At 39.9% G+C, this 60,948-nt stretch overlaps 1 protein-coding gene across 4 annotated transcripts; it reads right to left on the bottom strand.

Moving 5' to 3' along the window:
• Positions 1-224: 224 nt before the first annotated feature.
• Positions 225-57,110, bottom strand: runx1t1 (RUNX1 partner transcriptional co-repressor 1). 4 transcript variants are annotated; one of them, XM_048201406.1, is made up of 11 exons: positions 56,624-57,110; positions 24,068-24,205; positions 22,297-22,538; positions 19,705-19,794; positions 15,223-15,404; positions 12,013-12,263; positions 10,321-10,418; positions 9,576-9,777; positions 9,327-9,395; positions 5,764-5,951; positions 225-4,235 (listed from the first exon to the last, which is right to left on the bottom strand). In XM_048201406.1, the coding sequence occupies exons 1-11, from the start codon at positions 56,649-56,651 to the stop codon at positions 3,957-3,959; spliced, it is 1,767 nt and encodes a 588-aa protein (XP_048057363.1). In that variant the 5' UTR covers positions 56,652-57,110; the 3' UTR covers positions 225-3,956. The 4 variants fall into 4 exon arrangements, with proteins under 4 accessions (XP_048057363.1, XP_048057364.1, XP_048057362.1 ...); XM_048201407.1 differs by having other exon boundaries at positions 5,764-5,954; positions 10,330-10,418; XM_048201405.1 differs by having other exon boundaries at positions 5,764-5,954; positions 56,624-57,109.
• Positions 57,111-60,948: the final 3,838 nt, after the last annotated feature.

Genomic DNA, 60,948 nt, shown 5'->3' with positions numbered 1-60,948 from the left:
TAGTCTCTACTCCTTTGAACAATCTTGGAACTTCTCATGCTACTGCATCTTTAGGACAAACCACTTTGTTGTATTTCTCATTTTCTAAATTGCTAAATTAATAAACGTTAATGTAAATGATGAATCCAAACAGAATGCATTCTGTCCTGTAACATGCAACAGGTACTGTACTTTTGATTTTAGAGTACTTTAAACAAAGACAAAAATTACCCCACAGCCTCCAATGCAGGTATGAACATATTTATTACACAGTAAAGAGTACAACAATACCAGAATCATACTGCAAAGATTCACAGACTGACAGACCATTTACTACAGCCCCCAAAAATGAGAGAATAAAATAAAGAAAACAGATTAAACAAGAAACCACAGTTCTGACATAGTAGACTCAAAAACTCTAGAGTATACTGAAACGGTGTGACGAGAGACCACACCCTCCCAGCCCACCTGTAACCTGTGGTTCATGTTTCCGTTAAGTATTGCACAACAACTTTCATGAGTTTTTTTTTTTCACAATAAAGATTTTCGAAGAACCCTATGACTGCCCGTCCTGAACCCACCCCACCAATTCGTTTCACTAAGTTTCCACTGTCCCTTTATTATCCCAAAGTTTAATTAACTTTACAAACTGGAGAAAAAAACAAAAACGTAAGAACACCTGGCAAAAAAGGCATGCGCAAATTCACCAGCTGTTACTTTTCGCTCACTTTTGGTGCGAATCCCTCATTAACACGAACCTAAATGACATTGACGAGCGGCCAAGCGTGTCTCACAACAGAAGACATAAACGGGGGTGCAGGAGAAGAGGAGGGCAATAGGAATATATCACATTTCTCATCTTTTTGAATTATAGTGTATATCAAATGGAGTCAACACTCTGCAATCTTTTTTTTTTTTACTTTGAGTTGACTCAAAGTGATTTGTACGTGTGACAAACTTAAAATGAACATAACATTTTTTTTTCGTTTTTTTATTTTACGTATTCTATTTATTAAGTTTTTTTTTTCTTTTCTCATGAGGTCTGCATTGTTACCAAGTAGTGATATGGTTTGCAGCTATATGAGCTTTTAACTTTGGGTTTAAGTCCTGTTCTCATGTGCCCATTTGGTTTGACTAGACCAGTGTCCGCTCGGCGACTGGTGCTCCTAACGTGCTGTCAGAGGTAGAGTGAGACTTTTTGCCACCGAGGAAAAAAGGTTGTAGCAAAACAGACGTACTAGAGTGGGAAGGAGGAGTTTTTTAATGCTTTGTCTGTGTTTATTTTATTCAGGTCACCCTGATCGAAGTTACTACACTAAATGTATGTATTTTTCAAAAATAGTACACTAGTGTTTCAAGACAGCTTAGCTGGCAGGTTCTCTGGAGATGTGGAAAGGTGTCTTACACCTTTGTTTTTTGGATTATTTAACCGTAGCATCCCGGAGGAGGCCGGGAGCGCGTCCAGGGCCAGCTCCTCCTCCTAAGAGGTCAAAAGCACAGCGTTTAGCACCATGGTTTGGGGGGGCGTGAGCCATCAGAGTGCAGCTAAGTGCTCGTTTAGACCCCTCTTCCTCTTAAGCCATTGGCGAGGTTGTTTCGTTTAGTTTTAGTTTCTCACATGGCTTTTAATCTTGAGCTGAAACACTTGAAGGTTTGGTTATGTGCCGTTTGTGAACGAGAAGAGCTTCGCTTCAATCGGGCAGGTAGCCTTTTGGGGTGATGTTCTTACGACGGATCCGTTTCGAGGAATGATACGGAAAGAAAAAGAACGACAATGAAACGGTTGTGAAAACCTCGCCCTGGAGGATCTAGATATGGGATCCAACTTTTCAGTTATTGCTCAATCATCCACACGTGAAACCCTCTTTCCTTAGGACCTGCTACATGGTTTTGAGTGGCTCCTCCTCCTTACGAGCTGAACAGGGCTGGTCTTGGCTCTGGACAGGGGAGAGTTAAAGGTTTTCGAATGGAAACATTGCTCAATGCGGCTTCCCCTGATAAACACGTCGAGAAAACAAGAATGCATTGGAGTGAGTCTCTTTTGTCATGTTTAAATCTTGGATAAAATCAGGTTTTGGTCCTTCATGTCTGTCTTTGGCTGTCTTCCATGTTAATTCTTTTGTAATACTGTGTATCCTGGTGCTCTGCAGTGTTAAAGCTGTCTGTTTTTCACCTCTGCATTTGGAAAGTTAGTTTCTTAGTGTCTTTTTTGTACATTTTTCATCTTTTTTGTAGAAAACAAAAACAACATATACCATAGCGTTCAGTATGCATGTGCATGCACTGTCCTTAACTATTCAAAGCAAAATGTTTAGAAAAAAATGTTAACAAAAGCAGATTGTGATACTTCTGTTTTGTCTTTTTTTCATTTTTGCTCTTTTTTTTCATACATTTTTCTTCATTTTTTTAACAAGAAATGAAAATCACAGATATGTAACGAAGCACTCCAAAGATAACCTATGAAGTGAGGCTCCCTATGGAAAAAAAAAAACTGCCAAAAGAAGCATGCCGAGAGAAACCGTGACAGTGCAAATACATTTATGTACTTCCCATGTACAAAAACATTTATGTTAGCATTCCATGTAACATGCTAGTTCTCAGAAAAAACATCTGAATGAGACTGAAGTAGCAGCTCTGAGAGATAGCGTTTGTCTTTCGAGGACAATGGGAAAAGTGTTTTTTTTCATCTTAAAGAACTACAAGGGGACTAGCACAAACACATACAAATAGAAAAGCAGCTTGCGAGAAAGACAGAGCAATAGAGAGAGAGAGAGAGAGAGAGAGAGAGAGAGAAAAAAAGAGAAAATATGTTCTTCATTTTTGCACCTAGAAAGACTAAAAAGTTGTGACCGTGGTTTAAACTATTAATGCGTCGCGTCACAATTGTCCAGCACATGTACAATAAATAACCATTGGAGACGGCACAGGACACAAGTGTTTAACACAATGAGAGCTAGAAGGGCAAAAAGAAGCAGAACGAGGACTGATGGCGGGGTTAGAGATAGGCAGGACAGGAGAGGGCTCTGGACTGGTTCCAATAGCCAGTGATTTATGGGTAATTTCTCAGCCCTTCGTTTCCCAGAGGCTGTCACAGTGAGGTTCTGACAGTCCTGCTCTGGTGGGCTGATGACTTCACTTCCTGTTTTGGGAGCTGATGGAGTGCATTTGGGATCAGGGCTCAGAGCGCATCCTTCATTACGCCATGTGGTACTCAACATCCAGCACGGGCCCTCCTCGCCCCTACATTCCTCAGTGAAACAGCTTTTTATTTCTCAGACCATTGACCTGGATATTATCTTGCAGAAGAGGGACGAACATCTGCGTTCCTTCACAATCTGCTGCACATCTGCAGAGTTCAGCGCGTGAGCCAGAAACGCCGTCCGCCGTCTACTCCACCACGTCCGACACAGTTGCCCTCCATGGCATGTTTTTTCTCAACAACGTTTCGTTGTCTTCTTTACAAGGAATGGTGTCCTAATAATAGTCAGAGTCTCTGCTTACATCAGCTATGAAATATTTCCTTGGTTTTTGTCATTTAAAGTCTTTGAATGAGGTCAAATAGTTTCATATCCCAGCTACTGGATAAAGAGCTTTGAGAACAGAACGAAGGAGAAAAAAAAAAAAAAAAGATGAAGGGGAGGTCAATTATACTCCTCAAGAGGTCCCGGCTGTCTACTCCATTTGTCTTCTTATTTACAAGAATGCAAGAGAGCCACAACAACAATAAAGGACATTACCAACAGTAATCGATAATAGCTGTAGTAACAATAAAGAACAATGAGAATTTCAAACAAAGAATATCTTTGTGTTCTCTATCATGGCAAGTCAATATGACCCGAAATGGACCTCCTGTGGGTGATCGCCCTAAGTACAGTCTTCTTTCTTTGTTAGTGTGCTAGCTTTAGCATTTTGGAGCGAGTGAGGCAGGTGAGTCAGTCCCCAGTCGGCTGAGGCATCAGGAATGGTCCGCTCGGACTCTAGCGCGGCGTGTTCTCTATGGCGGAGGGCGTGCCGGGCGTAGCCGAGCGGGGAGTGGCGGCGGACGGTGTGTCTGCTGGGCTGCCGGCTCCGCTGCTGGGGGTGGCTGAGGAGCTGACGGTGGCGGGGGTCTCGCCTTGCTGCTGTGCCTGCAGAGTCTGGCCACATACGTGGTGGTGCTTTTCCCAGTCCTTGTGCTGGCAGAAGGAACCGCAGTAACGCGCCGTGTTGCAGCCGCTGCAGGTCTCGCTCGCCTTGCGCCCACAATTCCAGCAGCTCTGCATGGGAAAGAAGGGGAAGGGAGGTTTAAAGGGTTAGTTCACCCAAAACCGAGTCATTAAGTCCTCACCCTCATGTCGTTTCCAAACCCGCAAGACCTTCGTTCATCTTCGGAACACAAATTAAGATATTTTTGATGAAATCCGAGTGTTTTTTTTTATCTCGAAATAGAAAGCAACATAATTACCACATTCAAGGTCCAGAGAAGTAGTAAAGACATCGTTAAAATAATCAACGTGACAACAGTGATTCAACCTTAATGTTATGAAGCGACGAGAATAACAACTGTATTCAACCATTTTTCCTCTTCCCTGTCAGTCTCCTATGCAGTGAACGCAGTGCAGAGCTTCGGTGTTTACGTCCGAACGCCGGCTAAGTATTGGCCGATGCTGTTCACGTGAGCAGCACGACACATGAGTGTGATAAAAACCTCTTGGATTTCATCAAAAATCTTAATTTGTGTTCCGAAGATGAACAAAGGTCTTGCGGGTGTGGAACGACACAAGGGTGAGTAATTAAAGACAGAATTTTCAATTTTGGGTGAACTAACCCTTTAAAAAATGTGCACTTCTTTCCATGGGTATTATCCCAATTAGGAAATAATAGATGCACAGACCTTTGAGAAAAGTGAGCGAAAGTCTCGGCTCATTAGCAGCAAACATTTCCCATTTGAATTTAAGTGTAAATAGAGAATTCTGCTTTATTTTTCTTTGGATCTCCCTGCTTTGAAAACATGAAATAATGAGCTAGCTGCGGAAAAATGCAGTCATTTTACCCAGTTCCACATGGCGCTATGTGAGGACACATTTGTAACAGGTTAACTACAAAACGCTCAAAGATCACACAGAAACTCAGGTTACCACTGTGGCCTCGTTGCGTTTTGTCTCCGGGCCAAATAAGAGCAATTATCACAAAGTCTCAAATGTGTCCCAGAGACGTGAAGCCAGAGTTATAAACGGCTACCGATGCAATCCTCCGGAGAGACGTGCATAAACATGGCTCGTGCAATTAAACTCAGATGCGTGCCGCCTTTCTCTGCTAACTGATTAAACGAGCCGTACCCCCGCTGTGCACAGACACTCGGCGCTCCCTTCCCAATTTCCCTCATCCAAATCAGTACCACCTTAACTGTCCACATGTTTCATTTAGTGGAGGAAAAGCACCGCTCTGCCTGAGGTGATAAATGCAATGTTATATTCCTCGGCTCTGCGTGACACCAGCCTGCATGAGGAATTATCTGGGACACTTTCTCTTCCCCCTGTGCTTTTCATATGATCTCCATGTTTTCCTACAGATTTCCATACTAAGGAGATCAAATGTAAGTCATGGAAATAAAACTACCCAACCAAGTAAATCAGTCATGTACAAATCATATAAAATATAAGAAAATCCCCTAGATAAAATCTAATGCAAAATATAATAAATTAAGGAATATATTACCATCCCAATGAATCATTGTGCAGTATGTGAACGCTGCAGCTGTTCGCTAATATAATAACAATGTGCAGTAGGCGTACAAGCTGTTACCTCACTAGAGTCCTCCTGCTGGTTGATGACTGACAGCGCGTCCTCCGCTGCTTGCCTCTTGGCCTCGGCCACCGTGCGCTCCATCTTGGCTCGCTCTGTGCTGATCATCTCGTGTGCCTTGCGCTCAGCCTCTGACACAGCTTTCTGCAGCTCAGACATAGCCTGTCTCTTCACCTCATTCACAGCCTCTTCTGAAAGAAAGAGCACAGTGCTTTTAAGTGTCCATGGCAGAGCAACAGCAACAGTAAATAGTACAGAAAGAATAACTGATGTATGGATCAAATATAATCTGCAGCTCTGCTAACTGCAGAAAATGTGACAGGTAACCTAAAACATATGATTTATATGGTGACATTGCTATTAACTGTTTTATTGAAGTCAAATATTATTTTATATGACTTAATCAACCTGTCTACATTGTGTTACCTCAAGTAAATTTAAAGGGTCAGACCAGTAGAAATAGCTCATTAAAGGGTTAGTTCACCCAAAAATGGAAATTCTGTCATTAATTACTCACCCTCATGTCATTCCAAACCCGTAAGACCTTCGTTCATCTTCAGAACACAAATTAAGATATTTTTGATGAAATCCGTGAGCCTTCATAAAAGACATCGTAAAAATGTCAAAAAGACATCGCAAAGAAGCCTGCTCTGTATTGGCCGACGCTGTTCACGTGAGCAGCACAATGCATGCATGTGATGCTGATGTAAGAGTCGCGTTCTGACGTAGAGCCCGGAAGTACTGCACTGTTTACACTACATCAACAGCGTAGGAGAATGACAGGGATGAGAAGAATTTGTTGAATAAAGTCGTTTTTTTGCGCACAAAACGTATTCTCGTCTCTTAATAACATTAAGGTTGAACCACTGTAGTCACATGGACTATTTTAACGACGTCTTTACTACTTTTCTGGGCCTTGAAAATGGTAATTGTGTTGCAGTCTATATCTTAATTTGTGTTCCGAAGATGAACAAAAGTCTTATGGGTGTGGAACGACTTGAGGGTGAGCAATTAATGACAGAAATTTCATTTTTGGGTGAACTAGCCCTTTAAGGTAACAACTGTACATGTTAAACTGTTGACATGACATCTTAGAGGCAAAGACTATGTCTATGGCATGCTTACATAAAAAAACCAATTGAAAACCACACAAATGGTTGCAAAAACAAATGTTATGTGTGGCATGCACATTTAAAAAATTCAGCAAAAGAGCTTATGCCAAAATGTTTTTTTAAGAACTAAAATATTAAAATATTTATATAAAAATACAATTACCTAATAATTTAAATTAATAGATACAAATTCTAAATTAAAAATAAAAACAATATTATCTTACATTTTTTAGTCATTCAAAGTAACTCGACAGCTAATTATTCTGCATTTGGAAAACTATTTTTACGTTGTTTAATTGATCCTATTGGTTTGTTTTGTTCAAAAGCAGCTGAGAGATTAATCTGGGGATTAATTAGAAACATCAGTTTTTATTTGAATGTGTTCAGATGACTCTGTGTTTGCTGAATACAAATAAACAATAATAAAATGCTTTTGTTTAGCCTCAAACCAAAGACTCTACTGTAGTGCACAAGACAGATTACAGGTAATCCTTGATATTTTTCCCTCTGAAGTATAAATGTATTTCCGTGAACTCGCATTTTATCTCTACTTTTACATTGTTATCCCATTAACCGTAAATACTTCTGGCTGGAAAACTCATCTCAAGAGCAGACTAGGGATTTTTTGTGTTTGTTTGTTTTCATTGTTCAAGGCTGCAGCCTGACTAATTGCATATGCAAATCGGGCAATTTATATTTAAATTATGCATTTCAATTGCGCCCCCAAAGGACCATGCAGATCAGGATATGGCACTGTGCGAGAAAAGGGTTTGAATATTCATCAACTACTGTACACAGTCTTTCTAAAAAAAAAAAAAAAAAGGACATTCACCACTTACACTGGGGCAAGTTGTGAAGACCGCTTTAAGGCAGCTCTGACTCTTAAACACTTTTAGCTTGGTTTGTGTAACCATCACTAGAGGCGTACAATAGCTTACAAAAAGACTATTCTTAAGGAGTTTTAATAGACTAAACTGTCATTGCAGTCTCTTGTTTTGCAAAAATGGATGTCTGTGGTTGTGCAGACCCCAGTCTTAAATATGAAGGATTATAGAGCCAGGGACATTTTCATCAAGACTGGACTGAATTGTAAAACCATGGTGGTTTGGTGCACAGAATTGTCCTCTTGATGGGCTGAGGTCACGGAAAATGCACCACATTCTCTGATATGTTTTACTGCATTTATACTTGACTATTCAGATGGAATTTCAATCTGCGGTGATTTGTTTAGGGTGTTACTACCGCCGTTGTGTTGCAAAGGCAACGTATTAGCTGAAACAAGCGTCTTTTGTAACATCATTTTCGTGGCAAGGTTTGTTTGCTTTTATGAAGCCTTTGGTAAGACCACACAGTGAACACAAACTGCTTTAGCAGATGCGTCTGTCGTGTAGTAGCGAGCTGAAGCCAAGGTAAACAATCTGCTATTACAGAATCCATCACTTGTCATATTTCACACAGATCAACTGCTCTTTAAACAAAGCCTTTTAATATCTTTATCCGTCTTTTAACCAGCTCCTCTGCTGTGATAAAACAGAGTGCCGTGGAGAGCTGAGAGCCTGTTGTACAGCTAATGGCAAGAGTGCTGAAGTGCTGTAAAGGCTGGGAGCACTTATGTGTCCTGTTCAGCCAGAGCAATAAAAGAGCTTTATGATCTGACATCACTGTTGGAATGTGTAGAGGTGCTTCCAGTGAAAGCCAATCACTAAACTGCCCAACACACGACTCAGGGACATTACAGGAGTCAAACAAAATGCCACAAAAACAGACAGACATTTCAAAACTTACTCTACAGCTCCAAGACCTACTAAACTCCAAGTTTTATTTGTGCTTCTGAAGATTTTTTTTAAATGTTGGTTTTAAATGTAAATGCATGATGACCAAAAAAAAATATTTTTAATAAAATTTAATTTTTTAATAAAATTACAATTTATTTTTTTCTATATTTTTTGTCATCTAAACAATTCTATGTTTTAAAAAAACATTTTTAAAAGCATTAAAGAAAATTATTATATGTTATTTATCATTTGTTCATTTATTTATTTATTTATAAATATGGGTCAATTTATTTAATATATATATATATATATATATATATATATATATATATATATATATATATATATATATATTTATTTATTTTTTTTTTTGCCAGAGATTAACCTGATTAAATTATATGTACATCATTTGTTGTGCATTACATTTTCCCCCTGATTTTTCTCAAGAACAGCCTTGATCTCAGGAAAACAACCAGAGTTTGGTGTGACACTGACTAGGTTTCCACCTGACTCTCCATGCAAATAACTAACTGACTGACTGATTGAATTTCAGAGAGCTTTTAAATCACAGACAGTCTTTGAAAGAGCTCTGTGTGAATAATTTAGCTTTGATTTTCCACCTGTGCTTATGAGTATGTGTACATATTTAAAAAAACGACAAAGACAGCATGCTAACCGGCTTTCTTCCAGATTTCTTCAGGTACATATCCAGATACTGGTCTGTGAAGGAGCTCCCTATGGATATCTGTAAAGAATAAAACAAAGGACACTTCATTTACAATGAACTAAACTTTTCCCAGTCAAAATAAATGATAGATTATTATATTGTCATCAAGACAATTGACTAGGTCAATTGAATAGGAAATGATGCTTTCCAGGTGATACAGACATCTCAGACACACATCTTGTGCTGAATATGTGTTACCTAAAGCATTGCTTTCTTGGCTGGCGGGGCTCTGCTGTCTGGACTGACTGCTGCTGGAGCTGCTGGTCTTCTTAAGGTCTTCAGCATCACTGTAACGACGGATCCAGTAGTTGAGCTCCTCCCGGTCGGCCTCCTGGCACCTCCGCAACACCGTCAGCGAGCGACGTGTCTTCTCCACCATATCCATGATGCAGTTCAGGAGCTGTGGGGCAGATGCAGGCGGAGTGTTATCAACACAACATATCCTCTAAATCGAATTGGCCAAATTTAGATATAAAAATATCATGTTAAAAGACTTACATTGAATAATGACTCACACATCTATATGTTTACAGTCATTAAAACACTGATGCCAACCCCTGAGAAAAAGTTAATGCTCTAAGGTTGCTCTTTACTTAAATAACAACAGTCTCAGATGGGGTTTTTCCTGAAACTCTTTAGACACAAATAAGCAATTGTTTACACTATTTTGATTTTGGAATAACTTTAAAAAAAAGCTTGCATTCATGTTAAAATCTCAGACTTTTTATTCCAGACTTTGGTATCTTGAATAGTTTGAAATCACAATTTGAGCTCAATATAATCTAAAGCTCAATATAATCTCTGCTGTCTAAGAGAAGCGCTTTTGTGATAAAGCAAAAAACATGCAAACACACAGAAATGTACTAGCAAACACACTTCTCATTCTTTCTCACTCTCTCTCACACACACATACACTTTGGATAGTAATAAAAAATGTTATTACTTTTCTTACATGGTCAAGGTGCTTCCACTCTTCTGCCCATTCTCTATCTGTGAGCCTGTGATCTATGACTTCCTCCTGGCGTGTGCTGCCGTGCATCCCTGACACAGAACGAGAGAAAGAGAGAGAGCGAGTGTTAAACGTGTTACTATTTGGGCCTCGGTTTTCCATTTCTCTTGCTTGCCCTCAGCGGCATGTCGTGCCCGTCTGTTTCACAGCCATAGCTCACCCTCTTCCTGACATCCTCCATTGCTCACACACTCTTCATTCCTCACATGCTCTCATCCCTCACTCCGCTCTCCCGTGCTGCCTGCGGGCACGCTCTCTCCCTCTCTCCACACCACACCAGAGCTGCCAGGCTCATGCATATCTTGTGCATATATCACCGGCTAACGTGCTTGAGTATTTTTAGCACATTTAAACCTAATATGGCGAGTTGGCTTCATGTAAACCTCAAATCATTTTTAAAGGAGTTTATGTTCCTGATCCAACTGAGTCTCGCCTGGTTTAACTTCTAAGAGTCTGAGTGGCACGCAGTGGACTTTCGAGGATTTGAGGCATTGGCAAACTCAGCCTTGGAGAATGGGGCTCATAGTGTTAACTTAAGAATTTTAGAGAAATATATTTAAAATGATACATGCACATTTCTTATTTTTTCAAATTTAAACATATATATATATATATATATATATATATATATATATATATATATATATATATATATATATGCGAATACTCTCCGCACATAGTATACGTTCATCAAATACTTCCACTTAAAATTCACTAAATCCCATTGTCAGCCCATTCAGAAATACCGGTTCATTGGCAGAAACTGCTAAACGGCACTTCCATTTGTCAACAAAAGCCTCTAAGTCCACAGAAGAACCAATCCAAAGATACGAATCGAATCATACGGATTCAAAATGAATAATGGTGTGGTAATGAGCCGGATTTCAATTGCAGAGCTGCAAGTTTTTATCACGTTTTGTCCATTGTTACAGTGGCAATGACAGTATTTCGTGAGTAGCAAGTAAACACAACAGTGTTCCTTTTGCTGCTGTAAAACTGACAGAAACAGACATTTTACTATGTCTTGTTGTCCAAAGAGTTGGACTTAGAGGTTTTTGCAAAAAACACATGGACTTAATTTTGCAGCAAAATTGTTAAAAACAACGAATTGACTAAAGTGACATTTTTTAAAATAAGGCATTTCAATAACTGACTAATAATCTTTTCATTGCCATTAAAATGAAATGACTGAACCTAAATATAGTAGCCTGGTAAAAAATGCTCATTTAAAAGAAAACACGTCAGATGGTTTTTGCATCTGAACTCTTATCATTGTTTTATTATTGTTATTATTTATTTAATTTACAGTTTAATCAAGTGCACATTTTCCTCTAAGAAAGACATTTTATTCATGACTTTCTATATTATTGGGGTCTATTAAAAACCATAAACTGAATTTGAGCCTCATTTTATTTGAAACTTGTTTTTACCCTCCAAATTTATAGAGGTCTTGCATCAAAATGGAATATATTATTCACAAAGTTTGAGGATTGGAGGCACTGGTGACCGCAGCCGTGGAGAAGGCGGCTTATATTGCATGTCTCGGGCTCTAACAATCTTTCACAGCACAGTAATGCTCTTATTAATGACTGTCCCCAGATGCTGCTGTAATCTGCCCTCTCTTACCCAGAGGCCGAGGGCGGTCGCGGAGCTCGCGGTGGTTGGGGTGGCGGTAGGAATCTCTGTAGTGGTGTGCGATGGCCATGTCGTCCAGGCGATAGTGCTGTGGAGGGGGCGGAGTGGGGTGTGGCAGGCCGTTGGGCTGGTAGGAGAGCCCGTTGGAGGGACTGAAACGCTGGCCGGGGCTGATAGTGCAGGGCCTCTTGTTGGGGTGCTCGGGATGGAGTGGTTCCCGCTCAAAGCCATTCTCTTTGGTTCTGGAATGAGAAAGAAGATTTCAGAGTGAGGACAGGAAGAAAGGAAAAGTGTTGCACTGATGTTACACTAATGTAGATAGATAGATAGATAGATAGATAGATAGATAGATAGATAGATAGATAGATAGATAGATAGATAGACAGTTCAGAAATTGTTCAGCAGTGTCTCTTTCGCAGCTCAATACACTTTTACACGTTACATGATTTGACTGATTTGGGTGTAATGTAGAAAGGGTGACAGTTCAGCGCTTTAAAGGAAAGGAACGCGGCATCGTGATTTCACAATCGTTTGAAACGAAAATCAAAAAACAAAACTGAAAGACAGCCCTAGTCATTAAATCATTCTTGAGAGCAAGGGGGCCCCCTGGTGGTTCGGAGGCCCTACGCAACTTGCGTACTTTGTGTATAGGGAAGACCAGCTCTGAATGGATGGATAGATGGATGGATAGATAGACAGACAGACAGGTTAAATGACAGAATAGATAGATAGTTAGGCATACAGACACTTTTTATTTCCTCTTCTACACAACTGGTTGTCTTTCCATTTCAGGGAGAATGTTGACTCACTAGTTTTTTTTTTTTTTTTTTTTACCACTCCAACGAGACAGACACTGTCTGACATTGAGATGTCTTCTGAGGACAGCGTGTTCATTCATGTAATGTACTTTCCTTCGCTGTTGGTCGAGGGGAGAATGTGAAACTGCTCCTGAGGCAGTAAGAGTCTTGTCATCTAATGTGCTAAGTAGAAAAGCAGCTACTATGGCTCCGTCGAGCACTTTGTTGTCCATAAAAAGAGGTCTTGACAGAGCACATGAGGACCATAAGAGATGTGCACTTACAGGACTCACTCTGCGCACCTAAACCCTGGGGCTTTCACATTGCTCTGCCCTTCACTTTCATGTGTCACGGGTCCAGGTGTTCGCAGATGCTGGTACTCGTGCGAGTCACTGTGTGTGTGTTGTGAGGCGGTCGTCCCTCGGTTACCTCTGAAAGAGACTGAACTTCCTAATGAGCTGCTTTTATGAGCTGCTAATGTGCATCCATCACCGTCCATATGCTCCTCAAAGCAACCTCTCTCCTCCACCCACACCTCCAAAACACAGCTGCCTTTATTTTACCCCAGTCTCATACATTTTAATACCAATTCTAATTCTATCCATTCTTCATGGACTTGTGTCTCTGATTCAGGTACTTTATGTGATTTTCATGTCATTCTCCATCTTGCTTTTTTCCCATCCACAAAACATGTTTTTTTTTTAACCACTTTATTTACATTGCAATTTATTTTATTTTATATCATTACACAGGTCTGGAATTGAGAATATTACCTAGAAAACTACTGTTTTACTGTATTTTTGACCAAACAAATGCAGCCTTGGTGAGCAAAAAAGGGACTTCTTTTAAAAACCTGAAAAAAATCTTACTGATCCTCAACTTTTTTTTTTTTTACAGTAGTATATACAAGTAAGATCCCACCGATAGTCATTGCGTGCAAGCATTTTAAAATCCCAGGTAATGTCTTAAATTAGGTTTTGAGGATCACTGAAAGCTGTGAACTGAATCTGAACCTCATTTTGAAGCACCTTTTTTTTTGCTTTTCAGATATATAGGGGTTGTGCAGCACAATGGAATATTTTATTCAAATAAGTCTCAGCACACATTTCTCTTCTAAATGAGGAGAGCGTACTAAGAATGCATTGTAGGGTGCGCTCCTCTCTGTAGCCGTAGTTTCCTGATTCCTTTGATATTAATCAGACTGAAGTGACCGTATATTGTACTCCGTGATTAAGGACAGCATAGCTCCCTTTCAAATTCCAATATTGCTTTCTCTCTCTCTTGCACCTCATTCTGAGTGCGGAGAGTCGAGTCGAGCCGAGCCGAGCTAAGCAGAAACAGAAGCGCTTAGCCAGCCGTATCTGAGCTGAGTCTCATCTGTATGTGTTATCAGCCATGTCCCCAGGCTCACCTAGCCATATATTAGAGCTCACGCAAAAATGCAGGTATTACATTTAAAAAAAAAAAAAAAAAAAAAAAAAAAGATAGAAAGAAAGAGAAAAATAGAGAGCTGTATATTCTTCCCTAATAACCACAGGGACCTGAGCTGATATGTATTCATATAAGATTGCATATTAAAAATGATGTTTCTTCACTGAAAAGGCGAAATAATTCTGAGCTCCTGGGAGTGAACTGATATATAAAAGCTTTTATATTTATATAGCTTTTCTCTCAGTCCACAGACTGTAGATTTGCTCTGGTTTTACAGTGCTCTCACTCATGTCCATCTCAACAGGAAGTCTCCAAAGAATCTATCTGCATTCTCCAGATGTGTCTGGTTCCTCTAGGTTCTGCTCCATTAAAGGATGAGAATCCAAATGACGCATGACAATATAGACACTCATAACCTGCTGCAACATTTCTACATCCCTCCAGCTGTTTTACAAGCATGTATTCCTAGTCCATATATTTATGTACCTAAAGTCCACTCACTACCAAAGAAATGCTCTATTAAACATGTATCGATATTTGATAACTTTTAAAAAAGTTTTTAATTACTATGAGCTCTTTGTTTCGTTATCTGGGCTCAACAATAAGAAAAGGCCCACTGACCTGAAGCCAGTGTGAGAAAGTTTGCATCGTTTTTACAACTTACTTGATTGTGTTTTTATTCCTTGGAAACTTAAACACCTGGTTTTGTGTGATGAATTGAACACACTTATTAGAATGACTTCTGTTAGCCTTGTAAACAATAATTAGTTTAGTTATATTACATTCAATTTTTTTTTCTATAATTTTGTAAATTATAGAGAAATATAAATATAAATTGTATTTTTGTCTCAAAGGAAATCAAATGTTTTTTTGTTTTTTTTTGTGTAGGGGCAATTGAAAATGTAGTGCAACTGTCTAAATACCAAAAAAAAAAACTACAAGACTAATTGATAATGATGTCAATTTGGCTCACCTGTCAGGCGTTCTTCTCTTGCCGTTCTCGTTGACGTCCATTAAGAGTTCAGAAGAGTCGACGGGTGATGTGGTGCTTGTGTCCAGCAAGAGCTGCTCATGTTGGGCGAGATACTGAGCCGGGTTCTGCTTGGCCAGCCGTGCACAGTGCACCAACTCCCTCTGCAGTAGTGGCAGGTTGGCCTGTAGGGGGAGATAGCGGTCAGGTTATGCTAAGCAGATGTGGCACTATGAAGCTGTCCACAGCCAGAGGCTATAAACACCGTTTTTTGTTTACTCATTATTATTATTACAGATACATTCTTCCAAAATAAAGACACTCTCACGCCGTTTCGAGCAGCACTCTATTGTGACCTGAAACATGCATTAGTGCCCTGGGCCCTTGATATGAGCAATCATGGTCAACATAGAAAGTGACATCTTCAAAGCAGATGGTTTGGAGGTGGGGGGGCAACGTTTGCTTTCTTTCTGTCTCATTTCCTCTGCATCTCCGTCATGATTACTAGCTGGCTTGGCTTTCTCCGAAAGCACTTGGAGGCCTCGCCACTTCAAAGACACACTGAGGAGCATTTTCACGGCAGATGAAAGGTTTTTGTGAATCCCCATCCAGCAACAGTTGGACTTTTGCAGCATCTAAACAGCACAAGGTGTTAGTTGGAGGATGATGTCTATTTTTTCTCTTTTTGTGCTTTCTTCATTTATGTTTTCTTTCTTTCTTTCTTTCTCTCTGGCCTGTGACTCTGATCTAAGACTATAATCAGACATCTTTTCAGCTCTGGAATATTCTTCAGTTTACTCCCACAGTGTGCCTTTTCAGTGATGTAATGGCTAAAATTAGGAGCAGTGCGTTGATTGAATATTGAACGAAGCACAATGAAAGCATAGACTTTAAAGAAAGCATGGCAAAAAATTTAGCCATTGGATACACATTAAATGCCAAAAATACAAAAAAGTCAAATACAATGAATGTAAATAATTAAAAGTTATTTTTTTAAGGAAGATAATGATTGGGATTGTTTATAAAGGACCCCTTGGTCGCCAGCTGTATGAGGTAATGGTCTGTTAGTAGTTTATGGTGATAATTACCAGAGGCAGTGAAATTGCTTTGACCCTAAGTGACCTTAGACTTTCATTAAATGGAGGTTCTCACAGTTAGTGACAGTTCACATACAGTGGCTGTAAAAAACACTAAAAAATTATTTTCTTACTCAGTATTTTGTCTCGCTTTCCAGTATGAATATCTAAACATTCTTATACCAAGATACATTTTCTTGAGGAGTAAAATGACATAAGATATAAAGTTGGGTAAAAAAATAAACTTTTTTTTTTACCTCATGGGATATTTTTAAACCATTAGTTCACTTCAGAATTCAAATTTCCAGATAATTTACTCACCCCCATGTCATCCAAGATGTTTATGTCTTTCTTTCTTCAGTTGAAAAGAAATTATGGTTTTATATGATTTTTCTCCATATAGTGGACTTCAATGGCTACCAATGGGTTCAAGGTCCAAACTGCAGTTTCAGTGCAGCTTCAAATGGTTCTACATGATCCCAGATGAGGAATAATGGTCTTATCTAGCTAAACAATTGGCCATTTTGTAAAACAAATTAAAATTTGTATACTTTTTTTAACCACAAATGCTCGTCTTGCACTGCTCTGCGATGTGCCACGCATTACATAATCACGTTGGAAAGGTCATGCGTGATGTCGGCGGAAGTACTGCGGTAGGGTGAAAAACTCCATCTCATTTTCTCCTCCAACTTCAAAATCGTCCGACATCATTGTTTGACTTTGTACGTTCGCTTTGTAAACACTTGCTCAGCACTTTTCAGCCTACATCAGGGGTGACCTTTCCAACGTGATTATGTAATGCGTGGCGCATCACAGAGCTAGTGCAAGACAAGCAAAAAATATAATTTTTTATTTTTTTTATTGTTTCGCTAGACAAGAACCTTATTCCTCAGCTGGGATCATGTAGAGCCCTTTGAAGCTGCACTGAAACTGCAATTTGGACCTTCAACCTTAATTTCTTTTTGACTAAAGAAAGAAAGACAAACATCTTGGATGACATGGGGCTGAGTAAATAATCAGGAAATTTGAATTATAAAGTGAACTAATTTTTAAGTATATATATATATATATATATATATATTTGAATATTTAGTGAGTGGATATGCATTGCTAAGGACTTCATTTGGACAACTTTAAAGGCGATTTTCTCGATATTTTTCTTTTTTGCACCCTCAGATTCCATATTTTCAAATAGTTGTATCTCAACCAAATACTGTCCTAACCTAATAAACAATACATCAATAGAAAGCTTATTTATTCAGATGATGTATAAATCTCAATTTAAAAAAATGTAACCTTATGACTGGTTTTGTGGTTCATGGTCACATATGTCATTTTGCTTTTATCTTAATTTATCTTGATTTTAAAGAATGTTTAGATATTTAACAAGACAAAATAACGAGGAAGAAAATCATTTTTGCCGTGTATTTCCAGACAATGAATGAGAAAAGCTTATTCATCAGAAAGCGTTAACACAACACTCTAATTTGTGTTGTGTGCAACTCCGTATAAAAGCGTTTTGGATAATAGCGGTAAAAACAATTTTATCATCAAGTATTTTTCATAATACAATCCTGTAGCTTTATAAACATGATTTGACGTTTGCTTCGATTATGTCTGAGTGTGTTCTCCAGCTCCTGTGTGGTCCATTAGCACGCAGCTATTTGGAAACCAGCATATCAAACACAAGCCGCAAAGCAGTTTGCCATGTATATGTAATCCTCACTTCCTCTGCACTGCTAGCATGTGGTGAAGCGCCGACTATGTCACGCTGAGTACGTCTCTGAGCAATGAGGCACAGAGCCGCAGAGGAACACATGTGCTTACAGGCTTTATGGAGCCTGCTGAACGAAACGGCGGCTAAATATTACAAATTTATCTGATGAGGAATCCATTTGGAGAAATCATAAACAAAAGCCATCAGCACAAAGGCCGTCAGCTGGTGTCAAATTCGGATTACATCATTAGCGTGATGCACGCTGCCCTTCCTGTAAACACTTCCCCGCAAAACCCAACTCTGACGGGAGGGTCGCTAGACAACATTAGCCTAATGAAAAAATGCTGCTAATGCACATTGTTGCAGCTGCGCTTCTGCACACTTATAAAAGCCCCTGTTCCCACAGCCATATGGTATTTGTCATTAAAGGCTCCTTTGAGGAAAACCACTAAAATTAGACGAGAGGGAGAGAGGGAGCGAGAAAAAAAACACAAGTTGCTTCTTTGATACCACCCCTCCTGACTGGATGATACAGTAACCATATGGCGTGGAGTTGTGTGAGAGTGAGCGAGTCAGGGAAGTGTCCCTGTATGCTTCTCTGCATCCGTCAGCGGCCGGCGCAACCCCTAATGGGACCAATTTCTGCATGACAGAGCCGGCCAGGACAAGCAGCGGACAAGATGAAATGCCTTCGAACGGCACGCCGCGAGAACGGCGGCTGCATCAAACCAACGGACCCCTTTCCATCATCATCTAATGGAGCAAACAACACAGATTTGATCCATCTCCACCGGTCGCTTATTTTATTATTATGGAAAGGAAGATGGAGGAAAGCAGAGCAAGAGAGAAAGATGGGAAACAGGGGGAGGGGGTGAAGGTTAGACAAAGAGGGAGGGGAACGGGTAGGTCGGTGTGGCGTGCGTAATAGCTGTCACTTACTAGCAGATGAAAACGAATGGCTAACGATTGAGAGTGGATGGATACAGCAGTCACCATATGGATCAAAGCTCATGAGATTTTAATCTCTATCAAGCGCTGATGTCTATTTGCTACATATGTCATAAATTAACAAATTATACATTCGCTCCGCAGGCTACAATCACTTTAATCTCGAACACGATAATGTGATACAAAAATGTGTCATGTGTAACTCAAATACTTCCCTTAGTCGAAAGAATAATATGCAGAGTGTTTATTTGAACGGTTCGTGTTAAGAGCTCCAACATAAACAGGCCCAGAGACACATTCAACTGTAATGAAATAAGGGTTGTAGTGACAAATGGGCGGCAGAGAGGGCAAAGGTTGATATTCTCCCAGACAACAGATCGTCTTACTGTGGTAATGGTTTCAGATGTGCCCTGCCCTCCAAAATTCAGCGTGTGAGAAAAGCGACGGTCGAACAAGGGTGTCCATCGACACGTATGAATAAACAGAGACATTGTGCTGTGGGACGGTCTCGTATGGTGCTGTTACACTGAGTAATGTGTGTTCACATCATGTATTTCCAGAGAGAAATTAAAAAATTGGTCCCTGTGACCAAGAAATCTGATGCCTCTTTGCTCATGAGGAAAACATGTATCCATTTAGGCCATTTAAAAGCGAGGGATGAAAAAAAATTGAGAGCTGGGAGAAATATGTACATCTGTGCCTCAGTTGTTTAAATGTTTTCCAGATTGCTTGCTTGTGCAATACCTTCAGAAACGGGATGACAAAAGGTCGGAGTGGGAAGTTGGTCGCTTCTTGCAGTTTGGAGTGGAATTCCTCAATGGTTAGAGTGGAGTTCTGCAGGGAGAGAGGAAAAAAGACGGTGCACGCATGAATACATGTGGAAAACATTATGTGATAATATTACTTATTGGAGGCAAAACTATATCCTGCTGAAGATTGAATGATTTGAAGACTGTAATGGGAGGCATATGGATGGATGGCTGTGGTGAAAGGCCTTGTATGGGGAAGTTTGATCTGGTGGTTTTTACATGTGCACGCGCTGACCGCATCATCATTGCATCAACAAACACACACAAATATGTAGGCAAACACAACTACAGATGCAGTATTACACCAGGCAGCTTGTTCTGCGAGATAAGACATGACAAACATCATAACGCACACAGAAGATATGCAGCTTTAAAAAGTATGTGTCTTGTTCCCTACCGAACTGACATATATCTCACCCCTGTTAAAAAAAGAGAAATGACTAATTTCTATCTCTCCTGCTCTCAGCTCTATCATCTCTCGTCCAATCCGTTCTATCATCAGACTGATAGAACGGATTGGACACTATTTTCAATTTTCTGGATGTTATTTCCAAGAGAGCTAGCGGAAGGAAAGATGGGAAGGAGAGTTGTACGTTTGAGAAAAATACACAGGCTTTTTTTCCTCCCCTCTTTTCCCAGACCTGAATTTTGTTACATTAGGCTTACATCTGTTCGGCCAGATTGCAGCGGCCTGTTTTGACAGCCAGAAAGCCTCCTGAGCTTTTCTCCAGCATCGGCGGCGCTAATTAAGTGTGTCACTCTTTTCAATAAGGCAGAGTGGGGAGCGAATTAAAAAGAGCCATGGAAGCCAAGGGGACACAAGGAAGCCTCTGCGTGTAGACACAGCAAAAAATAAACAAATGCCTGCTGAAAAAAGGGCTTTCCTTTGGAATGGCTAATTAAAACAGCCCTCCTCTAGTACAGGCTGCTATTTCACCATTGTTTATTCCATAACTACATATTAATGAAAATAATGCTGTGTACAGCTTATGGCACACATCTTGTCAAGTGGATCGTTTTTTTTTTTTTTTTTTTCTCTTTTTCACAGTTATGTTGCTATGCTTAGCAACAGATGTGTTGGACAAGCCTTTATTTTCTATGATAAAAGCCAAATAAAATTTGGTGGCAAAACCTTTTTGGTGACAAAAAACCAAAACAAATCCTTTTCAGCTGTCAGTAAACTTTTCAGGAGACGCAATAATCACAATTTTTTTTAAGTTAAATAATTGTAATCACATTATAAACAATACACTGTTAGAAAATTCTTCCCCATTAGATCATGATGAAACGGAAGTAGCGGCAGATCTTTGCTTCTGTTTATTGATGTACATCTAAGAGTAATGGCTTATTGAAAAAGAAAACAGATGTAGGGCATGGTTCAATTCATTGGTTGTTGATTAGATTTTGAGATATGGACACTGTACTCAAAAACAGAGGCAGATGAACGTGAGCTTGCAGGGGCAGGGTTTAAGCAAGATTCATGGTTGGAGAAGTCAATAAGATTGAGTTTTAACATTCTGATTAAAAATGATCAGAACCAAAAAATGAAATAAATGCACGGACAGTGTTGAGGGTAACGCATTACAAGTAACTTGAGTCATGTCCTTTTTCAAGTAACTAGTACAGTAACGCATTTAAGTTTTCAATTTACCACAAAATATCCAAGTTACTTTTTCAGATAAGTAACGCAAGTTACTTTTTCACATTTATTGACTGACAGCTCTCCTGTCCCCATGTTGAGAGAAATAAAGTGCAGAGGTGTTGTGTGCAGTTTTTGAACATGATGGTTATTGATGTTCTAGACTAAATGTGTACATGCATCTCACTTGCATGAAAACATTCAGTATTCCTCAAAATGAATAAAAACAGTGAAATGCAACCTCGGAATTTTATGCAAACCTGTAATAATTAACTATAATAAATTACACAAATATACTTTATGTATTTAATCTCACTTTATTAACCAATGTCTTTGCTGCTGACCTTCAATGATCTAATTCAACCATACTTATAAGCAAAAATTACTTTAGATTAGATTTAGAAATAAGAGTTTTGAACTTCTGTATCCTATTCTTCTTTAATCCAGAATGGCAGCACAGCTGAATGGTTTGTTTGAGCTGCGCCCTCTACTGTAAAGGCGTAAATATGCATTTCCTTCAACCTGAGGCTTATTCAATTCAATTTTGGTGTGAAAGAGATGCAACATTTGCCAAAAATAGAGCTTTTTTGTTGTTATTAAAAAACAAACAAGCAAGCCCAGCCCAGGTGAGGAAAAGTAACACAAAAGTAATGCAACACGTTATTTTTCATAAAAAAATAACTAAGTAATGTAATTAGTTACTTTTTTAGGGATTATTAAAGCAATATTATAATGCATTACTCTTAAAAGTAACTTTCCCCAACACTGTGCATGGATTAATCATTTACAATAAGTTTAATACCATGCATTTACACAATAGATTGGGTGAATTTTCATTTCATGCTGACTTGAGCCACTAAGTGAAACAGTATGTAATAGCAGACTCACCACAAGCCCCAACACCAGTGTACGCACTCGTTCTCCTATCTCAGGTGAGATGTCATTGCCGAACTGCTGCAGTGTCGTGAGGAAGCGTTTGAGCTTGCTGAGCTGCCTTGCGCCACAGGCCGGCGGCAGCTGTTGATTGGCCAGTGAGGACGAAGATGATGATGAAGGCCCATTGCTGAAGCCATTGGGTGGAGATGGAGCTCCGTTCAGTGCAGTGGGAGAGTGACTGGTGCCATTTGTTACTGGAAAACAGAAACATATTTTTTCAACACGCCACAAAGAGAACATTGGCATTTATTTTTAACCCAAGTATATTGAATGATCTAAACCCAAAAGATTCATATTAAACACTGCCAAGAACATTCCTCAAAAAGAAGCTGCAAGAGGATCCTTTGTCAAAAATGACACTGGTGTTGTATGAACGCCTGTGACTGACGGTGCTTAAACGAGGCTCTTGTGACAGTGGAACATTTGTTTTGAATCAGCCACGGCAGCTTTGAGAAGGAAGCCGTGCGTTCTTGCTTCCATACATCAGACATATTAAGTCCAGAGGAGGAGAATACATGTGGTCGAGTGCCCCCCGTGCCACGATGAGAAACATACGCGGTGGAGGGATGCAGCTTGGAATCAACGTCTCTCTAATGAGATTAGGCTGCGTGATAGCCTCGTTTGCCTGGCCTCCCTCCAACAAACAGAAACGAGATACTTGAGCTGCATCTGGTAACAATTACATGGAGGGGAAATCAAAGCGCTTGCTTTGTTAAACCTTCAGAATGTATAATTAGAGTCTGCCTTTAAAAAGGCTCCGGATTGCTTCAGACTCAGCTTGCTTTTTGTCTCTTTTTTCATAAGCGCTAATTGCAGAGTCCAACTGATCTGTTTTTAGGGATGTAACATCAGAGAGAGGAATGTGTTACTGCTGTTGACAGCACACCACTGCTCAATTACACTGACATGGTGCTGGGAGGCTACGGCACGGACGGCTTTGATAGTGAGCCACTCCAGAGCTCCCCTGAGCTGCCATGTGTGATGCTCTTTGTGGCATCAGCCAGCGGGCAGACGCAAAAATCTGCAGGTCAGAAGGCGATGGGAACTCATGACGGCAGTAATGAGGGGAATGCAAAACTACATATTCTTTATATTCTCTGACATTTGTGTATGATTATCGCATTTAAAGAATAACATTGCAGTGCAGAAATACTGGTAATTGTCACCTCACGCTCAAAGTTTTGATTAGTATACATCATGTCCGATCTAGCGGTTGCATATGGTCTAACCGTAAAAGTAATGCTGTCAAATAATTTACGCACCCAAAACTCAACATATGCATATGACAAGAACTCCAAAGCTCCCGTACTTCTCTCCATTGGACACAAACACAACTTATTAAGTATTTGATGACTGAGTTGCTGTAAGAACATCTCCTTTAAACGAACTAGCCAACAATTCTGACACATCACAAACTGTAAAATGCAGGAAGATGTATTGGAAGTCCAAATATCATTATTTCAAAATAAAATAATGCATCTCTGTAAACCAAATGCAAAAAAACTGTACTGCAATGATCTGGCTTGGCTGACTTGGTTAGTTTGGATATTGGAAGTTTATTTAGGTATCCACAGTTTCCAAGAAAGAACAGAATTGGATTCAGTATGAAAGGTTTGTTATGAGAATATTTGTGAATATTTTACATTTTTGTGCCATTCAGATACATTGGTCATTTGTCGTGGTGTTGATGAATGGGTCAAACACAGTGTGAATGAGTACTCACATGCAGTTGGGGTGAAGGAGCTGGTCCTGGGAGCTCCCTGTGTGGTGGGGGGAGGAGGCATGGTGGGCGGAGTTAACCTGGACTGTGTTTTCACATCAGCAGGTGAGTCGGGCATGGTGGAGCGCTTCTCAGTACGATCTGCAGAAGAAAAAGTGGAACAGTTCTTGTGAGACCTCAGTGATATCCCAACAGCTGCCTCTCCACAGCACCTGAGCTCCTGTAAGATATACACACATAGCTACATACACGGTACACGCCTTTAGAGAGTTCATAGATAGTAACACCAGTCAAATTCCAGCTGTCATCACCATTTCCCTAATGATCAAAGACACCGGCAATACTCTCATTAAAATGTTTCAGAAATCTGGAGGAACCCCACAGAGATCTCCAGCATCTTCAACAGACATGTAATGTCTAAAATACCCTGTTCCTCCATATTAAATAGTCAGTCAACCCATTCTACACTTGATTATGGTTAAGTATAATAGAAATAAGCTCATTTTTACCATACATTTGCTTGCATGTGCAAAACTCGCAGTCACAGTGCTTGGGGGTTATCACGTGTTGCTATGTGGTTACTAGGATTTGTGAGTGGTTGCTACATGGTTCAACTTTAATTTATTTTGTGTCAGTTAGTTGCCAAGGCATCCAAAAATCAAAAATCGGACTGCTTAGAAAAACAATAGCAGACCTCAATAAACCGCATGATTTGCGGTATCATTCATGTCCTTAAGAATTTACATAACTCTAGTATGCTTATAGCTCCTTAAAATGTGAAGTTTATATTTAGGTTTTTAAAAAGCAAAATATTTAGCAAATAGAAAGCCGATTGTGGGTAATATCTAACAAGACTGATCAGCATCTCTCTGTCTTGATAAAGTGGTCATTGTTAGAGATGAAAGGTCTCCATCTCTACCATCTCTTTTGATTTATTTAGTTTTTTTGGTTTAGTTTTTAAGTTTTTTGCAGCAACAGTGATGTTTTTTAGGGCATATGCATGCTTTTTTTGTTCTTCAAAATCCTAGATATGACAGCGCACAACATGACATCTAGACATTGTTTACTTCAGAAGGTTATGACTAATGCTGGGGTCACAGTGTTCTTTAGCTGCTATAACAGTGCACCTTAAAAGCCTGCTTATCTATCAGACTTATGATAGCAAAGTCACTCTCATTTTAGTTGTTTTACAATATCAGCATCTGTACTGACCCATCATCACCCTCGTTCTCTCTGTTCTTTACATATAGACAGACATGTACATGTTGTACCAGCTGTGGGAACATTGTGTGTCAGGGCGAGCAGCCGCCCTATGTCTGGGACATGTTGCCTGACTTTCCTGATTACAACTGTCCTGGGTGTCCCCTTAACTCTGATAACAGCAGGGGCACCGCTCTCTTTTCAGCACGTCTTACTCCACAGAAGAATATTAAATACAGACAATTGATAATAGCTATACTGTACCTTCCTTTATAGATGCTTCACAGCTAGAGATATCAGCAATTGTCTTGCTAGCCATGTACACATTGCAGAATGATCTAAAAAGAAAGGTGGGTGCTCTAAAGCAGAAGAGATAAAAAGGGTGGGAATTTCAGCTCTGTATGGCTCCCATTCCCTATAGGCACCTCTATGGCTATATGTGTGCACCAGAACCTAAACATATGTGTCAAGCTTAATCTGCCCCATTCTTGCTCTCTTTGCACTCTCAATCCATTCCCCAATTGATAAAAAGTCACTTGTGCTAAAAACAAAGCTCAAGCGATATACAGATGCATCTATCCCAGCCTGTGCTAAACATTCATGACAGAATAATGAGCGGGGCTCTTTATTCCACTCCTACACCTGTGCTGATGAACAGTTCTGTATCTGTATTGTCAATAGATAAATAAATAAATAAAAAAAATAAAAAAGCAAATAATATAAAGAATGAAGAGATGATGGACAGACTACTGAGATAAACCAATGCTGGTAATGTCAAAGTGACAATTATTTCTAATAAGGCAACTCTGCATTCGGTCTATGACATTCAAAAACACATTGAAAGAAACGAAAGATTCTTGAGTCAGTGAAAGGGACGAGGCAAAGCAAAGTGGCTTGATTCAACATTAAAATCTCAGTATGGGGTTAGTTATTACCTTGAAATGTTAACAATGTGACAAGTCCAGGCACTATAATTTATGAGAGCCACAGTACAAGTCTGAAATGAATAAAGTAGCCCAAGCACTGGTGCGAAAGCTATTCTAAACCAATATGCCTGTCAGATCGTTATAATTGGAAAATATCATATGAAATTGTGAAAAAAATATATTAATTGTCCAAGATGGAAAAGGTCTATGGGAAAGTCTTTATTCGGCTTTGGTATCAGAAGCAGCTCAGGGCAACCTAAAAAGCAGCTTGTGGATCTGCATGTGTAATTGAGGATTAACATCTGGGTCAAAGTTGGGATTGGATTGGGAATCGAGAAAGGAGAAACAACCTGAGGCATCTAAACCTCATCCTCTCTCCTTACCTGTCGAACAGAAATGGATGATAGGAGGTAGAGAATAGGTTGTAATCTGTGTGCACACTTTCATGTGCATGTTCACAAGCATGTCGATATGGACGCTAAGATTCTGAATGTGAACAAGTGTTGTGAATGTGGAACGTCCTCCATTAGGATCTGACAGCACAACATATCCATTATGTTTCATATTCCTTCACTATTCGCTGGAATATTACACATCAGACAACTTAAAAGCACTGCACTTCCATAGTGTGCGTCATCCAGCGTTTGAGTGAAATAAAATCACCATAATACATCTCACTTTTATACTGGCAGGATGGATGAATTCCACATCAAGTACAATCAATGACTGTAAAAACCCATCTGAAGAAAATGAAAAAAACATTTTGATAGAAGGGTTCTCTACTATTTATATTATTACGTCACTATTTCCATTAGACTAAGAGTATTGGAATAAAAGCTAGGTGTTATATACATAATATGGAGTGCAGGGTACATATGCACAATTTTTATATATTTTATCTCCTATTAGTAAAAGCAAAAAGGATTGCCAATAAAAATGCATTGTACAAAAGCAGCATTAAACCCACCTAAAAGTGGTAGACTGCGCAAATATGCTGTGGGAAAAAAAGAGATGCATAACTCAATTCAAATGAGTTCCCTCTTGGAGTGGAAAAGAAGCAATTTTGCATTTTAAACAGGCTTAAAAACATACCAGAGTGCACATCCATCCTGGCTTGATTTCATAAAGTTAATCTGCGCAGAGTTAACGCACAGAGTGCATTTGTTTGGCAGTTACCTGGCCTTTCAAAACGGGAAATTGGCAGACGAACAGCACAGATGAATATTAGGCAGGCCACCACGGATATTGATGCAGCAAGAGATTTAATGTGGCTCCCAGGAAGGACGATGAAGTGCTTTCCATTTTCCTGTTCACCAAGGTCTTTTATTGCTTTTCAAAAGAGCTCTCGAGTAATATGGATCGCCATTAAACGGCACACCAAACTGAGCATTAGAAAGCACAGAGTCGCTCATCTTCACTCCACGCCTGGTCATTTTTCATGACCTGACAGTGGCACTGAATCTTGCAAGGACGTGACTGGCTCTCCTAGCTGCTCTCCTTATATCTTTGTGCTGTAATCACCAATTTGCATGCACAAACAAATACTAGAAGTCAAAGAGAAATTGCAAACTTTCACACTATTTTTATGAGACCACTTTTAAAGACCAGCATGATTTGGTGCAGAACTGAGTCACATCCTTCAGGGTCAGTTAGTCAGTTCGCCTCTATGATCTAAACAGTCAGCTGTGCATGCTGTTTATTTCTACAGTCTTCTATGAAGGAGAAAAAAAGAGCAACTCTTGGCTATTTAAAGAATTAAATATGTCATCCAAGATGTTTATGTCTTTCTTTCTTCAGTCAAAAAGAAATTATTTTGAGGAAATGGTTTGAAGGTCCAAATTGCAGTTTCAATGCAGCTTCAAAGGGTTCTACACGATCCCAGGTAAGGTATAAGGGTCTTATCTAGCGAAACAATCGGTCACTTTCTAAAAAAAATTAAAATGTATATACTTTTTAACCATAAACGCAGTCTTGCACTGTTCTGTGATGTGCCACGCATTACGTAATCACATTGGAAAAGTCATGTAGGTGGAAGTACCGAGGTAGGGCGAAAAACTCCATCTCATTTTCTCGTCCAACTTCAAAATCGTCCGACATTGTTGTTTTAACTTTTTTTTTTTTTTTTGTAAAGGCCGTTTGTCTTTGCACAGTCTCTTTGTTAACACTTGCTCGGTATTTCCGCCTACATCACGCGTGAACTTTCCAACGTGATTACGTAATGCGTGGTGCATCACAGAGTTAGTGCAAGATGAGCGTTTGTGGTTACCTTCAAAACTTCAAAAAAAATTATTTTCGACTGAAGAAAGAAAGACATAAACATCTTGGAGGACATGGGGGTGAGTAAATTATCAGGAAATTTGAATTCTGAAGTGAACTAATCCTTTAATGGTTATTTATTATATAGTATTTATATTGAATAATAACAATAATAAACATGCTTGAACAAGAGACACTACATAGGTCCCATCTGTATACTTAGAATTATGGGTTACACATTTTCTTTACTTTTTTTGAGTCAAAAACAACTAGCCTAGACATTGAGACTAAAAATTATACAGTCTATAAAGAATATTACACAGAAATTCAAAACTAAACTAACAGACAATGACAAATTACATTTCTAAGCTTCAAGCTAATTTAAAGCCTGTACTTTCGTATTCTAGCTATCAACATCAGTCTTTAAAAAACATTTTTTATCCATCCTTTTGGTCTGCTCCTTTCATGCATCCTGTATTTGATCTTTTCTTCTGATAACGGTAGCAGAAAAATCGTATGTTTGACGCACACAGCTCGACTTACATGTCTCTTACATCACTCACTGCACAAGTGGTAATGTTCGGCTCATTCCAGGGTGAGTAAAACAGCCATCTGTGTACACATCCAGTACGTGAGGAAAAAGAAGGTCACGAATCATCTCATTCATTTTCTTGTTGCGTATTAGAAACCCTAGGATGTTTCTGAAGCAGCCTATCCCATGTGCAAACACATTATGAATTTAAAATCATAATCACGTAGGTGCATCTCCGCTTTTGTGTCATTGTGAAAATGGTAAAGCTCGAACTACATTCATCCTCCCACATGCCAGCTAAACTTGCTTATTCACTTAGAGACTTACTTTAGAAGCTTTGTGAAACCTAATCTGCTGTGATGATTCAGCCTTATATTTCTGTAGTGCCTGCAGCAATGCATAAATCCCCACAGTTATGTGTTTGCAGGAAGTTCAGGGAGGGTTTCTCTCCATAGGAAAATTGTTTTTTCTCCTCTGAGAAAAGCTGTGACCAGTAATGTGAAACATGACGCGCAAAAGCCACAGGATGCCAATCAGCTGCATACTAATGCTGACAAGAAGGCTGCTTTTAGTGGCCTCGTGCTCATCAGATCAGGGTCACAAGGTGAGGAAAGCAAAGATATAGAGCACCTTTCATAGGAGACATCTCGCGGGACAGATAGCGCCTTGAAAGGAGATGACGAAGGTGGCATTACAACCAGCTGCTGCGCTTTAGAGCCACCGTTCATTAAAGATAATGAAGTCAGTAATGTGGCGAGAAAGAGAGAGAGAGAGAGAACATCGACTCTTTGGATAATTGGAATTCAGATGCCGTCTCAGGTATCTGAGGCCGAGGGTGAACTGGGAGAGCGTGTTGCGTCGGTATGAATACATTATGAACTTGTGCACGCCGATGCACCATGCAATCATCTCCGCCAGATGGAACGGCGCACAGAGCGTGGCCCATCAAACCCTGCCGGCTTGTCAGGGAAGATGTATGGATGCCCCCACCCTCCTGGAACTCATTCCCAACACTTATTCCGCTCATTCTCCCTGCAACAAAGCCTGTCCCTTTGGATCTTTTTCTTCCTCTCCATCTTGTTCCCTTTCTCCCTGAGCCCTCACTTTTCTAGGGTTCTCCCTAGGCGCAGTTGTTTTCCCGAACCCCACTTGGTCGGCGGCAGGTGGTGTGCCGACGTTCCATTCCATCCCATCAAATGACGCGTGCTGAAGGGACCTGTATCAGTCTGTGCTCACTCAAGAGTTACCAACCCACCCAACCACCAACTGCAGCACACAGCAACCTGTGCACTCCGATATTTAAAGAGATTGCACTCTTCCGTTGGGCTCATTCCTCAGCACACCCAACCGAGATGTTATTTCTGGATTACAACAGATGTATGAATCATTCCTCCTCTTAAACGCACCATAAATGCCATCATCAGTTACCGATGGCAGTAACCTTTAAAAGAAAGTGATTTCACACTATAGCTACCCATTTTGATGCCAGTCGTGCTGGCTTAAGTGGACACTGACGAGTGGGCACTGTTAGTTTTACAGTGTGGCTATAATGTGATATAATGTGTTCCTGGAGCATTTCTGCAGTAAATAGGAAGGGCCGGGAGCCATCTGCTGATCCATTTCAAAATATGGTCTTGCGTCAAAGGAAAAAAAGGACTGACCAATAAAACAGATGCAGCGTTTTATATTGGAAGTCACTCTTTTTTCCTTTCGTCCTCTTCTTCAAAATGGATTTATCTTAACGTCTGTTTTAACCATCTGTTGAAATAAGGCCCCGTTGGCATGAAGCGCAGAGGAAGAAAACAAGTGTAGAGGAACAATAAAAGTGATTCACGGTTGCCGTTACGCATCCGTTGAAATTGCAGAGATTTGTGTGGTATCTTGTTGCCAGACTTAAAAAAAAAAAAAAAAAAAAGAGGAAAAGGATAAATCCTTAAAGGTTGTGAGAGTGTAAGACCTCACAGGGGAAGTCGCCTAAAAAAACCACTTGTAATCTCCTCTCGTGCCTCATCTACAAACAGACAATCATAATTGAAATAGGAACAATGGAGGTTTTGCAATTACACTACGAGCACAACTGCAATTTTCAGCATCTTTTGAACAAACAGTAAATAATTATTTACTGACTTCTTATCTAAAGAGGCAGAATTAGAGCATTTTTCAATAAAAGGCCTTTCATACTGAGATTAGTGCTCTCAAACGCTAGTATGAAGCCCGTCCAACTCTCAAGTCAATGACTCACTCAGCTTCCTGGCATGAGCAGATGCCAGCTGAAAAGTGGGGAGAAAGAGAGAGAAACAGAGAAAGATGGCACATGCAATATGGCTCAGCACCTAGACACATGGCTTTAACTGGCTATCCACCAACACTGCTGTGTTTTTCACTGTGTCCCTCATTAGCAGCGTGTAGGTTAAAGTCACACACGTCCTCGTGGGATTTGTGCTTGGTCCATAAGCAACACTCTGTCATTGAAAAAAAGTTTGTTTGGTGAAAACAACATCACATAAACAGAATTTAACACGGCCAGAAAAAGTAGACGTTCAAAACTTGTGATAGACCGATATATATATTGACTGGTATTTGGCCATTTTGAGATTATAACTGTGCCTGCTTGGTGGATTAACAGAAGTGGTACTTCCCCCCTTGTGTCCGTTCCAGAATCTACAATCAGCCTTATCAACATTTTGATTCAGATTCAGAAGAGATCTCAACAATGTCTCAAACTGTGCTCAGATTAGTCAAGATACCAAAACTGTGATGAAAAAGCAGAGATTTCAATATGAACTCAAACATTTCTCATTGTGATTAAATTAGATCAGATTTTTCATCACAGTCTTTGGTATCTTGGCAAATCTGAGCACAGTTTGAGACATTGTTGATATCTTTTTTAGAAGATTATTAAGGTTTTTAATTGTTAAGAAAGAAGAAAAAAAAAAGTTTTCATTTGCTTTTCATTTTTTATCATCTAGGACACATAATTGCAATGTTCAAGAAATCTGTAACCTTATATTCCTTTGGAATGTATGGAACTATGTAATAAAATTTTAGTTTTGTAAAGAAAATATGTAAATACGTAAATGTATTTGTTAACAAAACTAATTTCAAACATTGAAGCATAAGATTAAAAGTGTTTTTAAGATCATGAGAAACATCAAATGTGTCCAAAGCTTTGACTGGTCATTTAAGTGGCCATATCACTTCAGCCACTTAAATAGTACGCTGTCATTAAATAATATTATGAATATATCTCAGCAACATATTGGCCACCAAATAACCCATATCGTTCAACAAACTGCAACTACTGACAACCTAACAGAAGTCTAAATTGAAAGAGTCCTGAGAACTTCATGAGGTTCCCTCAGAAAGCCCTGGAAGTTCTCAAAATTCTAAGAAACACGTCAGATGTTTCATCCATATCCGTATACAGCTCCTGTCCTCTCTTGCAGTTCAAGCAGACTGTAATTACCTCTGCACTCTGCTCATTGCCCTCAGCACCACTCAAACCTGCAAATTGTAGGCCTTTATCCACTTATTCACTTTATTCATTTCAGTCACTTATTCTCACTGGCTGTGGCAGCTATGAACGGACGTCTCTCCTCGCTTGGCAACAAAAGCGTGGCAAAGTCTCTGATGCTAGGACGAATCGAGCCCACGGCGGTGGATGCCAAATCAATTTTCGACAGATAATAAAGAGGCTCATGTTTTACATTAACAAAATGCTATTTTACTACACTCAAAAATGTGAGCTAATAATATATTGCTCTTGCTAACTGAAAACATAGCTACGTGATAAAAGAATAACTGACAGGCATTTGGGGGGGGGGGGGGGGGGCGCGATTGCGAGAAAAAATTAAAGACCCTGGCGGCAGAATGACGGTTTATTTCTGCTGGGACCTCTGTCTGCAAGTGTTTTCAAAATATCACATGACAGAAGCCATGTGTTCAAAATTAGAGTGAGTTAAGTCCGCTGCACAGAAAAAATATGTCGACAATTTATGAAACGCTGTCCTGGATGGAGATTTACTAAGTAGAAACAGATTCAGAAAACAACTACCCACCCCCTGCCCAATTACTGCGTGCACACACACACACACACACACACACACACACACACACACACACACACACACACACACACACACACACACACACACACACACACACACACAGAAACTGTCTCTTTCTCTATCTCTCTCTCTCTCCCTCCCTCCACCTCCTTCCCTCCACAAGACCTTAAAAATTGTTCGAGTCACATCTGGCAGGCAGGAGACGCAGGAGATGGTGGAGTATGACCTAACGTCAGGGCACTTCCACCCTGAGCGCTTTTCTGTGTGTGTGCGCATGATTGTGGCACTGGCCACAGTTTGCTAATGGCTTTCAGTACAAGGAACTGAGGCGTAGCTCCAGGCAATGACTGCCTCTCAACCGATTGGCTGCCATTACTGAGTGGCTTCTTAATGACTAAATACACTCTAGAGAGGCTGTCTTTAATGCTTAAACTTGGGTCAAAAGCCTTGTTGCCATACAAACCAAAAGAATAGGGAAATTGCATGGGAAACGTGTTGTACCAAAAACAGTGTCTCTAACAAAACAGTAACAAAGCTAGAGGAAGAAATATGTTACTTGTTTTCATATTACCTAAGAGAAAAACCTTTATCTCATTACAGCAGCATAACGCAAGTAAAATATTGCAAACTGATAAAGTGCATCAAAAAATGTTCAAAAACACTGTCTCTAACAAAAAAATACAACACTACAGGACGAGAGCCTTTTTCCATACTGCTCAAGAGAATTACCTTTTTTTTTTGTTAAAGTACCATAATGCAATATCAATATACAATGCAATAATCAATATATTGCGAACTGAGAAAGTGCTATGTATTGTTAAAAACACTGGCTGACAAAAGAATAGACAGAAAAATACAGGCACTTACTGTTGTTATTATACAAAAATGACTTTTCATTGCAATAGATTAACCCTCAAGCAAAATAAGAAAAGAAAGTAACATTTTTATTAATTACAGAAGCATAATTAAGAAAATGCAAAAAAAACAACAACAAAAAACAGGCACTTAGCCTTGTTTCCAAACTAACAAAGAAAACTATTTGTATCATGTTAGAGTAGCTTTAATTTCATGTGAAATACTGTATACTAAGAAACTATGTTCCCCTGTAGTCAATACATTTTATCCCTTAAAACTCATCTTTGATCACCAATATGACATATTTAAAAAAAAAAATTCCTGTGAAAAAAAAATCGTCATGCCTTAAAATAGCTTGAATGTAACTCTAGACCTGTTTCATTTAGTATACGAAGATCTATGAATATGCTAATTAGCCCCAACTCCACTCACTCGCACGAGCTCAGAGATCCACACAGTCAACTCACTGAGGTAAACGCTGCACAATGGTATTGCTCTTTACAACGTTAGACACATAACGGTAATTAATATGATTAGCCTTTTGCTTGACTGTTATCAAACAGCTAATAATGTGTTGCTAATGCTACACAAACTATGTTACCGTTCGCCATCTCTGAGTCAGACAGCTGCCTTCTAAAACTTAATATCCTTAGAAACACTTTGAACAACATAGAACGTCAGTGGATAAAGGCATATAGTTCATCATAACATTGTAATACACGCACTATATTGCTAAATCTACCCGATTTTACAACGGAAAAATATACTGGGAAAACCTGGCTTCTTTTGAGACTCCCTTGTGCGGTCAGTTAATGACATAAAACATGCACGTTGACATGTGATTTCAGTGATTTCAAACCGTATTTTTGAGACCGTCTTTAGATCACTGCAGTTTTAAAGAGAAAATACTCAACAATGGTGTTGACTTTTGAATTTGCACATGGTTTGTCTTAAAGCATATTAAAAGCACCACATAGACATATAAACAACATTGAAAACTTGATTTTCACCACAGGGGGACTTATTGCGTGAAAACACTTTAAAAAATATATGGAGCCTTGTTTCTATACTACCTAAGAAACTTTCAACTTATTAAAACACATTATCGTTAACGCATTACAGGCACTTAGCCTTTTTTCCATACTAACAAGGAAATGAAAATTTTCCTTGTTGGAGTAGCATAACTTGCAACTGAAATACTGCAAACTAAGAAATGTTAAACATATACTGTTATGGAAACACTGTAGGTAACAAAAAAAGCTTTCTATATTACTCAATAGAATGACCTTTATCTCATTACAGTAGCATATTATTGCAAACTGAGAACATGCGTTATAAACACATTGTACGAAAACACTCTCGCTAACAAAAAAAGCTATAAAACTACAGGCGGAGAGGAAGGAGCCAAGCTCAGCTCAGCACTGAGAGCTTCAGTCCCTGCCACAGATGGACGGCACTGTGTTTGGCACTCTGCCAGCGAGTGAACAGATTGTCCGTGGCGGCGGCCTGGAGGAACGGTAGCTCCAGTGCAGATGGGTGTCCGAAATAACCCAGTGTCAGTTCTGCTCAAGTGTCCCTGACCTGGCACACGCGCCTGCTTACAGCTGCTTCCTCCAGAGCTTCCCAGAACAATTCTACACATGCACACACAATTCGCAAACACACACTGTACACAAAGGCCAATGTTAACAAACACGTTTTAAGTGGCCGTTTGAAAATCTGCAACGTTCGGTAAGAAAAAAACATGAAAGAGACACTTTGCTCCATATATACCATTCCTAAATAAAGCACAAATGTAGAGATGCAACCATCCTGAAAAATCTGAATATGGTATTAACTCAAACTCCAGTTTGAAACGCCACCACAGTCGCACTGAGCCAAATACACAGCCAACAATGTTACACTTGCAAGTTTAGACACAAACAGAAAGAGAAGTTGAGTCTGGGTACATGGAGAGGGGGAGTCAGAGAGGTGGGCACCAGACGGGTTGGCTGGCAGAGAGGTAGTGGCCATGGCACACAGGAGAGCAGCAGTGCCAACAGAGCTTGTCTCACAACACCATCTGTGAAGAGCAGCACTGAGATCTCCCTGCAGCCTGCACACACACAGCACGCCAGCTGCCCTCTGAAACTCTCCTCTCTCATTTTCTTTCTTTCAGTCTGCTTTCTTCACTTTCATGCACTGTACAGTGATTTTACTGTTTCTATAGCAGATCTCTGATCTTCCTGAACAGGGCTCAAAAATAAGGATGTGAGAGAGATTAAGGCCAGTTGATGTACTGTCAGGCCATTGCTGTATTGGTAATACACCTTACACATACATACTAAAGGTTTGATTTTCTGTCATAAATGAAATGTTGCAAATTGTGCTGATTTAAATCAGTGACCGAGGTTATAAGGCTACCATAGAGAATGACTTTGTTATAGTCTTGGAAGCCTTACTGAAAGTAAAGTGTTTTAATGAAATATGATCATTTTCGAGGATTGGATGGATTTAGCTATCATGGAGTTATAATATTAAGGCAGAATTTGCAGCTATTATTGCAAAATAGAAACATTTTGCACAATATTTAATGTGAAATAAAATAAAAAAGAAAAAGAAATGTGAACTACTGACCTGAACAATACTTATTATTGAGCCCTGTATTATTTCCCTCTATTATATCTTATGTTTCTTGTTTACCAGCATTCTCTTGCACAGGCAGACATACTATTCATCTAAGCTAATCAAAAAAAGTCATCAACTTTATATCAAAAACACTGTCAGTTCATTAATTGTAATGGAAATATTAAAAAATAGCATCATTTGAATAAGGTTAGTGCACATTTGTTTCTTCCAAAAGCAGTAAACAAAGGTAAAAACATCAGTAAAAGCTGCCTTAAATAGTATAATTCTATATTTTACAAAATATTTACATTCAAAATGCACATGCACAATTTCCCACACACAATCAAAGCTTCCCAATCTCACCTGGCATCATAGATGATGAAGACAATCTTATCAAATAATCCAGGGTATTTCTACCAGCTTCCCTGTAACCAAAGTCTCTTTGCGTCTTTCTGTGCTCTGCGAGGGGCACGGGGGTGGCACAGGACCCCAGGGCCGGTACACCAGGTCCAAACGGGAGAGTCGAGCAGCTTGTCCTTCTGCTTTCAGAGCCTTAGAGGGACAGATGGAGACCTGCCTCTCGTTCTGCTCTGCTTCCAGGGATGCCCTGCACTAACGAGGGCACGTGTGGCCGCTGGGGCCTCGCGCTATCCTGCACACGCTTGCTCCCTGAGCCCGCAGACTGAGACAATGACAGCTAGAGCGCACGCAAATGCGAGCACACACGCGCTCTCCGCCTCCTCCGCTGACCCCTCCCAACTGATGTGCGGCAGCCACACAAAACACAGCACGCGTATGAGAGAGCAGGGGGGGGGGGGGGGGGGTTTCAAGCCAGAGGGTTGAAAGAAATAGATAGATAGATAGATAGATAGATAGATAGATAGATAGATAGATAGACAGAGACAGACAGACAGATAGATAGAACAACTCAATGACAGAAAAAAACATACATATATACATACAAAGATAGAAAGATAGATTTGTGCTGTGAATATGTCCTCTCATATGCTCTGAATTAAGTGCAGTCTTACAAAAACAACCCTCTTCTGGTCAACTGGCCAATCTGATTTCATTCACATCTGCTTCTGCTTAACCAGATTCACTTCATATTTTACTACTACATTCATAGCAGATGAAAAAATATAGATCTGAGGTGAACAGTGTTTTTTGCTCATGTTTGTGATGTCCTGATGATCAGGTTCACTTATCAACCTAAAAAAGTACTGAGTGGAAGCTTAAATGCTTTAGATCCATCCAAAATGCCGGCATACTGCCTGCATCAATCAGCCCCCTCCACCATTTTTTTTGCAAGCAGCGGCGGGAACAACCTCATTAGAACCAAGAAAAATCAATTTGGAGAGTCCAAACAAAGGCATGCATCTGCCTCTATTGCTGTGTTTTAAGTCTCTAGAGTGGCGCTCTTCCCCCCTCCCCCCCACCCATCGCACACGTTCTTTTTCTGCTCTCTTTCTCAGATTTGCCGTTTCTCTCTCTCCCCTCCCAGACTGCCATCACTGCATGTGATTAACATATGTCTGGGCTTTCAGCCCCTGTCAGCTTGAAGGCATTTCTCCCAGCCGCCTTAAACAGCAGATGAGCTCCATGTGGAGGAAACACTCAGGAGAGAGAGAGAGAGAGGGGGGAAAAGATGAGGGGTGGAGAGACAGATTTGTTCTTCTTGCACATTTAGTGGTGGATCTTCTCTCTATTGCCTCCAACCTGTCTCTCCACTGTGGGGGTTGGTCCGAATGTGACTTTTGAGATAAACAGCACTGGTGAAGAAACATTTCAATGCCAATGGCAGTGAGATTTGCCACCCCAACTGTCTCACAGAGATGGGTAATATTACAATAGGGATAATTGTACCTTAAATGTTCAATCATGAGCAAAAAACGAGAATGACTTTTCTGAAAATTCTTACTGGCACAGCGTCAAACAAAGTTGATTTGTTTTAATTGGCAGCGGTTGCATTCACTTGTAAATTACGAACATTACCAAACCTCCAACAATGCTAGAATTCTTCATTTGCTTTTTCCTGCAGCTATAAATACTGAAGCAGAATGCAGTGCAGTTATCAAAGTCATAAAAGGCAAATTGTGGAAAGAGGTATAAGAAAAAATTACACTCCTATACTAAAAGAAATGCTTTGAAACTTCATGAAGCTCTTTCAGGAAATGTAAATATAATCGAACAATTATATGATCACTTACCATGAGGTATAAAACAAAACTTTGCTGCATTTATATCCTGCAATGGGGTGTGTGAGAAAACGTCCTTTCGACTTCCTTTTTGTCAGCACTTACACACCTTCATGTCCAGTCAGCACAAAGGCAGATTTATCAATTCCCCTAGCCTCTAAACGAGTAAATTTCTCAAAAATCCGCTACATCTATGATTTTATTGAGAGGCAACGTAGCAAACTAAATATTCAGGCTTTTCTGTGGGTCCCTTCTGTCCCCTCTCTCCCCTTAAACCAATCTGACAACCCTTTCAGAGCCGGAAGAGAATATATTTCCAGCCCAGCTTGATAAAGGCCTGCTTTAAGAGTTGGCTGCATTAACAGACTGAAAGAGCAGGAACGAGACAATGCGAAATGAGGAAACTGTGAGCTCAAGGGATTCCACTTCTTTCGCATTCCAAGAATCAATAGCGCCAGATTTTTTTTTGTGACGGGCTTAAGAGTTTCATAAAAAGCCAGTGAGCATACAGATACCTCTACAGCAGGGTCTATTCCTGCAAAGGTCCCAACTGGAAAAGCAGGACGGAGTTGCACACAAGCAGTGTCCCCACATGCTCAGCCCCTTGACCTGTGCTGCAGGCCAGGTTACACAGGGGGAATTGTGTCTTTTGTGGTCCGCCGATGCTAAAAAAAGGGCCCAAATTAGGTTTTTTTTTTTTTTTTTGGGTACATAGTCTACTTCTCGACCCAACCCAAAAGGCTTTATCTTCCACACAGCTGGAAGTCATTAGAGCTCTCGGATGATCTGCTCATACGCAGGGTGGCTGAGCTGGAGAGGTTGCAATGAGACAGAAAAAGAGAAGCAGAGGAAGAAGGGAGGAATTGTGGGAAAAAAGACGATCATTAGATCAGCCAGTATGTCTGTCACAGGAAACCCCAAAGGGCACGACTGAGGGTACAAATCACGGTGTAAATGTTTCTCAGCCACAACAGACAGGAGAAACCACATGAAAATTTCCTTGCAGGAGCAAAATACTGGATGCAAAAAAAAAAAAAAAAAAAAGTACTCAGCTAACATCATATTTAAGCTGTGTTTCATCTCATGCAGATGCTACAAATATGAAGACTCAAACAGGTTGGAAATGCCTCTGTTGATCTTGTGCTGTCAATTCGCACTTGTTTTAATATAAAGCCATAGATAAATTGTCTATATAATGCAGGAAATATTATGAATGGATGACCTATGTTATGCAGCAATCCCATTAACCCTCTCCTTTCCTGTCAACCTAAATGGTACTATATGATAAAATCAAAAAGCAATAAAAAAAAAATTGTGGTGCATCACTATTGGTTTCTGTGTGTATCTTGAAAGCACGATAGCTTTCTTAGCCACCTTAGTGTTGAGGGTCTGCATGAAACAAGAAGAGAAAAAGCAAGTGTGTGTGTGTATGTGTGTGTGTCCAGTCCTGAGCCATCTGTCTGTTCTGCTGTCCCTGAGTCCCAGAGCAAGCTGTGGCTGAGGGCCGGGGCCAGATCTGTGTTCCACAGCTATTCATGATTTTCCCACTCCACCTTTTCAGCATCACTGTGGCACACAGTGCACGCCAATCAGGTTGAACAACTGTCGCCAGGTCCAAAGAGACCCCCCTCCTCACCCCCAGTGACGGCAGAATGATCCCGCATTTTGGTCTTTATAATGTGTGCAAGTATCATGTGAATGTGCGGCTCACTCTAGAAAGTGAAACAGGCAGTTGTGCTGATTCATGAAAAGCATTTCATCATTAACAAATCAGCCCCCTCATTCGGACCTGAGCCAGACTCTCAGCCCAGTCCAGGCACCGTCTGACAGCTGAGCCACTCTTTCTCATTGCGGAAAGCAGAGCATGTTTCATTGGGCAATGGAGATTAATACCTTTTGTCTGTATAATAACAGAGAGAGGGACGTGAAGGTAAAGATGCCTACATCCTTTAGTGTTTGCACACTAGGTGGTGCTAGTAATACATACTTCAGATATCACATTTTCACACATGCACGCACACACCAACACGTACAGTGTGACAGATTCATTGTGTCTGGCTCTGCATTTAGGTAACGAACAAAAACACCTACGTCTCATTTCTAAATCCTGATCACGAGCCGTTCGGTTTTCAGAGGCGAGTCCAGATGCGCACTGACAGATTCACCAGCAAATGCTGAAGAGAAAAAAAAAGATGTTTCTGCTTTAGAACGTTTTTGTCAACTTTTTCAAAAGTGAGGATACCAGCTGTCCCAGCTTATGTTTAGATTATGTAATGCAAACATATTGTGGAAAGAGGAAAGAAACAGCACAATGCAGCCTCTTCGCAGTTCTGACATTACTTTCGGTGTCCTCATGAGTGACTAACACAAAAAGAGAGAGAGCAAAACAAAACAAGAGGAATCTGTCAGTGGGACCGGAGCTGGCTGAGCGAGAGATTGAGCCCAACAGGAACCAGTCATTCCTGGCCCAGCCCTTCTCCACACAATGGCCTTTATAATGGAAGGAACCATGGGCCCGACAGAGATAGCCCACTGTCAGGAACCAGGACGGACAGGGCCCGGCCTTCCCGGGCAGGATGTCGCTGCTGCGGGACTGCGCGGCCCCGATATCCCACGTTCACACACTCTTCCCCCACCGGCAGGCCGGGATGTTTTGCTCCTCAGGTAATTAGAGTCGGAAAGCCCTGAGGGCGGGCGAGCTCATGGCCTGACCTCCACTGTCCTGGTCGAGAGGTTGGTCCCGCTATCAGGCTTCCGCAAGCCACGGCTGGGGCATCAACAAGCTGCCGCTATCCGCCGCACTCTTGGCCTTCTTGAGGAACACCCAGCAAACAAATTAATGGCAGAAACTACACAGATTTCTACAAAAATCAAATGATCGTCATTCATAAAGTTATACATGCTCCTCACCTTTGGGATAGTTCACCCAAAAACAAAACTTCTGTCATCATTTATGTACCTTTATTTAAAGACCTTATGTCTTTCTGTATTTCTGTCTTCTAAACAATACTAAATCCCTCAAGGACCAGTCGTGGCCTAATTGTTATTGACTGGTAACCCAAAGGTTGCTGGCACCAGCAGGAAATGACCCCCAAGGCACCTAGCCCCCAATCGCTCCCTGTGCACCACAGTATAATTGCTACCCACTGCTCCAGGTGTGTTGTTTGCAGTGTGTATGTATTCACTACTCACTACTCCTAATGTTTGTACAGTAACTTGGATGGGTTAACTGCAGAGGACAAACCCTGGGTTACCATACTTGGCCTTCACATGTCGCTTTAACTTTCAAGGAGGAGCTGAGGTATGGAATGGATAAATGTCCACACTCTATACTCACAGATTAGGATAAAACACTGCCAGCATCCTCATGAAATATTCACTAGCCCCGGCGAGGTGAGGACAGACAGCGCTGCATTTCTGTGGCACGCTGACCCTGGGTGTCCCGGGCAGACCCCGAGCATCCCTCTGGTCAGCACTGCTCTACTTCAGCACAACTCCGACCACAAAGCACCGCCAGAAGCCCGCTGCTGCAGTTGCCATGACAACGGGCACTGCAGATATGTTGTGAGGTGAGCAGCCTGTCAACCTGCAGAGGTGCTTTTGTGTCTGTAGTACATGCTAAATAAAGTCACTGCCACTACTAGAAAGAGAAAAAAAAGAAACAGATACAGAGGACATAAAAAGAGAAACTCATTGCTGTTATTAAAATATATGGCGACCAGCGCAGCAGTGGATGAGTTATGCTCTGCCTCGCTTGAATAAAAACCGTCTCATGTCAGAGCCGTAAAACTAAAACAGTCCTCTGGCATATGTGTGCTATTAACATCACTTGTCCATTGCTCAGAAAGCCTCTTAGCCACTAAATCAAACCCACAGATGGCACGAAGCCTGAGACGGGAGAGGAGAGGCATTGAAGGAGAGAGGGGGCTAAACAACTTCTACACTTAATTCAGGGTTTACATTCCTCTATCAGCCAAGGAAAGCCAGGGACATAAGAGCCTCACCACCTGAATAAAGAAGTGCAAATAATAAGTTTTGTTAAAAAAAGGGAAAGAGGTTTTTTCACTTTATATTAGGGCTGCCCGATATATCATTTCAGCATTGATATCGCGATGTGCGCATCCGCGATAGTCACATCGCAGGATGTGCAATGTCAAGTATAGGGATCGTTAATCCGTACGGACCAGACACCATGGTTTAAAATGCATGTGATTTTCAGATTAATTGCAAAGTTTGAACATCATACAATGAAAGTTTATCAGTTTTAGGTCCTGTCAGTTTAAATATTTAAGCGACTTTAAAACATTTGAGCTCATTAAGACGCGAAAGAGAGCCCAATTCTGAACATGCGGCTGTTTTCCGTGTGCACACACAGAGCCGTGCAGGTGCACGTGAACACTGAATGCCATGCTCTTCCGTGTCTATTTATGCCTGAATGGACACATACATGCAAAAAAAAAAAAAAAAGGTCAAAATGCATGTAAACCATTGAGTATCCATATAAACACGGTTGCTTATGGCTTAGGTGAACTAAACAGTTGAGAAAGAACATTATTTTGGATCCACGCATTCAGTCTTAAAGTGACAGCAGCCTAATATTCCTGCTTCTTTCTGTGTCATGAATGTTAATCAAATAACAAAAGACAAAGAGGAAAATCACTTTTGTAGTTTTAACACAGAATAATTATATTTAATTTATACAGTGAAGACTATGCAGTGTTATTTTACATTTGATTATTCAATTTATGTACCTGAATACTGTTAAACTTACCTGAAAAAAAATAAAGCACTATATATTTATATACAATATATATTTACTGTGTTGTGTATGGACTCTCGTTCCCAAAGAATGTACTGAGAGAAAAAAATCTAGTGTTTTTTTCTTATTGTAAATCTACCAACAGCCATATGGATAAAGAATACTTTGTCTTGTTATTACCAATATAAACAAAAAGTGTAAAAAATATTCTAATTTGTTATGATTAAATTACATTTATCTTTATCATGATGAAAAAGATATCAATATCTCTCTGGACACTATTTTTTATTATGTATTTTATTTATACTTATTTAAATTTTCAAATGTAATCAACATTGGCGACAGACAGACATATCTTTATCAATATGCTTAATCAAATATACATTTCCAGTGATTCTGTGATTTGGAAAAAAAAAAGGTCCTTTGGCAAAGTAATTCATGACCTTAAGACATTTTTCAGTCTGGAGCCCCGCACAGTCAAAAATCCATAACAGTAGGGCAGTGAAGTAAACACAGACACGTGCAATGTGAATTGCGGGTAGTGAACACATTTCCACATCAACACAACTACGTGCTATTAAAAGTGTTTTAGAAAAAAACAAAAAAACAACAACAACAAAAAAACAACTCAAACAATCCCTCTGCTGAAACTCAAGAGATCAGGATGCAGAGAGCAGATCAATAACACTGTCAAGCACTCCAAAGTCAGAGTCTGAAATGAATGGCATGCACAGAAGCAGATGTCTTTGAACAAGTAAGATGAGGACAGCAGGAGTTAATCGAACTCTCTATAGCCTTCAGCTACATGCTTCTACTACAAATGCAACATTTCTACCATTTCTACTGAAATATTTTGCATTGGTTTGCACCATCACACTAATAAAAAAGACATGAATCTGTAAGGTTATTTTGCTCTGTATAATGTATAACATTACAGCCTGCGTTATCCATAAATGAGACGATCTGATTATAACATCATTCCACAGCCCATCATAAATAAAGCTAGTGATTAGGGGCGAACAAGCACAGCTTGCAAGAGTGAATCAAATCTGCACATTAAAACGTGATACTATGTGATGCTTCTGAATGTGCCGCTGTACAGACCATCTCCTCCTGTTTCATTCCTCCCTCACTTCTTCCTGCTTCTTTAGTTTGTGGCATCTGGCACAGTGACTGTACGTCTGTTCAATCGTTCTGAGCTCCACTCTCAATCTTCCCTCTCTCTCTCGTCTCTTACAGGGTTGCCTGATCTCCTCCTCCCTCTGGTTTCCTCTGCCACGTCCAGACTGGTCCTGGTCGGTGCTGATATAGTCCTGGCCCGCAGCCCTTCTCATCAATCTCCAGCCTGTGGCATCGTTGAACACAGGAAGGCCCCACCCTGACAAATGCCTGTGAAAACTTTATTCCATCCAGTCCTTCTCTCTATATCTTTGTCGTTCCTTGTGTCCTGAGGTCAGTTGTGGCCCTGGCACCTTGTCTTTCCCATCTGTTTTCCTCGGTGGCGTCCGACTCCGTCAGATCAATGCCTTGTTCTCTCAGGGGGATGGCAAGCACGAGACAAGGTGTATCCAATAATCATGTAGATCTGGAATTCTAGTCCGCTCTGATTTCGTTTTGCTGTCCACTCTTCATCGACTCATAATCCACTCTTTGGCTTAAAACCATTTTCATCTCATCATGTCTGATAGCATATTCCCAGAAGCCCTCTGGTTGTGTTAGAGAGAGAAAAAAAAAATCACTTTTCTTTTTTCATGGTTCCAGATAACCCCCCACCCTCCCTCCATGATCGACACCCACCTCCATCAGCCCCTTCCCCCCTCCCAGAATGTGGATAAATAATTGAAAACAAGTGCAGGGATTTGCCAGACTGTAAGCTTCCTTTCATATGTTAATTACTCACAAACAGTTGTTTTGAATAAAGGCATCCTCTTCTCTCTCCTCCTCTTCGGGCTCCAAATCCTGCGTGGAGAAAAACGTGGTGCCAAATCGCAGATAAATCCAACTCTCTGTTTATAGCATTAATCCATCTTGCGCGCAAACGCATACACACACACATACAGGCGCCTCCAGCGCTCAGCTGATGCAAGGGGCCTTTTAAGAGAATCATGTTTGGCGCAGAGTGACAGGGAGCACCAGACGGGAGCCAAAAGTGAGATCTGAATAAGCATGCTGTGTGTGCATGCTCTCTAATCAGCCGCCGACTTTTCCGTTTACACTGTCATTAAAAGCAATAGCCTGAGGCCGTGCATGACAAATCATCTCTTTGGCAATAAGTGCTCGGGGAGGCTGCGTCCAGAAGGACCTCCTTGTAAGTGATGAGTGCCGTCTTCCACGCTTCCATGCTGCGCACAATGATGGTGGCGAATCACCCCAGGATATATCTGGACAGCGTATTAAAAATAGGAAAGGATCACAATGGTCGATTAGTTGTCTATCAACTGACTAAACGATTTGGGAGGTCTTTTTTCAAATAGTTATTTTAGCAGTGGTACTTTCATTAGCATGATGTGCTTTAACTGTTATAAACTGTGTTTTAAAGGGTTCACCGAAAAATTTAAATGGTCCCATGATTTACTTACCCTCAAGCCATCCTAGGTGTATATGACTATCTTCTTTCAGACAAACACAATCGGAGATATATTTAAATATATCCTTGCTCCTCCAAGCTTTATAATGTTTGTGGAGGATTTCAATATAATAGAAGAGGATCTTGTTTAAACCGCGAGAGGCGTCTAAGCTTACAATACTCCTACATCCTGCGTCATACATTGTCACGGGTTACTCATTTGGCGGAAGATGACTTGCGCAGTATGCGTACGGTCATCTGCCGGAAGCTAGTTATTTTAAATTATACAGTTTTAAATATGGAAATTTTTCAACAAAAATGCATTGCTTCACTTCAGAAAGCCTTTATTAACACCCTGGAGCCGGATTTTCTAAATACGTTCTAAATGGATTATTTTTATTATGAATGGATGCATTTTTTTTTTTCTTCAAAATGTGGCCCCCCCATTCACAACCATTATAAAGCTTGGAGGAGCAAGGATATTTTTAAATGTATCTCCAATTGTGTTCGTCTGAAAGAAGATAGTCACATACACCTAGGATGGCTTGAGGGTGAGTAAATCATGGGCTCATTTTCATTTTTGGGTGAACTATCCCTTTAAATGGTTTGCACAGTATGTTCAATCGGGTTAGGTGAATCTAAAACCAGCCTAAATGTAAAGTTTTTTTTAAAGGGATAGTTGACCCAAAATTCTGTCATCATTTACTCTCTCAAGTCTTCCAAACCTGTGTGACTTTGTTCTCTGGGAAAAAAAAAAAAAAAAAAGAAAAATTGAAAAATGTGTCAACATAAAAATGACATGAATTAAGTGAAACAAGTTTACACCTTGAAATACTAAAATTACTAAAATTACTAAAACAAAAACTGAAATAAAAATAAATTAAAGCTATATATAAAAATAAGAAACTAATAAAAAAATGACAAAAGCTCTGAAAATATTAACAAATACTTTAACAGTAGCATATAAATAACACTAAAATAACTTGATTGGACCTTGCTGACTTTTGGTTTTAATATATTTAGCATCTTTTATTTCAAAATAAGAAAGTCATAGAGGTTTGAAATGACATGAGGGTAAATGATGACAGAATTTAAAATTTTTGGGTGAACCAACTCTTTAAGACCAATTACTCCACTAGTCATTCAGACAATCCTCTGACTAGTTGTCAACTTAAAAATATATTGTTTTGCACATCGCTAACAAAAATACTGCAGGCGTAGCTGTAGGTAGCTATACAAGGGTGAGCATTCAGACCGTAACTTGGCCAATGCAAATTCTAGATGTGATTAGGTCTCTAGAGGACAGAAATGCTTGGAATTAAGTGTGAATGAAACCATGAAAAGCTACTAATCCCTCTATTGAGAGGGCATGCTACACTGCGCACAACTGCAACACAATCTAACCATCAAGGTGGCTTCAACCAAACGCAACGCTGTGCCATATCGTACGCACAAACCCCTTTCATATGACTGTAGCAGCATCTCCCATATGGTGCCGGGAGGAGGAGGGGCTGAAGGGAGACGGTGAGAGAGAAAGAAAGAACAGTTAAAATTCGCAAACATAAAATTACAGCTGCACCATTATATTTGATCCCAGTGCAGCTGTGAATTATTATGTGGACAATTTAATACTGCCAAAGAGGAAATAGCAGATTAAGATCATATCTTTGCATCGCTGCCAAAGTGTGCACACGTTTCTGAGCCCCGAGCTTCGGAGGAGGGGATGGGTGCATCTTCTTTTCTCGTCTTTCTCGCTTTCTCTGTTGGTAAGGTATGCAGTGAGGTGCAGACAGGGTTGTGCTTAGAGGGATGAGCCATTCACGTTTCACTCATGCAGCCCTAAATGTCCTGCGAGCCAGTAATTTGTCCAGTCACCGGGGGAACATTAAAACCAGACCAAAATAATTCTTTACAGTTATGGAAAAAGTGAAGAGAAGAAGAAAAACAGTCACATGCACACATCTTTCCCCTGAAAAGTTATTACATTTTGTCAATGGTATGGAGTAATGGCAATCATATGTGCAGCTGCGCTCAGAGCGGTAGTCAAGGCTAGGCTAATCGCGCTAGCAGGACTGGGAACCCTTGACACATAACGGATACTTGTTACTGAAGTATAGCTTACAAAGCCAGATGTTGATAAAGACACATTAAGACAGATGGGAGAACAATTACTGGCACACACAACTGTCCTGAAACAACTTAAAACATTTCTGACCTTATAAGGCAAGATGGATTTATACGCTCTGCCATTTTATTGCTCCATGAGACCCCTTCCCTTTCGGAAAGGGGTCTTGATTTTGCCATAGCTGCGCCACTCGCCGCAACGTGAGGCTATTTAAAACGCTGGCGCTGAAGTGTATTTTGAAAGGAATAAATCAGAGAGAGACCACAGCGCAATGAAATACCACATAGTGCCATTCCAATCCATACGTACCCCTTTATATGCTTGGATACGTTGTTCAGAAACCTTTCTGCCAAACTGAAAAAATACAAAAAAATCACCACTTCATCGGGACTCATGCAAACTCATGCAATTACAAGTCTTAAAGTCAACATAAAATGGCATTCGCAACATATGTGGTGTAGAATATCAAACAAAAAACTGCGGAAAAAAAAATGAGTGGGACTCAAACAATGCCTAAATTGCTATTTGCCTACTGGTTAACATTATTCAATAATCCGCATGGCCTTGGTGATGTCAGCAGGAAAGCAATATCGTCCTTGAGACGGTGCAAGTTTTTACATTTTTATGAAAGATTATTCCTTTGGAATAACATGCACTGATGAGTCACAATAAAACCAGAAATATTCATTAAAAAAAAAAAAAAATCAAATCAAGGAATGTTGATTTTATGTTGATTAATTTCAATGAACTCAAAATTTTAAGGCAACCAGGTAACTTACTTTTTTAAGTTAAACCAACAATTGTTATTTACAGTGTAGATGATCAGTCGATATTGGATATTTAATTGTGCATGCTCATTTTCTCTATTTTTAGATTTCAATTTAAAACATTTGCTTAAAGTTAATCTTTAAAAACATTAATAATTTAACAAGAATGTAAATGTAATTGTTAGCAAATCGCAAAATGAATTTGAATTTTTTTCATACTGTGCATTATAATGTTGTGATGCCTAAATTCAATAGCATTTATAACGATTGATTTTAGTATTTAATGCATTACTTTTAATTTATAGACAGAATTCTAATATAAGCCATAACATTAAATTATTTTATTAATTAATTGGTGTATCATTAATACAAACTTGCAGGCAGAATCTCAGGTCCACACATAAAGATTAATGACACACAAACTGAAGCAGCACGGATCATTGCTCTCCTCTCCCGACCCCCCCAACTCAGACCCTACTGATCCATAATGAACCGCTCCTCCATAACTACAGCACACAAGTCACATAACCATGAAGACTACATCATTTAGCTCGACTTGATCTGCTTGATGATTTTCTTCAATATCTTATTTCAGAGGAGTTTGAAATGTGACTGACATGTTGGAGGTCTGTGGCAGCTGAGACCAGTGCCCATCTGTGGGTTCATTCTGTGGTCATGTGCGTGCACTGGAGCCGTGCTGTTAATGGCGGAAGTCCTGAGTGACCAGGAATGGCTCCTGGCAGGGTGAATTCCTTCCCAGCTGTTTTAAAAAAAACACACTCACATCCATACGGCCATAAACAGGATCTGAGACAAGGTTCATTCTCATTTCACAGCTTCTCTGAAGTCTGCATACAAGAGTCTTATCAGATGAACCACGTATGTCAGGAAACTTCCACTGGTACTGTCTTAGCTGCCATAATTCAGCATCGGGAAAATGTTGCATTATGTTTAAAAAAACGATTGAGTAATCAATGCATTATCGTCTTTTTCTTCAGTGTTTTATATGTTGGTATATTTTGACTTTTGTGTTAAAGCGGCTCCTTTAGTTGTTCCAATGGCGATGATGGTAACATGGGGAGATAATGTCAAGTAATTCAGCCCAATTCTCCATTTGTTCTGCAGCTCCAAACACGTTTAATGCGCCAGGGGTGCCCCCTGCATTCATGGATAACAAAAGCTTAGATGCAACAACGTTTAACAAAATGACTCTTTTATGCGAAGCCGCATTGAAAACGAAGAGGTTCATCCACCCAGGCCCATGCTCCTCTTTACCTGCTCCCCCACGCGCTGTCTTCCTCTACTTCTACACTGCAGCCCCGTCTTATGAATCACCTCTTCTAGAAATAATTGACACGGAGCGTTTATCCCGAAGGCACCTGCTGATCGTTCAACTACAACACAATCTTCTAGTGCGCTACACCACAGAGCTATTGTCCCACCACAGTGTCTGTGACACTAACTGCCAACGACAGGAAGCCCAAACTATAGCCTCAATACAATTTGGACTAATTCAGAGACAACAAAACACACACACACAAATGCTTTTTGAAATAGTCTGTATACTCAGTTTATGAAGAAGCTATTGAAAACCAGGTGTTATTTTCTCTAGCCGTGTAAGAATCTATAGACGTTATAATGAATGCACACCATATGGCATTGTGTGCTTTGGAAAATCACTGCGTTACACAATTGCATACTACATTATTTTTCATTTATTCAGACCGTACGAGCGTTGAATACAATTCTACCGATCCATCTTGTTCTCGCCATCTTCCTGCTCGCTTGCTCTCTCCTTTTCTCGGGAGCTCTAATTGACTGAGCGTGTCAATATGTGTAGTGAACACACAGGGGTCTACTGTCTCTGCCTATTGATCCATAGCTCTTGAAGGAGTTGAGCCTCTAGGCTCAAAACAAATCTTAATTACACTCCTCTTTACTGGGCCACAGAGGCGGCACTCGAGTGGGTGCCCTTTTCATAAATACATATCAGAATCCATAAATCAAAATTAATGGGCGTGAGCAGCCCATGAATCAAACATTAGTGACTGAACAGATACAGCTGACAGATTCCCACTCTGATCCCATAAATTTCAGAAAAAAGGTAGTCCTTAATGCATCTGTGCTCCATGTAAACTGAGAAAGCAGTAATAGCTGTTATTTAAGTAGGGCTTGGTATAGATAAAGATTTCCCAAATTCAATTAGATTTGGTTTGATTCAAATTTCGATTTGATTCCGATTCATTTGGGTGTATTTCAGACATAATGTATTTTTATTCACAACAGCCCAGATCTGATTTAATCAGTATGATCTATTTTATAATGTTAGTATTTCTGTTTTGAATCTGTTTCATTTTAAATAGTTTTGAAGGGCCAAAATCATTGACCAAAACAGTGATGTTTAATCAGCACCTTTTTCAAAGACACATTTAGACTGTGCCAGCTTCTATTTCATACACACAAAGTAACCAGTTTCGGTAAAGATTACTATTAAGAATCTTTTGATTTGCATCAAGAAAAATAATGCCACTCATTTGTTAAGTAATTAAAGGTACACTGGAATGGATCAAATGAAAACGTTTTTGCTTTTGGGTGGTGTCAATCTAAGACAATTCCTGTATCGGCCATTTAAAAAAAAAAAATTGTATATAAATTACTATATTATGTTACATGAAAGACTTATACAGCCCAACCCTAGCAACTGTAAAAAAAAGCAAAAGGATTTTTCTGATGGATGTCTCTTTGGCAGTTTGTCACTGACAAACACCCTTTTTTTATGGAGGAGCTTTATAGACTTTCAGCAAGAGCCGAGTCCATCCCTTAGCAATTGTTACCTCATAAAAAGAAGTAAACCCTAATGAAGCCATTACACAGTCCATATTCTCCATCAATCATGCATTTACACTGATATGCTGAAGCGTAATGTTGGTCATGTGCCATTCTCACCTTCTCCTTGGCAAAAGCAGCCCTTGAATCCACAGACAAAACCCAATTACAGATAACAATGTGCTAATCTCTGTTCCCAGGGAGCAGAGAGTCGGTCTGGAGAGAGATAGCGATGCCGCAAGGCTGAAACGCAGGCCAGATACAGCCTGTACAACAGACCCTGTGTTTTTTCTCCTTCACTCCTTCCTGCTAAAGTCACGCTCCCTTCGACCATTCCATTCCCCCCCACCCCCCACCCCTTGACACTCACACATACCCAACACCTTCACCACCCTGAATCTTTTACCCTTTTACAGCTAATCTTTAAATGTAAATTCTATGACGGGAAAATAGAGGAGGCATGAGATAACAGGTTACATCTTCACTCCTGCACTGCTATCGTCTTCTGCATCGCTGAAAAGCACCTATTCAATAAGATTACCTTCTGGCAGAGTGCACGGCGACACACCGCGGCTTTGTATTCATTAAACACACATCCCCGGCTTATCTGAAATATAAAGGGGCTTGTCAGGATGGCACATTGTGTGTGTGTCTAAGGGGAAGGCAATGTGCATTAGGGCGATTACAATATCAGCCTGGTCCAGATGGAGGCAGGAAAATAAACAGAGGGGGAGAGAGAGCGAGAGCGAGAGAGAGACAGAGACCGAAGACAGAGAGGTAGTTTAGGGTGCGCGTGACTGCGTTTGTGTATGTGTGTGAGTGCGGCTGATAGATGTGAGTGAAAAAGAGTATGTGTTGGAATAAGAGAGGAAGGGAGAGAAAGAGAAGTTAATTGGCAAGAGAATCTTGGATTAACAGAGAGAGAGTGAGAGTGAATGAGAGAGGAAGACAGATAGTGAGCAAGGCTGGGCAGCCTGGACACCTGTCAGCTGGAGCAGTGGTTTGTTTAGTTAACCCTGGTCTGGACCACAAAGACGGCTCAGGTTCAAATAGACCCCACTGCACATTTAGATCCAACTTTATAGGAATCCTTCTGTTGTTTTAAGACACCACAAATGTATTTAGTTTAATATAAATACTATATATATGTATATACTCTAAAAATTGTGGGTTAAATGTTTGCCTGGGCAGGGCAGTTTCAATTAAACCAAGTGTTTAAAAATTACAATATGGCTGGCTTAAAATGAACCCAAAATAGGTTGGAAATTAAAAATCATACATAATTACTAGAGGCAACAATAATGATCAAAAGGTGAACATTTATTAATAAACAATTTAATAAGTCTTTATTGTTTAATTATTATTCAATAAATGTTAATTTCCAACATATTTTGGGTTTATTTTAAGCATGCAATACAGTCATTTTTAAACAATAGTAGAGTAAAATAAAACTACCCAGCAGGTTGGGTTAAATGTACCCAACCGCTGGGTTAAAACAACCCAACTTGGGTTGTTTTCATCCCACACGTTTTTACAAATTAATATCTAGGATGAATTTGATTTGTAAAAAAGCCCCATTAAATTCTTACACATCCCCTCTTGACTTTATATTGCCTCATTATATTGTACACTCCAGCCCCACCATACAATAAAAACCACTCATCCTCTTCTCTCACATTATACTTTCATGCTTTATGAAATCCAATAACCACACGCTAAATTCCCCTCGTTGAAAAATTTGTAGCCATTATGCCCCCTATCGATCCGAAGCATGGATTCTGGGAGATGGTGGCGGCCTCAATCATTCATGGCCCGCTCTCCACAGAGACTCATGCCGAGTCAAATCTACAGCCCTCGCAAATAAGGGGCCTTTCTCCCCTCTGACAAATCCCAACAACTCACGTCGCTTATTTACAGCGCAAGATTGAGTGTGTCAGCAAGTCCAACAGTAGCCCTCAATGAATATAAAGAGCCTCATACATGATATAGCTCAATGGAAAGAGATGTGAGTGAAATACCGCTAATGCATTTTGGGAATGTTTCCCTTAAGAGCTGAAACATTAAGAGTGCATATAATGCACTTGGCTGATGTCGCGTAACTGAACTTGCTCGTTTTTCTTCTCTTTTGTTATTACAATTTTATTCATCCAGAGAAATTATATGGTCTGTCAGATTAGACCTTTTTGCACACGCTGCAAAATTTACTGTGTGCGTTTCTGTATCCTTATGCACAAAGAGCGTATTTTTGATTTAAATGTGCATGAAAGAGAAATTGTGAAGCAACGAGACATGCTGTGTATTTGTGCAAGTGTCTGGTGAGAATGTCTGCCAGTTTATGTATGGGGTTAATGACATCACTAATGAAATGAGTTACTGCAATGATAACACACTTGGATTTCGGCCAGAACGTCTGCTGTTCGTCATTTAAAATACATAGCAAGCACTTAACTACAAATGTTTTTATGCTGCTCTGTGTTTAAGGTAAATGAGAAGCACATTTATCAGTGAAAGAACATGCAATGCTTGTCTTTCATGAACACAACCAAAACAAAAAAGACTAATATTTTATAACGCATGGTTAATTAATTAATTCTAGTGATGCATGATGCATCATCCATTCAGAATATATTTATTAAATAAAATATACGCTTAAACTAACACAAGTAAACATCTCCCAGACATATTAAAAAATAATGGACGAGTATTTCCATATCTCTCTCTCACACACAGCTGTGCGTGTTGGTGTGGGCAGCCGAGTCATCTCTTCATTATGCTGTGGCAGTGTCTGGTTTCATGCGTTTGACCCGTGTGAGGCCAGTGGGAGTGGAGGAGAGGGGAACAGGTGTGAGGCAGGCAGGCTGGTGGCTGTGCAGATGGCCTCAGCCAGAGGATGTTGCTGCCTGCTAATGCTGGCTTCAAACACACACACACACACACACACAGTGCTTATCGCTTACCGAACCCTCACCGCCAGCCACCATACGCCATGTTTGCCTTTAATCAAGGTACGTTCACTACCTGCACTGTCCCTTGGTCTCCTGTTCGAATCTCATGTTGACAGGAACAGAGGGCAATGACCTTAATGAGGTGATGACCAAATCATAGTGGAGAATGTCATGCCTCCATTTTCTGAATCACACATATATATATATATATATATATATATATATATATATATATATATATGATGCATTTCAGAAAATAAAATGTCAATCTTCTTGAGATCTACTTGAACGATGAGAATGTGTACAAGACAACTCTGATTGTTTAAAAAAATGCATAAATCTGTGGCATGAGCAACACGAGCATTTTTCATCAGAGAACAGCATCTTTTTTGTTTTTTGCCTTAAATAAACACGGACTGCCCTTGAGAGCAAAGGAAATAAAAATCGTCCATTTCATTTTCATTTTAACCACCCAGACTTAAACTTCAGAAACTCAACTCTTCAGTCAAGAGAGAGCTTAAGCGCCGAGAGTGGACTATTCACATCACGCTGGATTGAGAAGATGAGCTTGACAATTGTGACGGAAGCAGCTTTTAAAAAGCTGGCTCAATCACAATTGATAAGCGCATCTTCTCAATCCATTGCGATGTCACAGTTGTCAATACAGCTTCTCAATCAACTGTGATATCACAATTGTCAGACACATCTTGTCAATTCTGTGTGACATCACAGCTGTCAATGGATCTGTTCAATAAATTAAATATCACAATTGTTGAACACATTGTCATAAGCTGATTTGATATCACACTTTTCAAATGCGACATCATCACAATAGTAAATGAATCTTCTCAAATTATATCACCGTTTGACAGATTGTTCTATCACAATTAAACACAGCTTCTTAATCCAAAGTGATATCCCAATTGTCAAACGCGTCTTCTCACACTTGATTCATCAAGATTTTTAAATCCACTGTGGTGTCACAATTTTCTGCCTGTCTCACACCAGATGTTTACCTGTGCTTGTAATCAAACATTTGATTTGATCGAATTTGCAGCTCGCAGACTGGCCAGAAACAATCCTCAAGCTTATTAGAGAGCGTTAATGTGTTTATAGACGGAGGTGATATTGCATTTGGTCAACAAATGACATGCTGATCGTCAGTTAATGTTTGACTGGTTGACTTTATATATTATTATGGATGTGATGATGAATTGTTTTAGAAATAAAGTTAAATGCCTGTTATAAAAAACATTCCTATGAAAAAGAAAATGACGAATAATAAATCTAAAAGATGCATTAAAATTCGTGTTGTGTTGGATTTGCAAGGCTATAAACTCTAAGATAATGAATTTACTGAGCACGTGAGATTGTAGACAGATTAACCATATTCATAAGAAGAAAAATCTTAATACAGTATTACAATCTACAGCGATAAATACAGTGTTTTCCCCCTCTTACACAATCCGTTCCTTTAGTTACAGAACAAAAGTGTGAAAAAATGTATTATGATTTAAAATTTAGATGAAATTCATACGCGTAACATGAGATAAAACGCTTCGTATCGCGTTGTTTATTCATTGTTTACTTATGAGTTAAGCGTGGTCAAACCCTGTTAAACGTCAATTTTGTTAAGATTTAACGTTACAGCAGTGAACCATAACGTTTAACTTTTTATGGGGAAATGTATGCATATTAATATTTATTGTTGGTGATACACGCTTTACGTTGTGAATAATATTAAATTATGAGTGTGGGCAAAACAGAATATTAATACAATTTTCTGCGAAAGAAAAATAATAAAGTGTTTGTCATTTACCCAAACGCACAATAAAACATTCTAATAAAAGTAATAAACGTGGCTAAAGACTAGTAGTAAGTATTAATTTTATATCACGAGAAAAAAGATGAAGATAACTGCGCGACTTACACTGAAAAGAGGTAGAAATTCCCACCATGCGTAACGGCGTTGTGAAAGAAAAATTAATTTCCTGTCCTCGACTCCGGTCGATATATTAGTGATGTTTCTCAGTCCTAAACGCGTACTTCCAAGACGAAGAAGGAAATGCGTCCGTCAAACTCCAGGGCACAGCTCTAGAAAGGCTCCAGTGTGCTGAAGGGCAGTGAGCTCGAGGCTCGGATGAAGCTCAACCTGACAAGCGGATGATGCTGTGTGTGTCTCGAGCTCAACTCATTTAGTGCGGCGTTTTCCTTCAACTGTCCGAGTACATGAACAACGAAATACACGAAAACGTTTGATCCTGGTGTGCGACAACAGTCAGGAATATTTCGAGAACAGCGAAGAAGTGATGAAAACGGTTTCTTCCGAAGAGCCTCTATCGCCCGCCCGGCTGCATGGAGAAGCTGTGGTACTTTGCCTCTAGACGGCGAGCTTCGGCGGGAAACCCAGGTGCAGAGTAGGCGGGGCTTTCTCTAGCGGTGGGCGGGATCTGACACAACAGGCATGAATATAAATATGGACAGGTTTATGGGATAAACAGCATATAGAGCGGGCCAAACGAGATTAAATGGAAAAAAAAAAGGATGGGATAATAATGGATAAGGTTTGTTGTAGTCTCTCTGTCACACAGCTTAAAGGATTAGTCCACTTTTAAATAAACTTTTCCTGATAATTTACTCACCCCCATGTCATCCAAGATGTTCATGTCCTTCTTTCTTCATTCGAAAAGAAATTAAGGTTTTTGAGGAAAACATTCCAGGATTTTTTTCCATATAGTGGATTTCAACGGCTACCAAGAGGTTGAAGGTCCAAATTGCAGTTTCAGTGCAGCTTCAAAGGGCTTTAAACGATACCAGATGAGAAATAAGGGTCTTATCTAGCGAAGTGATTGGTCATTTTCGAAAAAATACAACCGTTTATGCTTTATAAACACTAAATATCGCCTTGAACGTACTTCCCGTTTCTGCATTCTTCAAAACGCTTACGCTGAATGTCCTACGGCTTCCCTATTCTACTAACAGAAAAAAAAAGAAACTGGCGCTGCGTTCATTCCATTAGTAGAGGCATAGGACATGTTTTCCTCAAAAACCTTAATTTCTTTTCGACTGATGAAAGAAAGACATGAACATCTTGGATGACATGGGCGTGAGTAAATTATCAGGAAAAGTTTATTTAAAAGTGGACTAATCCTTTAATGTGTATTAAGGCAAACACTGGCCCATCGGCCATGTTTACACCTGGTATAAACATACGTTAGGACAGCACTAAATAGACCACCACAAAAGCCATTTCCACTTCAGAGTAAAAAAAGAAGAAAAAAAAAAAAAGTGAGATATAAAGGTAGAGGAAGTAAAATTGCAATTATTTCTTTTTACTCTGAGGTGGAAACTTCCAAAAAATAGAGATTTAAATTTAGTGATACATGCTGAAAAGCACAAAGTATACTTTCGTATATGCTGTGTATGCATATGCGTGTGATGAAAATTTTGTCATCAGCACAGTGCATGTGCATTATACACACATAGCCTGAATTTTCTGACCACGCGTAGTCAGTATGAATGGTTAAAAGTTTTTTATTTTTAAACCTTAAATTTTTTTCACTAATTTGTGATAGGGTACCTCTGAGATGACGCGTTTTTGTAGGCCAACAGGTTCCCTCGATCGAAAGCCTATGCATTTTTTCCATAGACTTTTGGAAAATTGCAAAAAAATAAGCTCTGTGTTTAACAAAGGGTTATGACACTTACATGTTTTGTCTATCAAGATAATCTTTACAAGTTAATACAACATTCATACATTTTGAAGCTTAAATAAAGTGGTCCGATATAAAAAGCTAACAGTAGGCTACAGCACACCATGGTCACGGATCAACGTCACCACCGCCAAGCTTCCTCAAACTTTATTTAAAAAACAACTTTATTTAAAAACATGCTTGCTGATTATGATCTGCGCTGTGTATGAATGCTTATCCACTTTTTCATGAGAAATGCAGTCCAAATGTCCTATTTGTCATGATGACGTCTAAAGTCGCCGCCAAATGAAGTAGTCAATTTTAGCAACTTGTTAGCAACCGCCGTTTTTAAGACACAATAAAGGTTTAAAAAAATCACAAGTGGGTTATAACTGTTGTGTTTTATGTCATAGATCTAAACGTGAAAATATTAAGAGGCTTTGTTAACCAGACCTTATTTCAGGCGATTTAGCAAAAACCCATTCAAAAAACCTATTGACTTCAGGGTGATGGAACCGGAAGTCCTAAAATGCCAACTCGCTTCCGGGTTTTGCCTACAAAAACACGTTATCTCTGAGGTACTGTATATGCTAGTGTACGCATACAATGCGTGTGATGAAATTTTTGTCATCAGCACTGTACATGTGCATTATACACACATAGCCTGAATTTTCTAACCACGCGTAGTCTGTGTGAACAGTTTAACCTTATATTTTGTACACTAATTTGTAATACTGGCCATTGTTTCAGAGTCAAAAAAGAAACAGAGGAGACAGAACAAAAACAACAAACTACTGGAGACTGCAACAATATTGGATAAATACTTATAATATAAATACTTTAGTTTAAATGAGTACAAAGAAAATTATCATTCATAACTTCTGGAGAGAAATAGCACAGACACTAAACAATGAAACTTTCTAATTTGCATGTGACGACTGCATTTGCTATCAAATACAGTATGAGAGCCTATGCGTTGATTGTGCACAAAAGGTACTTGTGAAAAAATGAAGCACACTTTGGGCTTAAATAATAAATGTTCTTCAGTACAGGTACTCCTCCCCGTGATGAATCAAAACGAAAGTGTTCAAAGGAGACATGGAAACAGATGTTAGTACCAGGTGTAAACGCCAATGTTTCTCAGCTGACCACTTGTGATTGGATCACCTGAGATTGGAGATCTTAATACCAGGTTTAAACATTGCTATGGATATCCCCAACGTCTCCCCAAGCCAAAAAAAAACAAGACAGATTTGTAGTCAATCAATATGAGTTTTTCAATGACCCCTTCTTCAACTTTTACATTTGGTCCCCCCTCAATCTGGAATATTTGGTTACATCCTTGGGCAAACACTTCCCCGACCATCTGGACTTCATCTCGGCCCGCCGAGCCAGGAAAAGCAGAAGCGCCGTTTACAGCCCGATGATAACAGCCTCTTTCACACAGACGCCGTTCATGAAGTTAATGCGTCGCAGACTCTCTCTCTCAAATCTCGCTTTTAACCCCAACTCGACCCATTCGTTGTATGCCTCAAATGAGATATGTATATTCTAGAGGGGCTTATTTTACAATAAGGTTCTGCAACAAGATTATGAAATCATTCTGGCAGCTACCATTAACTTGGCCACAGCCCAAAATGTGATGTCTTGTACTCAATGTTTTCCTCTTGTTTCAGTTCAAATGAGGATTTATTCGTGTAATTGCAAAGAATGAGCTTAATTCTGGGTATTTTTTTCTCATTTGAGTAGTTACGGTTTCTCAGAGATGATGAAAAGTCTGGAATTCTGACAAGGCTTCTCTCACCAGAGTTTGTGATGTGCAGGTTTGAGCCTTTGTTCCTCTCAGACAAAGACAACTCGGTGAGATGCCTCTCAATTTGGGAGCCTGCGAGCCGCAGGCTGAATGAAACACACTTGTGTCAGATCAGCACAAACAGACCCGACCCTCTGTTATCACAAGGACTCAATCCGATCTTTTTTGTGCACAGCGTGCATTAGAGAAAAGCTTCTTGTGGCAATCACAGGGCAACATCTTGACACCGGAGGCAAAAAGGATGGGGTTTAGGAAACCTGCAGGGGCACGAGCGGGTGTCGTGTCCACTGATAACAGAACAAGAGACCAGGAAACACACAGTGCTGTTTTTGCCGCTGGGGTTCCTGAAAGTTAGCCGCCCAGGGCGACGGGCCGCACACACACAGGATACCTCGCCTCTGCTGAGGGAAAAACATGCTGGGTCTGACACACACAAACGGCCACACAGACTTCCTGCATTTCCCCACCTACCGGTCAGCCACCTGTGGCATGCATGCAAACACGCTGAATCAAGCCACTGTCTGGGAGCTCTAAAACAACAGTAAAAAAAAAAAAAAAAAGACGCTAACGGTGTGTGTTGACATTGTGCAACTCATTTATATTTACTAATTAATTTAGCACACACATTTATACAAATGAGGAACACAACAAAGCGAATTATCTTAAAATCTTATTTTTTACAATTATCTTGTAAAGCCTGACATATGAAATATTGGTAAAAAAAAAAAAAAATCTAACTTTTTGAAATGG

Source organism: Megalobrama amblycephala, linkage group LG9 (genome assembly GCF_018812025.1).
Source record: "Megalobrama amblycephala isolate DHTTF-2021 linkage group LG9, ASM1881202v1, whole genome shotgun sequence".
In the NCBI taxonomy this organism is placed as follows: Eukaryota; Metazoa; Chordata; class Actinopteri; order Cypriniformes; family Xenocyprididae; genus Megalobrama; species Megalobrama amblycephala.
The sequence above is the reverse complement of the archived record's forward strand: the minus strand, read 5'-3'. Positions and strand labels throughout refer to the sequence as shown.

What these genes read in the sequence shown, in the direction of transcription:
- runx1t1 (XM_048201405.1), bottom strand. Translation starts at nt 56,651, where the DNA reads ATGGTGGGAATTTCTACCTCTTTTCAGT. An exon ending in CGACCGCCCTCGGCCTCTGG is followed by an intron (nt 10,419 to 12,012) that starts GTAAGAGAGGGC and finishes GTTCTGTGTCAG; the next exon opens with GGATGCACGGCAGCACACGC. An exon ending in AGAAATCTGGAAGAAAGCCG is followed by an intron (nt 5,955 to 9,326) that starts GTTAGCATGCTG and finishes TCTTTCTTTCAG; the next exon opens with AAGAGGCTGTGAATGAGGTG.